Source organism: Sinohyriopsis cumingii, chromosome 17 (genome assembly GCF_028554795.1).
Source record: "Sinohyriopsis cumingii isolate HCF-2022 chromosome 17, ASM2855479v2, whole genome shotgun sequence".
In the NCBI taxonomy this organism is placed as follows: Eukaryota; Metazoa; Mollusca; class Bivalvia; order Unionida; family Unionidae; genus Sinohyriopsis; species Sinohyriopsis cumingii.
This window is the reverse complement of record NC_142977.1, coordinates 56,893,791-56,965,879: the sequence shown is the minus strand read 5'-3', so window position 1 is coordinate 56,965,879 and position 72,089 is coordinate 56,893,791. Positions and strand designations below refer to the sequence as shown.

The following is a 72,089-nucleotide window of genomic DNA, read 5'->3' as shown; positions in this document are numbered from 1 at the left end:
AAGAGTACCGTCCTATACACAGACATGAATGAGGAAAAAATAAAATCTAAGAGAAATTAGAGACAACGAATATCACAGAAACTAGAGGAGTGCAAGAGCGTGTATATAGATTTAATGGGACAGACATAGAGAATATTGTAATATTGTAGACATACTTGTTTACATGCAGCTCTGGTTATTTTAATTTTTGCCACAGTTATGTACGGAGTCATTTATGTGTTATGTGTTTTCGTGTTTTAATCCTTAAATACTGAAACGTAATTTTTTTCTGCTGTGCTTATACTGTGAGCAAATATTAAATATTTATCAAATGTTTAAATTGTCCTGTGTCGTTGATGATCTCAAAATTATCAAAACGATAGTTAATGAATACATCCTTCTTTTCCTCATCCTCCTCTGCTCTCAACGCGATTGATGAAACGTTGGGTCCTCATAGTTTGGGGACCATGTAACATCGCCATCCCATTAACTAATCAATTGTTTCACCGAGTGGAAAAGGGCAAAACTGAATTTGTCAAATGTTTGACCAAACACAAATTACACTTTTTTGACTGCCCACTCCCAAAGTATCCTGTGGTGTTACAGAGTGGCAATTTGCTTACACCTTACTTCAAGAAAGTGAATGAAAATCCATTGCATTTGTAGAAGGCATTCCTCGCAAAGATTATGGGATCGAATCTAACTTTAGTCAGTCACATTTTGTCAGCTTAGATGAAGTCTTAGGAGAAGACGAAGAGGAAATTAAACTTTGGTTTACTCGAAACGGGCATCGTCATAATGCCAGAATCACTGACATTATTTAAAATTTATTTCAAGAAAGTAAAGTGCATCTCACCATCAGTCTCAATGTACATCATGTCGTGTTTAAAAGTCGAAGAGGTAAATCTCAAGTACACGTGTAAGACAAACAGTTAAGAAAATTTTGGCTGAATTATGCGTATACACCTAATGCTTATGTACTCAATTATATAAAACCCACCACAGGTGGTGAGGTCCTGTGATTTATACGTCCCCTTTGGCGCCTGTCTGAATAACAAGAACAAAAGCATCATGCAATTCTTTTCTTTTAAACAATATTCAACATGACCGTGATTCAACTTCCTCCTCCTCTCAAACTGATTTGTGCACTGTATGATATCTGTCGCGAAACAAATGCACAAGTTTGTGCCCCATTGTTTGAAGCCAGTCTTAAACAAATATTACGATATTTACTTTGACAGCACGTTATTTCAATGGATCATTCGCATACACCGTCAAACCTAACGCCTTTTTAAACAAAGAAGCGTTGTCACAACTGGCAAATCCAAGAACTGATACTCAAACAAAAAAAAAATATTGAAACCTGGTGGAAGTGGCTTCGTGGGAACTGTAATTATTCGTTCCATTTTTAAATGACATCCAAACACCGAAGCTAACACAAAAAAAGCATAAACGACAAAAGGAAACTTCAGCAGACCCAAAATAAGAGAGATTATATTTTGGTACCGCAAGTTGACACAAGAATGATCAAGAACATAAGAGCAAAAGTCCAAAGGAAAAGATATCTCCTTCTAGGTACGTACTTCAGAAAACGACGACGCTCTGTGATGGTGCTACCACTTCCACTTCACGATGACGCCTGCCAAACACGATTTAATACCCCTGTTTCCGCACTTTATAAAATAAACGGAAACCAATTTCTAAAGAAACGCCTCCTTCTCTAGTGGCAGCGAAGACAGCTTCATTAGCCACTGCTGTTGCAGTTAATATGTGGCCTCACCTGAAAAAAAGGGCAAGAGAGTACAGGGGCATTACAACGTTGACTGAATTTATCCAAGCAAGAAACTTTTCATCGTTGAGTGCTGTCCATAATGTTGATAACACGTACCCACAATCAGTGGTGACGAATTCCAGTATAAATAGGAATTGCGTTATACAATTTACTTCAATCTTTTAGCCACAGAAACAAATGACGTCATCAAAAAGAAGTGCAACCCTCATTCCCGTCATTAAGTCGTATTATCAAGACTATTATTAGTAATTATCAACACATGCGTAAGCATCTATTTATAGTTCCTATACAGTTTTACGCTCTTAACAGACCCAGTCACGTAGGCAAAATCTAACTAACGATAATATCTACAATCTACAGCCATGAAAAACTTTACAAAATTAGATACCATGAGTTAAAAAATTAGAGATATACATAACAAAAGAAACTGTACTTTTGTTCAAGATACAGAAATAATGATTATGAAAACAGGAAAATTCTTCGTCATATTGTGAAAAAGAAATACCCATCAGTCAAAAGAAAACAAAATACTGGTTCAGTGAGGTGGATTTCTATTCACAGTGATAGGATCCTTATTATAAGTGCCTGATCCTTTGCTGGACCGCGTTTACGAGGAATCATGCGATAAGGAGGAAGAAGCAGAATAAAAACAGTACACCGGACTCTGGATAGACCTCACATTCGTACCTCATTAGTTCCTTACATAGGATGGATGGAACTCTATCGTTGGTATGAACAACGGATACCTGATTTACATCATAAAGCTAATCTCTCCGAGATGTCAAAGTTACAAAAAGAATTACAATCATGCTTGTGGTATTGATGGGTTTTCAGAATCAGCTTAAGTCGTTGTCGTTCCTTTGACTCCTAAAACACTTTCAGCATTAGTGCTAGCGTTAAAACTGTTTTGACACAATATGGCCGTCACCATCTACGATAGCAAACAGAAAAAGGTCTTAAATGTCTGAAACAAATTTTTCAAAAGGAAATGAGAACATGACACATTAAAATTTTACACCACCGAAAATCCTGAAAAAGAAGCAAGCGTCGAAACGTTTCAAAAGAACTTTGAAATAAAATTATGTGGAAATATTTTACACATCAGCACACCTTCATTTGCACTGACATGGTACCATGTCTCGACAAAACTTACAATCAATCGTACCATCGTGCATCGGATGTGCACCCAGAAAGGTGACCTCCGAAAACGATGTGATGGTGTTTAATTGATTATTTGGAACCTAATCTACTGCCCCAAAATTACAGCAAATATTAAATACGGAAGACTATGTTCGTTCGTTGGGAAAAAAAAAACATTTGACAAAGGTTATTCCTAACTGGACAACCGAATTGTTTTTGTAACTGGACAAGTACGTGGGCGTGATCCTCCAGTTTAAGTATTTGTAAGCCACAGCGGAGATGTGTTAAAACGTACATTTAAAGTTAAAATAAGAAACCAAAAGGAAGATGATGTCTATGATATCGAAATAATTCTCGATCGAATAAGACGTAAATTGAATAAAGGCCGACTCGGAGAAGCGATAGTGCGTTGGAAAGGATATCCCCCGAATTTTGATTCTTGAATTGCAGCTTCACAGTTCATCCACTATTTCATGCTGTTAAGCACAGCTGCGACAGCTTCTTCTTTGATCTCATCGAGACCTGTTATATAAAATGAGCAATTACTTGAAATCTTTCTTTTCACTGTTTGGAGCCACATAACAGTTAGGTACCTATTCGTACGGGGATTATGCAAAAGAATGTTCCTTGTGAGACTTTGATTTCACTCCAGACTAGAGAGCAAAGAAAGACATTTCCAACCTATAAAAGTGGACCACCTTCGTGTGAAACTTCAGTCTACAGTAGCTCAAGGCAAGACAGCGAAAGTCATCTTGTATGCATAATTTGACAATACTCTGGAAATTAACATTTTGAGGGAAGTGATCCTAGACTATTAGAATAAAAAAAGATGAAACACGAATAACTGATGAAGACGATGGCAGGACGGTCAGAATAAGAACAACATTTTATGTCCTGTTTAGCTCAGGATTTGTCAGAAAGTATTACAGGTCTCACCCGATAACTTTGTTATCGATGTCAAATCAAGCATTATATTTAGAAATAACACGATCAATATATAATGATGAGACAGGAAGTCAAAATCGGAAGTGTATCTGGATCTTCATCTCAGAAGAAAATGTTGAGAAAGTGGCAAGCCGACTTGCATGACCATTCCTTACCTCCACTGACTTCCTCGGAGATTAAACGCAAGGTAGCATCCTTGTAACATAGTACAGAGACTTCCTGTGGTTCATGGACTTACTTGACACACACTTTCATGGATAAATATCAGGTGTGAATTAATGATTTATCATTACCTGCTAACAAAACAAACGAAAAAGAATGGATACCTTGGAATATCATCAACTTTGACTTACAGTTCGTACACAGCCTCACGGGATCATGTGGTGTTTGCTAAACATCAATTTCATCATCGAAAACCTAAAGACGTTGAAGTCTATGTCATCAACACAGAGGACGGTCATCGTTCAGTAATCCATTGAGTAGCAATACACTTTCCCATCGATCACAGTGTGGAATATTTTGATTTTTATGTATTACCGACTCTGGAAGACAACATCATTGACTTCACGAGGCAAATATGCTCTATCAATTCAGTTCAATAATGTGAGATTACAAGGATCAGATTGCACGGTGTGTGGACAATATTGTGTGTATTTTTTTCATCAACGCAGACTGGAATTTCCTTAGAATAATTAGTGATTTATTTTGATCGTGATTAATCTTGAGATGACAAACTATAAAATGGTTTTGTGAACATTTTATTGTCTTTATCTCAAAAACAATTGTGCATCGATGGCAAAATGTCGGTGCCTTAGATCATTGGAAGTCAAGTTTGAGTTTACAACGTTATCAAGCGTGTAAATATGGCATCATTTTACAATATTGTTTGCTTGTTTGCATTCCTGTTTTGTGTTTTGAGCAATCACGAACCGTTATCAAGAGCAATAGCAAAACAGTGAGATAAAAAGACAGGAAAACTCAATACCCACCCTAAAAAAGAACCCATATATATATTATTAACATTATTAAATAAACCAGGGATCTTCTGGATTAGGTTATCAAAATTATCAAATAATTATACCTCACTTTGAGCAATGTGTTTGACCAATACCTATTTTAGCGCACACAATCTCACTATGCACATAACAACGTCTAAACGGCACATATGATGCCTTACACAGAACTTAAAAAGCAAAATAGAATTTGTCAGTCAAACTACAGGGATATGATTAAATAATTCCCAAACTGATAATTAAACTCAACAAAGAAATTAAGAAACTGGATATGATATGCTTACAAGAAACACACATGAACAAAGACACATTTTACACACCAAAATTCCCAGGCTATTCCACCAGATACCTCCCAAAAGAAGATCCGATGGGTAAAAAAGAGGAGGCCTGGCAACCTTTGTGAGCGACTCTCTCCCTAACGCTGTAGCAGGGAACCCGAAAACATCTCTGACCCCATACAAGACAGCTGAATATCAATCAATTATTATTCACACAGGAAAAACAGAAATAACAATATACAAAAGTCTAAGACACAGGAGAAAGCAATCGAACAAATGTTAACACGTAGCAAAAACTGATATGATCCCTAGGCGACAACGCCATCACATGCGGAGTATTTATGCACATAGCTAACAGTGGAGAGGACAACACCTTGAAAAAAGAGAGAGAAATATCTCAGATGTATCACACAAGCTAATCTAGTATTATTTTACAACTGAGCCCACACTAAAATCAACCCTGAAATGGAACTACATCATCCAAAGAATTAACTATGAGTGCTCCTAAATTGGTTGAAATAGATGACTAGGGAGTAGACCAAGAAAAGTACCTTAGGAAGCGATCACGTGAATAAACTAACCCACAAATTAGATAGTATAAGGTTGTCATAAACTAAATCCACCTCGCCCAGCCACACAAGATGGTGCTGATTTAAGTAATTTAAAATCTTCATTGCAACTCAACATAAAGGTGCAAATGCATAGAAAATAATCAAAAAGATATGCTTAATCACGGACATGACCCAATACTCAGTGTTACACTTTCCTCTTCTTTAAGCTATACTAACACAGCCGCCATAAACAGAGACCATGTATTTTCAAAATTCAAGTGCAAGACAGCAATTTGTTTGGAAAAAGTTAACACTGGAAAAACGGGAGCCATCCTGTGACATCGTGGCGCGGCCCTCTCCGACCACTTCCCTTGCTAGCCGCTTCCGGACATACAAATGTATGCGGTGCATACACCATAGCGTTAATGGTCACTGAAACGTTATCCATTGACGAGAAATTAAGTAATGCGTCGCACACTCATTAACCAGTCGCACATGGCCGAATAGCCTCACGCGATTTAAACTTAAAACAGATGGTCAGGTCACCATAGTTCCGAGTTAACAGTACAGCGAGCAGCAAGCAATGCTAAACGAACCAGGGAAGAGAAGTGTGAGCAGGTGGAGAATAAAAAACGGAGAATAGGTGGATGAGAGAAAGTAAAGCCCACCATCTGCTACTTTGACCCCGACCCCAACCATGTCGGCAGAGGTCAATGACCAACAGCATGAAGTAAATTTGCACCAGGAAGCACTCAGGGACATCCATAAAGAAGCATGCTCAGTAGAACTGTGACCTTTACCAAACGAAGGAGAACGACAATATACTGAACATCTAATGGTGATAACCGAATATGAAGGGCTGAGCAAGGTTACCAAAACACGATGAGAGAAGGGCAGTAAACAACATCAGGTTCCGATGAAGAAACTTCATCTAATGTTCACTCATTTTGGCCATGCTAATCTGCAAATGTGTGAACCACAAGATGCAAAAGTAACAGTTCATCTTCGCTGACGAAACAAAGGATCTCATCCTCGCAGATCTGATCGAATCGGGGACATTCGAGATGCGCGTGAGACGTTTGTCCAAACACTCAGAACACCTAACAAACGTCTTCAGGACAAGAACCCCGGAAAACAGCCCTTCTAAGGACTAAAGAAAAACCAACATGCCTAAGGGTATTTTATTTTGACGTCGAAAACTTGTTTTGATCGTATCTTATTCCGCTTTTCGCCTTTCTATCCCTGGCTTCCTTCGGAAAATGCGAGTTCTAATCTAGCAATTAACTAATTGAGTATTGCGTCGTTCGCGCATTTATCTCATCGCATAGAAGCTAGTCAAATATCAGTACAGTTTAATATCCCCTTCTCCTTATTGCATCCAAATATCACAATTTTAACGATAGTATTTATTATTGATATATGTATACGTACATTTGTTCCGAGACGATTGGGTTTCACTTACTTTATCAAAGTCATCGCAAATATTTTTTAATTTTTTTTAAAAGCAAACATTTTTAAAAATTGTTGTTGTGGGTTTTGACTGCAGTGTTTCCGTTTACGCACAGTTGTGCGTCAGGGACGCACGCTGGAGATATTTGATGCACACATTTTGTTGCCGTGCGTTTTTTTGACGCAAAGGATTTTCATAATATGATCAGGATTTATTTAATACCCAATGCATTGGACGATGGATGGCATCGTATATACTTCGAGTAGAGGCATTGACTGGTTCCCCGCTTTGTTTGCTCCCTGCCTTGCGCTCCTCTATTCGTATAGCAAAGTGCAACGCAGGGAACATATAAAACAATGAACCAGACTAGCATAGGCAATGTTATGACGGAGTAGCTTCCCCTAATCTCGCTAGCTTCTCGCGATTTCCATCGAGCTCAGCAAGCTGTTATCTAAATGTTTAACCTCAAGGCTTGTTACACTAGAAAGTGATCTCCAGATTAAAATGTCATTCGTTAAAAAGCATTAGCGAAGAAAGTGAAAGAAGCAGAACACAAAAGAGTAACTGTGGATATAATTTTTATGAAAAATGGAGAAAATAATTCCCTTGATTGGAATACGGCACATTCATTATGATTACCGGTGTGATTTCTGATCGCGTGATTGCAAAGACTGCAAAAGTGAATAATCCTTTCGTGACAGGATTTTAGAATTTTTAAAAATCTGCCCTTGTTCGCCATAAGATATCTGGAGAACACGTTATAACCTAAGACATTATTTTACAACAAAGAAATCAGTAAACTTGCAGAGACAAATGTGTTATTTGGATTACAAAGTCAGCGGGTCATTGCAGATTTTGTTGGTTTTTAACTTTTGCTGCAATAAAAGAAAGATCTTAAAGTTCAAGTGTAACTTATTAGAAAAAGAATGATTCATTATCCTCCTTGATATTTGGATAAATGTGTTCTAGGACGAAGTACAATGAAACCTATGTTAGTACACATTTTCTGAAAGGCAGTAAATTAACTCCCATTTGGTTAAAAAGATTTATTTGGCTTTTTGTATTGGCTTATATATAATGTGTTGGGCAATAATATTGCTTGAGGAGACTGTTAAAAGTACGACTTTAAAAGAAAAATGAACTAATAAAATTATTCTTTGAATGGATAATGCATTTGTTTCTTAATTGTGCATATTGGTGTATTTGTATGTTTAGACAAAAAGAGAGAGTATGTTGTGCAAATTGCAATATCCTATTTCAAGCTGAAAAAGTAATAGTCGTATGAAAATTTGTCAGTACATTTTTGACCCCCACATTTTTTATTTGACCCCCAGTTTTGACACCAAGGGGTTTTTTGTACCCTCAATTTTACACCCCTGGGGGACACACTGAGTTTTGACGTCATTTTTCAACACAGCATAACTGATGGAGGAAGAACCATGGAAATACCCGGTGTGAAACTCCGTTCCACGGGAAGTTACTGGAATGGTCTCTCACATACGCATATTGGCCGAACCCATATTCGAACCCACGCGAATAGAGAGGCAAGGATGGCAGTGATTGGTAAAGGCGAGCGCTTTATACTACTCGGCAACCCCGGGTCCCATAAAAATAATTAAGATCAGGTCGATTTTTTATTTGCTATGGAAGACAAAATGATTTTTTAAAGTTGCTGAGTCCTTCTTATTTATGCATTTCACATAAATAATGATAGTAAATTCTAAGATCAATGCGCTTATCTTATACTATCCTATCCGTTCTTCTTTCTAGAGTGTCGTAGATTGGACCTTTAACAAAACTCCTGACTATGAGGAAGACGCTATTTCTCTCTTTTAGACACCAATCGTACAGAGGATTTCATTATTATATTTGTGCGAGCGTGAGTGAATGATGTTAATTCTGTTAACTTCCTTCTGTAATGTATCCTGGTACCATTAACCGATATTTGTTCATGTGGTTGCATATACCTCTATGATTCTTTGACTTGTCACGGTAGCTTGGTTTACAACTTATTATTTACGCTAGATATCAAGTAATATCAGCAGGACACTCAGCAAAATTACAACGATCTTAATCATTGTATTGTTATGCCAGTACAATTGACTAAAAATATAAATAAATAGGTCAAATATGTAAATGATCGGGTAAGATATTACTTATCCTGGTAATGATTGTATAGTGGAAATTCATCTCTGTTCCCGAAAGTACAAAATAGCCTACTGTGGAAACCACAATTTTACTTAAACCGTGAAACAGATTAAATTTCACCTACGCCTAATTATATCCCGCGTTAATGAATACGGGTAGCATGAAATTATCATTTCTAGGACAGCAAACAACTGCAGTGATTTCGAAAATGCTTTTTTAAAAATACAATTTTGTTTATTATTTTTTTCGCAAGACTAAACAGTGTGCAATGTCTAAACCAGTCGTTTATTCCTTTTAGTACTAATGCCTTTACCGATCCCAGCTATCTCACCTCTGTCCGCCTGGGTTCGAGTCTCGGGATCGTCTCAAGTGGTATGTGATATAGCTTGCCAGAAGCTTCGAGTAGAACGGTGGTTCTTACCTGGGTCTTCCTTCATCTGTTATACTGGCCTATCGTGACTGAGGGAAAAAATGGCGTTAAACCCACAATGTCTTGCTGTGTTTGGTTCTGTTGGTTTTAACGCATTTTCTCAGTACATAATAGGCTATAGATAGTGATCAGTATTTTCGGTGTAGGTGGAGTAAAAACCCGAGTAGACCTCGGTAGAACCACCGACCTATAGGAAGCTATTAGCAAGCTTTTTTTCACATAATCACATTGGTCGAGCCCAGACTCGAACCCAGGCAGACAGAGGAGAATTGTGAATGGTGTAAAGTCGGGCGCCTTGGACCACTATGCCACACGCGGCCCCTTTGCCTCTTGGATCAGCTGAGCTCTCAAAATGAACTAAAAACTTCCAGGTTTTGAGACTTTTTCAGGCTTGCAATAAATATGGCAAAATATTTCAATAATTGTCTAAGACACACTTCTTGATTGGCATGATCACCCTCCACTTCCAGTTATGATATCCACTGATCGTTTCTACCTGTCTCCTCCCCATCCCCCCATCTCTGTCTATTGAAATCAGTTGTATTGTACTTTATTGTATAAACCGTTAATTTTGCTCTTTCTGTCTATTTATATGATTAATTTATCAATATTCATATTTTTTGTCAATAAAGTTTCTGATCCACCTGTAAAGTATATATACGCCTAGTATTATGCATCGCTACTTTTCATGTATCGACTTGTGTATTTGGGGGATGGCTGTTGCATAGCTATAAGCTAATAAAACTCAAAGTTGAAACGGTCAAACTAGAAATAAACATGGTGGCTTCATGGTTATCAAGTAGAATAATCGCTTCGCTTCAACAAGTTCAAAATAAAAATTCCTCAAAGAATTAACCACACCCCCATCCATTATCGATTCCGTATTTCATCTTGGCTAGGTAAGTGTATTCTATCTATAATCATTATATCGATGCCATTTATTTCCATGACGACGTGGAACTAAATGGAATGTCGATTCTGTGCCAGAGGCTTGGTAAGAAATCGTACCCCCACCCACTCACGCCGCACAAATCTTAATTATGTGACTCTCTCCCAATAATATAAAAAAACAGATTTTTGGTCCCCCACTGGGCCTGCCCAACGCCCTTCGCATTTGCGAGGCTTGTTTGGGCGATTGCTGCGCCACTGTTATATATAGTCATGACTCTATGGTCACAAACTAGGCAACAGAAAGAAGCAAAACAACAAGCTTTGTATAACTTAAGAAGTAATTTAATTATCAAAGTTATAAATGAAAATGGGAGAGGAACTCAGAGCATTATGAAGTGAATCCAAAATAATCCTGATAAAGTTATAGTAAAGTAAAAAAAGAGTGAAACGTTCCGTTTAAATTGAGTTAATTTAAAGGGATAGTACTTTCCGTTCTGTTTGGTATATATTTATAATTCTCTATAATTAATCCAATATACCTCGATTTCTTTCGTAGGAATCAGGAATGACTGTGTATATAGATGAAAATTAATTACTAGGTTGTCATGCGAGATTGCTTCTACGTACGAGAGCACATACCACGGACTTTGAAACATCATTTTTTGTGATGTGTATTTAGTCATGATGGAATATGGACTGGTGCGTGCAGGCAAGTCGATGGGTGCCTTTTCCCTGTTGACCTTGGTGATATATTTTCTATTCAATGAAAACCTTATACAACAAGTGGTATATGAAAGATACAGCGCACATACTATACATATATTGTATTTATAACACACGAATAATTAAATTTCCAACGTAGTTTAAGACTGACTACAGGCAACTATATATTAACAGAATTAATGAACTCTGCACATCCCTTCACACCCCTTCCTAGCGGTTCTGAACATTATGCGACTTACAACAGTCTTCTGCAAACATTGACATATTGGTTCTTTTACTTACTGAACTTCTATTTGAATTCATTTTAATTAAATATACACAACACATAATTATGAATTAAACACGAAAGATGGTTTAAATGAAGACATTATGAAGAAAATAGACACATCATGGTTAACTATAATATTGAACGCGTAGCCATTCACGTACCCTTTAACATATTGAAACAAGTGGGAAACAAACGAAAAGATGAACCGGAAATAGGTAATTGAAACATTTAAATGTATTTACAGTTGATCTAAGTCATTACTGTTGCCTAATTAACATAGCTACAGACAATGAAATTGTTTCTATCGTCCTTTTCTAGCTTTCCCCTTTCTGTTCTTTCGTGTTACTACCATCATTTTTAAGTCCAGAGATACCGTAACTTGTCACAGACGACAATCCGCCAATGTCTTTTTTCTTTTCTTCTTCTTTTACCCCCAGGTGTCTTAGGTGATATCTGTCTATAATGATCGTTCTTGAGAGAGAGAGAGAGAGAGAGAGAGAGAGAGATGGTGGGGTGGGGTGGGGTAGAATTACCATAAAGGCATTTATTCATTGCCCGTTCCTGTTTCTTTTATGGTCAATTACTGCAGCCTTCCAACACGGTGAGTGTTTGAGAGAGAGAGAGAGAGAAAGAGAGAGAGAGAGAGAGAGAGAGAGAGAGAGAGAGAGTAAAGCGTCATTCTGACATTAATATTAAATAAACTGTGTTATACCGTTATTAGTAAGTTTAATGAAATAGGAAGAAAGAAAGTAAAACAATGAAATAGATTACAGTATGTGTCTTCCTCATGACCAATAAATGTACCATGCAATCTTGACAGGCTATTTCAGCTTTGTATCATTGGTATTGAGAACACTGTATTAAAATTCCATGGAACGTGTACACCTAACCAATACGAAGTCCCGGGCTCTTGTAAGGTTACTTGGTGCAAGTTCCGTTTTCTTTTTCTCTCTTACCCCACTAACTTCCCAGTATTCTCTCCCTTATGCAGAGAGAGAGAGAGAGAGAGAGAGAGAGAGAGAGAGATCAGGGAAAGCAGAAAGGATTTCGATACAATTGTGCACCATGTTTAATTCATTTTTAACACGGGGATTAATAATATCTTTATTGTTATTATATTACATCACTAATTTTATTGTTATTATATTACATCACTAATGGTTAATCAATGGAAATTCATCACAGATTTAAAGAATATAGACGCGATAGTCTACTGTTAAATGAGAATCTAATGTTGAAACAATATTAACACATATGTATTAATGCGCCATGGGCGGATCTCAATTTGATAAACCAACAGTATTATGGGCAGCCGTCGCCGCCAAAATTACATTAATTAAATGATCTAGTATGAAATCAAATGATTTAACCTAGCAAATGAAATGATCAATCCAGATTCCAAATGATGTGTTGTCACATGAAATGATTTAACGAACAAAACCGAATGATGCATTTAGATTTCAAATGACGTGGTATTAAATGAAATGATGTAGAGTGAAATGAAATGATTTAACCCACCAAACGGAATGATGAATTCAGATTCCAAATGATGTTGTGTGATATGAAATGATGTAGCATGAAGTGAAATGATTGAACCCCAAAAATGAAATAATGAATTCAGATTTCAAATGATGTGGCGTTAAATGAAATGATCTGGTATTAAATAAAATGATCTAAAGAACAAAACGGAATGATGATATATGCTACCAAATGACGTGCTATTAAATAAAATGATGTAGTCTAAAATGAAATGATTTAACTCAACAAATGAAATCATGAATTTAAATTCCAAATGATCTGGTATTAAATAAAATGATTTAAAGAACAAAACGGATTGATGAAATCTGCTTACAAATGACATATTATTAAATGAAATTACTAAGTATGAAATGAAATTATTTAACTCAACAAATGAAATGATGAATTCAGATTCCAAATGATGTGGTATTAAATTAAATGATTTAAAGAACAAAACGGATTGATGAAATCTGCTTCCAAATGACGTAGCATTAAATGAAATTATGTAGTCTAGAATTAAATGATTTAACCCAACAAATGAAATGATGTATTCAGATTCCAAATGATCTGGCATTAGTTGAAATGGTCTGAAGAACAGAATGGAATGATCAGCTCATATTCCAAATGATGTGGTATTAAATGAAATGTATGGAATGTAAACGGTCTGATCAAAGTGTAAATCAGCTAGCGTAAATCCAAACAAACACGGGGGGGGGGGGGGGGGGCGCTGTTATCTATGACGTATGATGTCAGCACGCCGAAACATAATCATGGGGGCGTATTTACAGCATTCGGCTGAGATTTTTGCAGACGACAGTTGGACAGCAAAACAAAGGTAAGTGTTTCTTTTCGTATTTTATAAACAAGTTCAGTGTTTTCCAATCAGCATAAAGTGATTTTATCCACATTAATGAATGTGCGTGTATTTTTTTTTTTCTTTCAAGTTCTGCCCTGTACTGCGCGAATTTCTTAGGCTTCAACAAAGCGAGATCTATCAACTAAAGAGATTAAATCTTGATTTTATTTGATCAATATTAATTACCATGTTTAATGACCTTACACACTAAGCCAAAAATGTGTTTCCCGTCAATTTTGGTATATTTTACATTACCGGCCCTACGTGCATACGCATTATTCGTCAAAGGTCTATATGTAATCAATTCTTTTTCCGCTATTTGATTCCAGTTTGCAGCGACATATTAGTGCTTTTTTTCTTCTTTTATATTTCCTCTTTGATATCGAATATCATTTTTCTCAGAATCCCTTATTCACGACTCTTAGTGTACTCCAAACACGCCACTCTCCTTTCCAAACGTATTGAAAATGGGGGGGGGGGGGGAGAGGGAACTTAGTCGTATATTTTGAAAGAATAATACGTGAACAAAAAACAGTTACCTCCTTTGGAGTGTTTTATGGCGAAGAAGAAGCATAGATCATGTTTGAATAAGCCCACAATTTAGCAAATGATGTATGAAAATAACAAGGAAAGGCCATGGATTCTATCAGAATTTTAAAAAAAAAACAAACAGCATCAGCGATTTGTAAGTGATACCACGTAGCCCTTAGGGTAAAGACGTTCTCTCTCTCTCTCTCTCTCTCTCTCTCTCTCTCTCCAAATAGAACGGTCGAAGCTTGTACTTTCTGCTTTCTGCTGACTGCTGGACCAATGCTAGATTTTACCTGATATCCATCGATTTAAGTAGTGTCTATTTGGTATATATTTGTACTTAGCTCAATTGCCTGTTTCAACATTTAAAAAAATCTCAGAAAGTAAACAAAAAAATAATAATAATGGGATGAGCAAATTTAAAAAAAATTGAATTAAAAAATACAAAAAGGTGTTTAAAAAATTGCGACCTCTTGTTTGGCAGCCTGACACATAGAAAGATAAATGTGGGTATCAATATAAAAAAGCCATTCATTTTCAAGATAAAAAATTTGAAAAAGTAAAATTGGGATGAGCGATATTGAAAGAAATGCCAAAAAAGGTATTTGCAAAAAAATTGGGATGCCACAGCGAGTTTCGAACTCTCGACATCTTGTTTTACAGAAGCGAGGCATATTTTATCACTTTTCTACTTTGATGTCATTGGCAGTGCCAACAAGAACAAAATATCAAAATTAATAATAATAATGAAAATAATAATAATAATAATAATAATAATAATAATAGTAATAATAATAATTATATGTCATGTCAAAGTAACAAATTGTCACTGCCACAAGAGCAATGTTTGTTTTAAAGCATAAATACATTCTAACTTTACATGCAAGCATTGGCGTCCTAAAGGTAAATGGCGTCGGGACGACGATGATAGCCCAAGGGGGTTTTGGCGCCACAACACCTCTGGCACCCATCCATGGTTTTGGTACCTCAATGCCACTAGCGTACGGAGCAAACACTCCGTCCGTACCCCAGACCCTCCTTTACAACACTATTGCATGCAAGTTTATATTATCTACTTCCTTCTCCTGACGTCATATTAGACCTAAAATCAACGTTTCTTAATCGTATGCTTCCAAATATAAGTCAAGCCCTATAGCTCAGTTGAGCCTACCCCCCACCCCCACCCGACCCCAGGTTTGATCTCCTTGTTATGCCACTTAATATCAGATAAAACGAATAAGCGATATCAGTTTATTGCTAAAATAATCCATTTTAGTCCGAAGAGATTCAAACTTAGAATTAAAGTAGGACATTATCATCGTTGTCTATTCCGAGACGATGAAACATAAGGTAGCAAAGGGTAAATCACCCTTAGCTGATGATGTGATAATCTGTGGAAGTGAGGAAAAAAATTGACCTCACAGACACACAAATATAAAAACCAATTCCACAAAAGCACTGTACCTCTTCATCAAATATTTAAGTCCAGTTTTCATCGGTTCCCAAATGTATTTTAGCAGAACAGTTTTTTTAGATGATGACAAATATATACAATCAGGTTAAAAATAATATATACAGTCAGGTTAAAAATAATGTTGAAGCAAAAAATAAGCAACCTCCAGCTCATCATTATTACCATTAGCAGCATTATCATCATTGTTGTCATCACCATACCATTATATCAGTTTAGATAATTCATTTTCTTCTTGTTCTTGCTCTTCTTCTTCTTCTTCTTCTTATAATAATAATAATAATAGGAAGAAGAAGAAATAGATTTATTTATTTATTTATTGTCATGGTAGCTTATAACTTTTCAGTACTATTTTTAAGATCAACCAATAACAGAGTTCTCTCCAAAATTGTATAATCCTGTCAGTTTTACAGGCTTCCACATATCAAGAAACTCGGTGTATATGTTGCTTTATTTCTTATGTATTGGTCACTGTAAAGGAGGATGTCCTTTAGGCATGACATTGTTTTTGGGCTATATTTTAAATGTATTACCAGTAAACGGTAATACTATATGTATATCAGAAGTAACACTGAAGAAACTATGGCTATTAAAATATTAAATCAAAATAAATAATTTAAAATAACAATAAAAATTAAATTAAAATAAAGGTTTTGAAAAGATATTAACATGGAAGTTTATAAATGTTTATGACTAAAATTTACACGAACCTTGTGCATGCAACATTTGTGCAACAAGTTTTATCAATTTGCATAATAATTAAATAGTTATTCTTTTGTAGCTTCTATTTCTGTCCACATTTCATCTATTTTCATAAGCCCAAGTTTTAGTCTTTTATCTTCCAACATATGTAAAAGCTAGTATCAAAATAATAACTTTGTATTTTATAAGAATATCTAGTTTGAATTAATTATTAATGTCAGGTAATAATAATTCCATTCCAGTTTCCATCTGCACATTATTTCTGGTGCGTCTACAATTTTTTTATAAAAACGAAGATGGAACCTTCATGGTAATATATGGTTTTGTAAAGTTCCTTGAAAAATTGTGAAAACAGAAAATATTTTACAAGAATCATAGAGACATGATCCTGGGATAATTCAGAAAGAAGAAAAGAAATTGATTCCATTGCTGTCTTTCTTTCGATATATGTTTCAACACTACAAGGACTTCCATATTTGTAAAGTGGTATGTGATAAGCCCTTAGAAAGACAAACTGTTCACATCTCCAAATATATCAAACAAATCAACATGGAACGTGTATCAATAATTAGCATCTCTTGATACTTTAAGTTTGGGTCTGTATGAAGTGTTTCAACTTTATGGTGTTAAACTAAGTAACAGAAACAAGCGAAACCGTAAAGTTTAAGAAAATCTAACTTTGTGCACCATCAACAGATTTATTATGTCAAGTAAATTTTTTCTTCTTCTTCTTCTTCTTCTTCTTCTTATTATTATTATTATTATTATTATTATTATTGAACATGATATTTGTGCTGCTGGTGTCTTTAATTTATTCTCTTTATACTGTTTTATTGTGGTGCTGTACACACCTACAAGCACTTCTCCGCATTTTTCTGACATGACTGGAGGCGCCACCAGTTATTGGTCTAAGTGGTGCTAAATAGTGATGGTGATTGTAATGTTTTGTTATTGAAGAATAACTCCAGTAGGGATCTATAACGTTTCTCATAGATTTTATTCAATAAAATATGTATATATGTCAGAAGTATCACATGCGCAGACGCGCACTGAGAAAATATATTATGAAAAGGAGAGCGATAGATGCATTCCAATCAATACGTGTGTACAGCAAGTATGACTTAGAACGAGATGAAAATAATGATAACGTATGACATGAAATTAATATTACGTATAAATATGAGTGACAAAATCATACGTGGTAATTTTTCTAAAAGAAATTTGTTCACAGTATAAAGACTTAGCTCCTAATGATTCGACGCCAAACTATATAAACAATATGTTCAGTAAAAGGACAAATAATGTCAATACAGTTTCTGGTCTATCGATACTACGCTCTATGCCAAATTATAACTTTCTTCTTTCTAAGCCCGAAATGGAATTGTATAAAAATAGTTTGAGTCCAATCATTTGGAACTGTCTACCTATAGATGTTAAAGAAGAACCATCAGATCATTCCTTTCGTCACAGGCGTTTGAAATGGATACAATCTAAATAATGTCTATAACCAGTTATGATCAGCTTTCCCCTGTGTGTGTGTGTGTGTGTGTGTGTGTGAATGAAAAGTTTTCAATCATGCATGTTGGTGAACACAATGCTTTCTGTGCTATATGAACACTTAATTGTTCCTGTGTATATCAATAATTAAACCTTTTCTGTACGATGTTTGTTTCTCAACAGTATTTTATATATTTGCCTCTACATATGTAGATAATAAAGTGCCAAAAGTGAGGTTAGTTTCGGTACTAATTGTGTTACCATCATGTATAAGACTATTATTATTATTATTATTATGCAAAGAGAAATTAACATTGAACCAAAGGTGGAAAACAAAGAGAAACACGTGAAATTAATATGTAAAACTCAGGCGTGGATATGAGTTACGCGATCAGTGAAGTATGCATTAATAATAATAATAATAATAATAATAATTACCTATCTTTAACGAGGATAACACATTTGGTAATGGCTGACACATCTGCCGTCTGGTCCTCAGTTTTTTTAATCGGCTATGTTACAATTTTTTTAAAATATTTAAAACAAAATAAGAAATTAAAAATATGCACAAAATAAAAATATAAGATCATGCACATAACCAGGTATCGTCGCACTCATTCTGACTATGTATGACTATACTGGGAAACATACAACTATGAACAATATTCAGTACACACAATACACAGGTACATACATTTCAGCATAAGATCTGGATATATCAATCATGGATATGATTATAAAGTTTTCTATTCAGAGCTTTTAGTATGTCATTAAAGCTGGTCTACAAAAGATTTCGTTAATGATATTTTAAAAGAAGCAAGGGGAGTTGAATTACATATCCTCATTGATAAGGAATTCCATACAGTAGGTGCTGATACAAAAAAATGAGCTTTTGTAACGCTTGGTTTTCGACCGAGGAATCTGGAGATCGTTGTTAGTCGTCGATCGGAGATTACGCTCAGTATTCGATGATCTTAGTTCAGTTATGTTAGAGATAACATCTGGAGAAAGACTGTTGAAAGACTTGTATGTCATGATTCCTTTAAAATAAAGAATACGTTTTTGTATAGGTAGCCATTTCATACGTGAAAACAAAACATTTGAGGGAGTCATAACAGAAAGTTTCAGTATTATTTGGGCTGCCCTTTTCTGGAGTCTATCAATTCTGGACAGATTATAATTTGATGTGTTTCCCCATATGGTACAGCGGTAATCTATCAGTGGTAGTATATAACTCAAAAAATAAATTTAAAGTGATTGTGGAGGTAGAAATTTCGAAAGCAATTTTAACAGTTATTCTTTTGACTACCATTGCACATTGGTTATCGATATGCGCATTCCAGCTGAGGTGTTGATCAATGTAGATACCAAGAAGTTTCTGATTTTTGACAATAGATACGTCTAAGCCATTTTGAGTTAGAAGTAAATCCATGTTAGTAGATAGACGCTGCCTTTTTCCAATTGTCATACATTTCGTTTTAGAGATGTTAATATGCATTTTATTTTGATGACACCAAACTGATATATTGTTGAGGTCGATTTGAAGTTTATTTTTAATGGAGTCTAGTGATTTACCAGATAAATGCAATGTAGAATCATTGAATGAACCATGGGATATAGAATATGAGGGCGATTATTAACTGGGAAGGTAAGGTACAGTGTGAAAGAGGTAAAGTATGTGGTGGGGAATTATGATTTGTTATAGGCTGCTATCAATTACTAGTTCGAAGTTATACATGAAACAGAATATTCCAGGTGAGCATCATTTATCAATGAAGGGTGAACTAGACTCAATTGGTAAAAGACGGCTTTTATTCTGCATACTAACCTGGATGGTGAAAAGGATAACAGTGCATTACTGGATATTTGCTTCCTTATGATAATATGAACTAATAGGTTTAATCTATGTGGCGTATTTGTATTAAACGCATACTAATTATTTATTAATTACAAGACACCAGTAAATCTGCGGAGACACGATTGCCCTCAAACTATTTTTCTCATTGATCTTGAACCCTGTGAGGGCATAACATGAACCAGCTGTTGATGTAAATCAGTTCTAGTCCAGTGTAGAATGTCTGATTAATTTCTTTGTCAAGAACTGTTGAGTGATATTTAAAGCTAATTAGAATTAGGCTAACGCTACATCTCAAATCCTGCGTATATTAACATTTAAAATGAAACGTGACCTGGTTCTGTCTCTCATGTGGGTTTCACGGTCTTCCCAAACGTGTGAAATATCAAGTTTGCTTGATAGAGGCTGATTTGCTTTCATCAAGAGTCAAGTATCAGGGTTTTTAAAAAATCACTCGGATAAGCTCTGATACTGTGGTAGGCATGAGCATTAAATGTCTATAGTTTTCCGATTTCTTCAGTTTCTTTAAATCTTGCCATTTTCTGCTGCAAGTTTTCTGGTGCCGGTGGCAAAGTAGCTAGTAATTTTATAAATAAATTTAAAATTTTAAAAGTAGTTCCCGATATGGCATGGGAAGCCATATACATATATTGGTTTGGCTTGCTCATGAGACACAGAAAGGATATATATACAAATAATAAATTAAGTAGACTTTTAGAAACACCGCGAAAATTGAGAGAAATTAGGGATGTTTTAATTAAATATAGAGACAAAGTAGATTTATGGGGTATTGGAAAGGAAAAACATACGGGTGGATTAGGGAAAATGTAACAGAAAAAGTAATGAGCCAAGTAGAGTTGGAAAATAGATACGTAAATTGGAAACTAGCATGGGGGAATTTGATTAAGTTAGGATCTTTAAAAATACAGAGCCTCTGCTTTAAATACATGCATAATGAGTGGTTAACAGGAGAGGTTGCAGTGCGGCGGCATATGATCAGAGTATCGCCTAAATGCCCACTGTGTAAAAAATATAACTTCAGTAAGACACATACAATACTACAGTGTGAACAAAGACAAACTAAAAGACAAAAAGTAATCGACGAGATTAGAAAGACAACTACATATAAGACACAAAATCTGCTATACTTGGATGGGAATTTTGACAAAAAGACTTTATATACAGTGACGGATTACATAGTGGACACAATGAGATCATGTGGACAAATAATAAAAATTGGAAAAGACTAACGGACGCTCTCCTGCCAGAACACTCTTTCCTTTCCATTAAAAAAAAAAAAAAAAAAAAAAAAAAAAAATTCCTATACTAATTTTAGATACTTACTATTCTTCTACCTTGCTTTGCTTCTTCCACTCTTTCATCCAAAAATGTCTCGGAAATTTTGGCTAATAAATAAATACAAGATAACCTGCTCGAGATGAGAGAAATACACCAAATAAATAAAGTATGGACCCCATCTCTAGCACAGTTACTTATCTCTGACATACGAGAGCGGTATATATAACACACACCCAAACCACTAAGGTTTAAAACTTATAGAGTAACACACCGCATTCTCGACAAAATTCCGAAACAAAACAAAAATCCCATCAAGGGAGAAATAGAACAACTGGGTTATAAAGATGATTTAGAGCTAAGTCCCAACACGTAAACAAATATAGCAAACAAAACAAATAGCACCAACATATAGCACTCATGGGACATAGGGGACCTGTAGCAAAGGTCACTTAAAAAGAACTAAGGGAGGAAATCCGGAAAAGGTGACAGAAACCTTATTCGGACGTACAACCTTATAGATACACTAGGGCCATTTTAGAAATACCCCGATCAAAATTTCTAAATTCAAACTTTGATTTTAAAGTTTAAATTCCTTCAAAAACAATAACAGATACAACACATCTATGGGGGGAAACACAAACATATAAACAATTTCCTCTTTGGTTAAGTGGGGGGGGGGGCTTCTGTCTGGTGCCCCCCCCCCCCTCAAAAAAATAAAGTAATTTTCTTCTGATCAGTATTAATTCAGCAGGGCAGTATCCATTCAGTAATGATGTTGCACGATAATGTCAAAATAGTTTTGTAAGGATCGTCTCTTTTTTTAGCATTCTTGTCATTATTTGTATATGTGTTGTACATACATACATACATACATACATACATACATACATGTAGAGTGTGTTGATTTCTTTCAATACCAACTTGTTTACAAGGAACAATTTGCCATAATTTAATAAATAAGAAAAATATAATTAACAGGGCTAGGAATTAAACTTTCATTACTAAGTGAAGGATAATATTCCCGACTTTCTCATGTATGCGATTTACTGTAGGCAGTTGACCAACAATTTTTCTTATAAAGTTTAAATCCTTCGTGTCCACGTCTAATTATGCATAATTTCAGCATCAAGACCAGACTAACATGTTTTATAGGAAGAATCTTAGTAAAACAAATCAAAAGTCGCCGATGCCTTTACTCTTTGCATTGTATCAGACAACGCTACAACTTGTCCGCATCATTACATTATGCCTTAGGGTTAGACAGCATTTACACAAGATAGTACATATGTACCTTTGTGTAACTGTCTTCGGGAGCTTTATTCATTATGTAAAGCATTTATATCCTGGTCTCCTCAATCGTCGAAAGTCGATGCCCTTTTGTTCACTACAGAGTTACCTACAGATTCCCCACTTCCAAGACCTCACGTTTCTAGCCATGAGCACTCCGTGTTTGACACTTTTTCTACACTATTCTAAGTATTTACTATCCGATTTGATAGACATGACGCTACACACACACACACACACACACACACACGCGCGCGCGCGCGCGCGCGCGCGCGCACGCACGCACGCACGCACGCACGCACATACATACATACATGCACACATGCATACATACATACATACATACATGCATTCATACATACATGCATACATACATACATACATACATACATACATTATTACGACTCTGTCGTTTTATATATGTAATAGAAAAGTGTGAGAAGCAACAGACTGTGAAAAAGTCAACAAAGATTTTATTTCCCTTGATTACACAGTGAAAATAAAGAGAAAGAAATTATGGTATTGCGAATTAAATCCCAAAATAATCATAGAATTGCAGACAAAAGTTCCGATGATAAGAGGTATGAATAAACTTTGGTGGAAATCCAAATTGAATCCAATGCTGGAAAGGTTGATGTGCCTGCGATGGCATGTAAAGTGTTGTTTTGTCAAGTCTTTTGTTGGATTACAATAATACAATCCGAGATTATATCCTTTTTTGTATTTCACTATAAATCCAAGTCTCTATTTCCAAGAATGTTATCAGAGCACGTTTGTATTTCCAGGGAAGAAATAATTGGAATAACTAAAATTCCAGCCCATATGAACTACTGGTCACAACAATAATACAGAATAATTCTACTAAGATTTTAAAGCACAAATGAATAATTGTTCGAGTGACAATATTATATAGTCCACTACTTGATCTCCTGTCACAATAAGCATTTTGTCATACAAACCCTTACAGAAGGCTCCTAATGTTTACAAAATAAAATCTTAGTTGTAATTATGTATAACTATTTCTAAAATTATAACACAAAATGTAGCAAACAACAGGAAAACCTGGCAATTTATGGGGAATTTCCAATAAACTAGACCCAGACCCAAATAAACATGTCTACTTCTATTGATAGTGATTTTAATATCAACCCCATACACAAAGAGAATATTTTAGCCATATATTACTTGTTCACAGTCTTTAAAATAAAATCAGCAATTAAAGTCGAATATAAAATGAACTTGAATTTTTACAGGGTTAAGTCCAACATACAATATTACATGACAATAGTATAAAGTGAAATAAAAATTTTAAAACAAAACTAGCAAGCAAACAATGCAAATTTAAACATACATACATTCATACACACATGCATACACACACACACACACACACACACACACACACACACACACACACACACACACACGTATTCCTCATTGTGAGAACCAATTCATTGATATTACAGAACAGAAAACGATTCATACAAGCAGCTTGCACGCAAGTACTGTTTATGGCGTTCCATAACTATTACCAATTTTGTTCATAATTCAGACATGAGTACAAAACCTTGATGATGCCATATCTATGTTGAGGAGGGTCGCAGACCAGATTTCCTCCACCTCATCATCACTTACATCCTCTGCATCTGGTTCATCTGCGAGTCGGACATCATCTTCATCGGTATCGGAGGAACACAGACGCTTGTTTAGTATAACAATGGTATATAATTTCAACAAACGTCTCCTTTTTGCACTGTTTAATTCCATGAGCTACATCATTGTCATCACGGTGTTTCGTCTTTCTGTCTGTCATCATGAGTTGTTGATGCCACGAAGATTTTAAAATTGAATTTTAACTTAATTTTATGCAACTGTCCCATTTAATCAATTTAATTAAGTTTAGTGGATTCAACAGCCACTAAACTGAATTAAATGCTATGCGAAAAACAATGAAACTATTAACACCGACTAATTTATAGTTTTGCCTTTCCGTAACTTGCTAATGTCCTATTGCTAATGTGTAAAAATATAATATCCGCTAAACTTTAATTAAACGTTATGATTCATAAAGTGTGTGTTCCATACACATAAGCCCTATAACATTCATAGAAGCCTAGTGTATCAAATAGGTCTTCTTTCAATAGAAGAGTAAATGAATATCACCATGAAATGTTATTGATTTCCCCCAAAATATAATGACCTAGGCATCATCTTTTGTTATATGAGAAAAACCCACATCATCTTTTTTTCTCTACATTTAGACTTGTCACGTGTTCTTTTTGTTTTGCACAGAGATTAAATCCATATAGGTCAAGAACTGGTAGGACTGATAACAATTTGGTCAGGATTGATGGGAGAAGAAAAGGTACCCTTCATTATCACTATATATCACTATTTTATATAGTTGTTTTATTTCTGTTTTGTTTTGTTTTTTGCCATATTAAGCACCCAAGACAACACTTATGAATGGAAATATACATTTCATACAATGCATCAGACTGAACGTGTACACACAGACACACAAATACTCTCACACAGATAGGTTATCCCATATATATATAGTCAATATATAGCCTTTATTGTCTTGATGTGAAACCAGCACCACATCACTTCAACATTCAAGTTAACCACTAGAACAAGGCACAGTGTTTGTTTCTTTTTAAATATTCTGTACTAGTATTATTTTGAATATAAAATAAGTACCCCAACTATTGTATTGACTGTCTGCGTGATGTGTGTCTGTCTTACGATGCACAAATGTTAATAGGTGTTTGTTTCTCCCCTCTTATGTTGTTGTTGTTTTTGTTCTGCTATGTCTTTTCGTTAGTGTGTTTGACGATTCACAAAAAATTTACATTGTTCGATTTTGATGAAATGCCAACATTTAAAATTTACAAAATGGAATTTATCAGATTTTTTCACACACAATTGCAACAGAGAATATGAAACCTAAGTATGATTTATAAATACATGCATATTTATTTCTTACTTGAATTTTTGTTCAACATGAACGTGTGGGCATCCATGTCTCACAAACACATACCTAGCTGCTTCACTCATGCAACATAAACTTATATAAAGTTTTAGGAAATATTGCTCATTTTTATGTTCTGATTCTAGTCACCAAAACAAGTCAACTGCGGTGATACATATTTCTATTTTAGGTCGCACTATGACTCGATCTTTTGTTTGTTTGAGTTCCAATACTTCTACTACTATTCCATTTCTGGAAGAAAGGAGAATCCTACGTAAAAATGGCCTTGGGAAAAAGAAAGTTATTATTCCTGCTGATGCTTTGCATGACCAAGTGAGACAGGCCATACTAAGGTAATTATGTTTTAGAAAAAGTAATGAAAGGTGATCGGCAAATTTTTGGAATGAAGGAAACGAGTGAAGTGCATGCGAATAAATGCTTGTATGTTACGTTCTAAATCTATAGAGAATGAACTGTAAAAAAAAAAAGCAACAGCAGGTAGGCACTGTGCAACTCGGTTTCCGCCTCTAGGTTGCTCATCTAGTTACATTTGAAGTCATAATACAGAAGAAACACCATCGCTTGTTGATGTGAGTTGTATCTACTGTTTTTCTTGATGCAAATGTCTCTTTCAAATTGTTTTTCTGTGTGCACTTCTATTTCACAATATACAGATTTGTTGAGTCATATATCTTAACTTCCTCTCAACAATGCGAACATGTACAAATTCCCATCTTCAAGTTGTTCCAAGCCTCAACATGAAAAGAATATTAAAGCTGGAAATGTTTTTCTCTAATGTTTACTTAGAATAATGTTTCTTGGTAAATCAAATAATTAAAAATAATTATTGCTAAACCATCAAGCTTATGTGTGAGTGGTAGTGGTGGAAGCTAATATTTGTTGGTCCATAAATTATGCGTTAAGCTCCTATTGCATTTTTAAATAGAATATTCCACAAAATAAAAGTTCAGAAACACTATGTAAAATTTGAAATGTACAGATTCAGTAGATATTGTCTATTTTATTTATAGACTTAACTGTATCCCTTTTTGCGATTAGTTTTAATACTGTACTTGTAAGACCAGGTGTTTTTCTTAACGTTTATGCGGACAATTGAATGATATTCAAGAAATTACTGAAATATAAGACTCGATGACGATTCCTCTCAGTACTCAACATTATCCATTCAATATTTCCAGCTTGAACCAACCTTCTAAATAAATTTAACCATATCTTTATTCCTGAAATCCTAACGCCAAACAAACACATTACATAATTGTCTTAAAATTGAGTTTAAAAGTGAACATTGATATAAAACTGTTATCCGTACTTTTAAAATAAAAAAATGTAATATTCATTATCTGTTTCCAGCTCTTTTCCGGCTTTAGATCAGTGTGGTGGTTTTGAGCTGTTAACGCTAAAAAGCAACTCTAAAAAAGTTTTAACCACAGTAAGTCACGGAAGATGCAGTGCAGAAGATATTAGGGAGTTCGGTACAGGTTGCATATACATCAGGCCGATTCAGAAGAGTATAGCTATAATTGACATAGAAGACTCCTTTGAAGAGCAAGAAAAGTGTTTGTCTTGTTCAAGCATGGTACCTATAAATGACCTGAGAGAACACATGCAAACTTGTCAGGTAAGGTAGTCTGGCTATCAATTAATTGTATCAGGTATTTTGCTCATGTTAAAGCTTTAACATTAATCCAACAGTATGTTACCTCCTTTTATATACAATTCATGTATATTAGACAAAAGTGCAATTTCTAAGGGCTGTCATCTTCGCAAGGCAAGGTTCCGATATGATAACCTATCACCGCCTCGGCGTATCGGGCAGATATTTCTGTGTTTCATGTCTATGAATTTCACTGGATGCAAAGGCAAGCCATCGCATCCAATCAAAATTAAGTTGTTCAAATGTGAACACTGTTCCTTCATGATTGGGACAAGGGGAGCACACAGCTAGAATGGACTGATAAGTAAGCAATTTTCTAGTCCCAATCCGTGTTTGCACAATTTCCTTTCTCTCAAATACACCTGCAATGGCTTCACTCTGGTACATAGTCATACTTTCGAGGCTAAACATCCAAAGTATCCTTTTAGGTCAATTGCCTCCATTATTTTCGGCCAATGTAGAATGCACCACGCTATTGGTTACTTGGCATTATGTACGATGGGAGGCAGTTCAGTAAATCCAATAGATGTCGCTAGGACAAAGCACCAGTATATATGTTCGATCCGCCAAGGTGTAGATAGGATTATCATATCGGAAGCTTGGCTAGCGAAGATGAAGTGCTGTGTAAATGAAGTTTTGCTTTGCTTTTCTGTTGAGAGTATTTTTTTTACAAACTTTACTGATACCTAGACATAATTAAAGGGTATGCATTTCGTTTCGTTAGAAAGTGCCTGTTGTTTAGATCACTAAATTTATGCGATGGTTTCATGTGTGCAAAGTATTTACGTAATGTTGGGGATTGAGAGTGTTATTGCTAAAAACGTACCCACATATTTTTTATGATTTTCAGAAATCAGGAGAAGATGCAGATTTCATTGAAATTTTCAAGTAAGTTGTATGTCTTTGAACCTAGGTTTTAGATCTACTTGACTCAGGACTAGACAATATGTGTGACGGTCTTCTCTCCGTCCTTCAATACTTGATCATTTGCCTTCAATTATTCATATTTGTGTAGAGTGTGTAACTAACTCCCTCTACATTTGATAAATGATTCATATTTGTGTAGAGTGTGTAACTAATTCCCTCTACATTTGATAAATGATACATATTTGTGCAGAGTGTGTAACTAACTCCCTGTACATTTGATAAATGATTCATATTTGTGTAGAGTATAGTATAGTTGCGTGTACAACTGATACATGATTTACATTCGTACAGTTCCTGCAAATTTGATATGTGATTTACTGGAAGTAGAGTGAATATAAATGTATGGAATCCACTAAACATCACAATAGAGCATCACTTTAGTGAAAAAGAAAGCGAGGCTCCAGTGCAGATTGATCATACATTATACAGTGTCCCCTTTACTCAATCCACTGGTCACTACCCATGTAAACTAATTAAATGTCCTGTTGGTGGATTTTTACGCGATGTTTTGCTTCATTGTCAATCCTCTTGCATGTTACAGAGTCTGATGATGGAATTTAATCATCCTTGATTAATAAATATGCCACTTTATAGTCATTCCAGTTGTGTCCTACATATATTTCAACTATTACAGTACAGTTCTTATCTAAAATATATGTCTTGTAGAATGCATATGCTTTTTATGAAACTTACAGGACGACATAAATATGAATCGATCTATAATCATCTGATTTGTCAAATGTTGTAAATATATGTATGTGTTTTCAGCGATGATCCAGCTAACGTTAGTGAGCAGCCTAGTGTTGTAACAACACACAACAACACCAGTAACACCTCTCAACACTGGTGCAATGTACAGTAATGTATCCACAGTTCCAACTATCAGACAACAGGATAATGTCGTGGCCATGTTTCCCAACTGAGGGACTAGCGAGCATGCTGGTATAGTAGCAATAGTACAACGTACCAGTGAAGAGCATGGTGCTGGATCAAGAAACACTGAACCTCATAATGATGTAACGGGACATCCCAACATTGGTGATCTGCATCATACTGTAATGACAAATTACAGGTCTTCTTGTTTAGTTGACAACATGGCTGTGATTTTGGAAGAAGTGTAAGATGTTTTAAAAAAATATTTTTCGGAAAGATCCAATTATGAGATGCCATGTTGTATGGTTGCTGTATGCATTCATGCTTAGAAAAAAATCGATCAATAGTCTTTGATTAAAGTATATGAAAAACAAAATTTCCTTCTTGAGGCCAATCTGTGCCTTTTCAGCGATACACTACTTTATATGAGATAGTAGAAATTCTTTTGTCTAGATGAGTCATAATAACGCATAATAAGATGCAGCTAACTCTAATTAGTTCATTTTACATGCTGGACCTTGTATTTTTGTGCTAAGTGACCTGTTTATGTTTCCATCTGCAAAAAGGTAACTATTTTCTTAATATTAAAGACTGGTTTAACATAAACACACGCACACCGATAAGCACCAATTCCTAATATATCTATTAACTAGTTAATCTTGTTGGATATCTTCTGATTTGTTATCCAAGTAAAATATATTAATTCATGTATATAGCTTGACTTCAATTACATGTTTACAGTGGATATCTTTATTTCTCACTGCCATGAATGAGTGTTTGCCCTTTGAATTAGGAAAGTTAGATACAACTGACAAATTGTATGATTCTTAGACTCCGTTGCTTTTCTTTTCTCTTGTTTCAGTATATATTGATGCCTTCTTAGTTTACAGAATTCCACCTGAATTCAGTAATTTAAGTACCTTGACTTCCTCTTTTTTGTTGCCACAGCAAGGACATTCATGACCCAGTAACTGTCTTGCGCTATTTTCAATAATATGTAATAACTGGAAGACAATTAGACCAAACATCATTAACAGAACCGCTGGAGGGGGAAACCCAACCCATCTATGTGTCGCGAATGAATATGTTTGCAACAGGAATGGAGGAGATCTTGGTATCGCCCAACCTTCTGGTACCCCTTGAGGTGACATTTTATGGAGAAGAGGCTTCCGACCTAGGGGGACCAAGGAAGGAGTTCCTCACTCATATGATGCAAGCGATAATAAAAGAAGAATGTAGACTTTTTGAAATGACTGAAAGATGGCTCCGGTGGACTTGAAAGGAATTACTATTTTGGTGCAGGACTAGTTTGTGGTAAGTATTATATTTTCGTTACTTGCTGTAGATTTAATTTTTACTATGCTGGTCATAATTCGGCTATCAATGGACAAGATATCTGCGATGTGAAAATTAGGCAGAGCACAATATGCTTTCATGTTAATTTTTGTGGTTAATAGCTTTGGTCTGCAATTTGGTAAGCAATCGATAAAGCAAATCGTTTGTCGTGTAAATTAATGGTATAGGTATTTCATTCTGTTATTGAACGAAAGTACACTCTCTCTCTCTCTCTCTCTCTCTTGACATAAAAAGCGATCCTAACTGTTTTAGGTGGCGCTATACAGTTTCGCATTTTGCATAGGGTTAGGTGTTTAAAGAAAAAGAATGTCCCCGGCTTTCCTCACTGGTTATACTGGCTATTTAAAAAAGACCTTGTATATCTTAGGTATAATGCAAAGAACCTTTAATTCCCTTTATTTTGGTGTATGATTGATGGGTGTACTATGGGTTATAGAGTATACAGCTTGGCCTTACTTCAAATGTGCACCTTTCAAAAAAGTTGGTCATTTTCACTTCCTGAACTTCAGAGGTAAATTGTATAAAAAAGAGCCGATAACTTTTTTTATATTTTATATATTTGGTAATTCATTCATTGCACTTTCAGAAGCTGGTCTTGTCTAGTCTGGCAAAATTCATTTTCCCTATCTTAATAGCTGCTATGTATAGTGTACTTTAGACTAATTCAGACTGATTTTTTAACACAAGGGAGCAGTCATTTTAGTTAGCAGTGTGCATAAATCATGTAAAGTTTCCAAAAGTACAATATCCAAAAGAAATATTATCCACATTGCATTAATGTAGCATAGAGGTATGCAAACATTCTCTCCACTGTGCATGTTTTAAATGCGAACTACTTCACCTTACATACGTCACTCTCTCAAAAGTACATATTATCTGGTGAGCGCCACCTTAGCAAAAATATTTCTGACATTCTTTAACTCCTATACCTCAGTTTCGGTTTACACGACATTGTTGCAGGAATGGTCAGGACATTGCTATTTTTGGCGTGCACTCATGTGTCACGCGTATTTCAACACCTAGTAAGATGTGATTTGCGATGACCCACATTTCTTGCTTAACAGGCTTTGCCTCGTTTTTGGAGTTAATAAGCGTGAAACAGAAAAATGGTTCATTTGGTTTAAATATATCTTTCATTTAATATCACACGCGCGTCATCTATTCTTGTTAACAATATTTTTAGGTTTGTCATTGATGCAGAGTGGGCCTCTGCCTTGTTTCCTAACAGAAGAAGAATTGGAAACGCTCCTGTCCCAAAACTTAACACCAGTCCAGGCACAATTTAGAGATGGCTTAAATCGGCTTGGTTTTGTTGATGTAAGCACAAATGAGTATCTAAACTTTCCCAAACCTGCAGCTGTAACCCGGACCTATAAAACTCTTGTAACCTGTTATCATTATACACTAAAAATCTTGGCAGTGATTTTGGGACCACGATATACAATATAGCTTGTTTATTAAATAAGGATTGTAAACATTGTTAATGTTATTTTAAAAGCATAAGTTTATCATGTATTAGATTATGTGAATATCAGCTAATCTCATCAAGCTTTATAAATTTAGTATCCCTCATATTTTCCAATTCTTGAGAGGTAAACTGAAGATGCGCATAACTAGATAAGAATCAAACTGATAATAAAGTCTTATGTACAAATAGAAGTTATGGTACAAAGTCCATTTTGTTATTGTAACCTTGCCAATGAAACAGTTTGGGTCAATTACAACTTTTTTATGTATTGAAATGTTACTTTTCAGTTAATGCGCCGAAAGCCGTGTATTAAATATCTCTTCAGGCCTTCTGCAAGGTCAACTCTGACACAGAGAAAATTGATCCATGTCCTAAAACCAGTATTCTCAGATATCGGATCTAACAGAAGATTAAAGGAGGATGGTATATATAAAAAATTCATAGCATACCTTAAAGAAGTTTCAGGTAAATATATAACATCTGTAAAGATAACAAGAAAGAGGTAGTTCTGATTTCATAGATTATAGATATAGATTTATCAAAATGAAATAAGTGGTAAATGTTTTTCGTTTGCGCCATGGTTATAATTGAACTAGTTTCTTAAAGATTATTATTAATATAATGATATTACATGTTTACTCCTGAATTACTCCACACTATCTAAATTGTATCTGTGTTCAGTCCGTTGTACCTATGTTGTGTTAGATTAGCATGATTACTAGGACTCCAATATATACACATTTTGAGAGACGTTCAATGCAAAAGGTTTATATAGCCTCTAAATAGAGGTGGACATTTTCTTCTTTTACATTCACATTTCTACGACTTATTCTAAAACAATATGTTCAGTCCTTCTTTGTGGCAGCTAGCTAGGTTTGCATAAACGATAAACACACACACAAACACACACACATATATATATATATATATATATATATATATATATATATATATATATATATATATATATATATATATCTCCTTTTCTATGTTAATACCGGTTATATCTCATTGTGTAGTATAAAAAACGTGACATTTCCATTTCAGCGAGCTTCACATGTTCAAATATAAAATATATTGCTTTTTGTTTCACATGAAATATACTCGGCATTAACACATGAAAACAACATTTTAATTTTATTAAATAACAAACTTACTGTTATGTTTATTGTATGAAACCTACTCCTGAACAGAATGCTAGAAGAATCACTCTTCAGCACGCAACCACCATCCCTTATTTTTGTATTCACCACACTGTGAACGGCATTCAGTATCAGCGAGCGGCTATTGGTACATCAGCACATTCAAAACTGGGATTCACTCCGATTAGTCTACATCTTTGGCCTTGTGATAAAACATGTATGACTATTTGGCATCCATTTCACTATACTGCAAGTTTTCTTTTTTAAATTTTCACTTCGTATTCTAGGGAAGTAAATTAGTTGTTAAATTTTACAAAACTTGCTGGTTTTCGCGTTGTTGTGTCACTTGGTTTAAGACCATATATATATATATATATATATATATATATATATATATATATATATATATATATATATATATATATATATATATATGTGTGTGTGTGTGTGTGTGTGTGTGTGTGTGTGTGTGTGTGTGTGTGTGTATAATTCTATTGCTTTTTATAGGTGGTAGAAGAGGAACGGAGAAAGCCAAAGTTACACTGGAGAAAATATTACAGTTTGTGACGGCATCTGCAGAGATACCAGTTTTAGGATACTACATGCCACCCAAGATTGAATTTTTTGACGATGCAAGTATGCTTCCTAGAAGTTCTACTTGCATAAATGTCCTTTATTTACCTTTGGGACATTTACCAGATGATGCCGCATTATTTTCCTTTTTTGACTATGCATTTCTGAACGAATACTTCGGAAAAATGTAATCTGACATTTTTCACCTCAGTCAAAATCTGCTTGGAGATAGGGAATGAAAAAAAAAGCAATTTATTTGTTTGATTTTACTAGCATTGACTATTTGTTTTATCATAAACTTCACAGAGATGATGACTATGACTTGATAATATATAACTGGGCATTAGCCAATATATATATATATATATATATATATATATATATATATATATATATATATATATATATATATATATATATATATATATATATATATATATATATATATATATATTTTTGTGGTGTGTATGTATGTGGGTGTGTGCGGTTTAGTCTATTATTTGCATATTATCAATGTCATCTATATAAAGCGATAATGATTTTAATTCATTAGGATAGCACAAACTTCATAAAATAAGCCTTTCATAATGCATCACAATTTCATGCACACCTAGAAATAAGATTTTCTTATCAATATTATTTGGTAAATGAATAATATTGTTACATTATCATCAGTGGCGTAGCTATCTCACCACGGACCACACATACAACTTTTTGCACCGCCACGCACCCACCCCCTTACTGTCACTTTAAATTATTTTTTTTCTGGTTGGGCCTTACCCAAAACACTTCCCGGCCCCACAGCACGGCTGTACCTGCTACTAAGGTAGTTACGTCACTGATTATCATGGTACAATCGAATACTATGTATTGCCTACTTATATGAAATCCTGGCAAACGAAAATATGAAAATCTAAAATTTGGCTGACTAAGAAATAAGAACATCATGTCAAATCAAATTTATTAATGTTATTAAAGAAATATAACAGATATTTCGTTACTTACATATATTTATCAATAGTATTTCGCAGAATTTTGTTTTGACCAATGTTTACACAATTATACATACTGAATGCCGTCTAAAGCAGGTTTCGATAAGGTACCGTCTCAAGAAAGTGTAAACAGTGGAAATGAGATACATATAAGACTATTGTAAAATTTCAAAATAAAACATTGTTACGATTCTGTGGTCTGAAAGTAATAGCCGAATGTAGCAACACCGTCAAGTTTTGTACAATTTACAAATAATTTAGTTCTATAAGTTATGAAATGAAACTTTAAGAGGAATTTATAGTATTATGAATTAAATCGAAAACAACACTGTGAAGTGTCGAAGTTTGAATTGCAGTGAACTTTAAAGTTGAATGTATTGGTCATTAACATTTTATCGCGTTTAAGCCAGAAAAGTGTTTGTGAGGGATCACTTCGACCTTTCTTCGTTCATCTCCGCCCATGTCAGTGTAAACTTCAAAGGGGCAGCATTCCAACTAAGTGAAATTGACCGGGCTATCTTAACACGGCCCTTACAAAGTAAACATTTGAGCTACCAACCCTAACCGCTTGGTAGGAACCTATGTCCACTTATCATTTTTCAAAGGGAAATAGTTACGCACCGTCGTTCACAGATTCCGACCTGTCTAAACCTGATGAAAGGAATTATTTCTTTGGGAAAAATTAGGAACCGCTGCCTACGATTGGGCAGAATAAATTAAGGCGTACACTTTAGAAGCAATCAGACTTTAAAGTGACGACCTTAGTCAAAATTCATAAGTCTGAAATTTCCTGAAAGAGGAGTCTAGACTTCGGAGGAGGCCTAGAGACAATATTGCTCTCCTTGTTAAACAAGAAAGGGACCAGGAGACCGTCTTGTAAAAGAAAGACAGGTTTTAATGCTCGGAAGCGTATGTTCTGAAAGAGAACATCAACAAGGTACGCAATTTTAGTTTCACGTAATATTCTATTATTTGATTGTTTGTTTTATACAAATGTGTTTTCTATGATTAGGTTTCCATATATGTATCGTTTATTCAATTTCATGGAGATGTGTTGATGCTAGAGTTTTTGTGCAATTTATTTTAGTCAATTTCATGGAAAGTGTCGATGCTAGAGATGTTATGCGATTTAATTTTTATTCATTTTCATGGAAAGTGTTTATGCTAGAATTGTTATGCAATTTACCTTTTAATTTTACAGTTATTAGTTCATTGGTAGAATTGATTGCATACGATCCAAATGTTCATATATGTAGGATTTCAAAGGATTATTTGCAATAACTTCCTTTGTTTAATAGGACGATACTTACCTAATTATATCTGATTTTGTAATGTTTGAATAATCTTGTAGGTTAAGGATTGCTGCGAGTTACAATTTGCGAATTTCATGCAATATCAATCGAACATGTAGTTGCATATGTAAAAGAATACGGCAATGTTCGATAGACGCTCGCGTGGTAATTTAAGACCTGCCACTGGAAGCAAGGTCACTGTCCTACCATACTAAGTCAGAATTTACACAGTGTGTGGATAGCCAACATGCTCTGAGTAACGTGAGGAAATTTTATGTACCTCTAGAGAGTGGGGTATACAGAAATTTAGGGGTAATTTTGTCCTTTAAGGAACATCTTTATGGGATAGAGACTGGACAGTCTGAAGACAAAAGTCTGAGGAAAAGAATGACGAAGTCAGAATAAAAGGACCAGTAAGTCCATGAATGGCCAAAGCACACAGCTTAGCGAGGATGAACTAGGAGACGTGGATATACGGTCGAGATAGGAAGGTGGTGATGCAAATCAGTCGTGGACATTGCGCTCTTTTCACCTTTTGTTATGATGATGAAATAAATACAAATTGGACGCGTCTGTTAAATTCTATTGATATAATCTAACTTGAATTGGAATTTGCGTTATTAATTTGTTCTAATTAAATGTGTTATTTTCTTGTCAAAGGGGGCTCGTATTGCTTTATTTCTTCCAGGTATTCTCGCTCAGTTCTCTGTTGAAATTATATTCTCCTTTCACTCCCGCCGGGCTATAATATCGAGGGAGGTCATCCTCTAGATAACTCCAGCCAAATCCAATTATCCACCCCTCTTACTAAGAGGGAAACGTTACAAATACTAAACATTATACTCCAAGTCCAAAAGAATAGGGTGTTTCATATGAATTCCATATCCTGAATGTGCGGATGTACTAACATTATTAATGTATAACAATGACATTGTCTAGAACTCTTTTGAATGAATTCACAATAATAATAATAATCACAGAATAATATTTTAGTGAAAAGTCAATGAGCTCTTTGTAATTTTGATGAATAATCCAACTCTCAAATTATATCTAAACAAAACATTAAATATATCTGCAGAATAACATTAAATAAGAACATAGAAAAATCGGAATAAATTCATTGTTCAATTCCTATACCTTGTATACACTTTAAGGCTCTACGTTGCATTAATTTCCTATTCGATATAGATCTATCTATCAACACCTCCCATTTCACATGTTTCACAATACCTCTCACTGCAACAGAACTCATCAGGCTTAATCATCAAATGTGAAATTACCCTAAACTTGTAAACAGGTTCATTATTAAGATTGATTTTGAAATGAGTCAACACATATTAATGTACCTTCATTGCAATCTTAAGTAATGCACCAGAAAGGAAAAAACAATAAATACATCGAGAAAACCGAGGGAGGGGGGAGGCGTTAGGGAATTGGGCTGTTTACTGACTGAATCCTCATTGTACAATCACGTCGATAACAATTTTTAATAACGCGCTTTTTCTAATGAAGTTGTTCGTTATTTTGTATACATAACATTTATTTTCAAAATGTCCAACTTGTAAAAGATCGTTCCAACTGGTTTCAACAACCATCACATGTACGCGAAAAATCCGTGTAACACGTCAATGCTTTTTATTTTTTGATGAGTCTAATTCCCATAGTGGTGTTTAATAGTATCCGGCCAAATCGGGAGTCCACAGAGCAGGGAACTAGACTAAATGTTGATATACCCCCAAACAAGAATCCTTTTTTAAAAAACAAAAACAAAAAACGCGACATTTATTTCGTGAAACGATCTTCTATGTCGAAACTCATTTTTTGTATTGTTCAATTAGTACAATATTGATGTCGTGATTTCATTGGAAATATTAATGAGACTTCTTATCATCCTTGAGGATATCTCTAAGTGTCATTTCAAAAATTCTCTGAAACTCGCTTGCCCACAATGGTCCGTATCTGTGAAAACAAGTTCTTTATTTTACGAAGTATTCATTTCGCTTGGCTGCATTGCTATCTTTGATAACAGTTATGAAAGAGTCTGTTAATTTAAGGTAGTTTATGTTGCATACACGATAACATTTATAACAGTGTTCGATTATTCAAATGAGCGAGTTCACACGACATACGACCGGGATCACTAGATTTTAAGTTTATAAGATTTTTGTGCCTTTTAACTTTTCTTTTATTCCACCTCCTTTATTTGATTCAAAAGACATAATTAACGTGATAATACAAAGGAGGTCAGCTTTTCGTTCAATGCAACAATACAACAAATACTTCAACAAGTCAGTTATCAAAACACGGTCGGTACTTAATTAGGTTCTCGGAGAAACGCGCGCGGACATAGCTGCTTAGAAAGATTGACGCATTTTACGTTTAGTTAGAAGAGGACACATTGCATTTATGATGATTACACTTAAAAGAAACTAAAAGATAGAACTAGAACACAACTTTCAGTTGATAAATAAATTATTTAATTTGTATTTATTTATTAAAGTACTGTCTCCACTCGGCGTAAGTGACATTTTCATTGATTGAAATTAACTTAGACAAAAATCAGAGTACATATAATCAATCATGGAGGATAACAAATATACACCAAACAGAACGGAAAGTGCTATCCCTGAATTACACAGAAAACTGCTTGATAATACTGACAGAATTTGTATAAATACGAATAAATACAGGTAAGATGCATATTCTGCGCAGATTTAAGTTGAATTAAATCAAAAGCATGTTCTATTACCGCTTATTGGATTTGTATAATACAAAAACTATCAACACTATTAATTAGATTTTAGTACAATCGGACATACCTATTAGGAGTAGATTTGATACTCAGATTTCAGTTGACGAAGTCTTGCGCAAGTTATTCATTTATTATTTTAAACATAGAGCTGTATTTGATCACAGTCTATTTAATAAGGAACAAAGATTATGTTATTAATACATTTGTAATCTTACAAATAGGGAGTTAAGATGAATTTAATTACAAATGGAGGAATGAAAGAAAGTTGTCACTGATGACAAGATACTGCTTTGAGCAATTGCAGAAAGTAAAATCGCCCCATATAATCAACGGAAATGTAGTAGAGTACATGAATTATCGACTTCAAACTTCCAAAACCTCATCAACAGAATCTAAAGCATGCAAATATGGTTCAATGTCAGAAAGGTCAGCTACGTGAATTCCACTCATTTTGGCATTGAAAGAATGAAACTGTTCTTCATTAAGTAGCTCTATTGATGGCACGTCGATATTGTCTTCATCACTTAGCTCAGGTAACGGTGCATCTGGATCCATTCCATACTCTGGTAGAGCGTCCTAAATGAAGAAAATAATACTAATAATAATTTTGTCTGCAATGTATTCATTCATTTTTTATAGTTAAAAAAAATGATTCAAAGACACAATTAAGTTTGGCTCTTAAGAAATGAATTCGTTTAAGAGAATGAGCTACGGTGGCTCAGTTCTAACTTCCAAATATCACCAACAAATGTTAGGCTAAGAGAATAGCATATACTGTCTTGCAGAACCGGCAATAAACAAATTTGTAATTTGGTCTCTGCATGGTAAACTCATGAAAGTTTTCCGTGCTAAAAGAAATTGTTCCTCGATATTGGACAAACAGTTTTCTGAAATTCTAAAAATTTTGTCAAATACTGTCTGTTAAGTTATATAAAGCAGAAATGTTACAATCAGATGTCCTTTAAATGCTATTTATATTGACTTGTATGGAATTTTGCTTTATATTGTTATTGTAATGTTTCGCTGATTGTAAATTTGGTATGTTTTATGAGCTTGATAGAATATATTTCGAAAATACAGGTACTTTCCACTTAACGAAGTAGCACACTGTGAAGTTGTAGTCATTTGTTATGACTTTGGTAATCACATACACTGCTAATTAGAAGCACACACACACACACACACACACACACACACACATTGATAAAATAATGGTAGGTATTTTAAGGAACGTGCAGATTGTATAATGCCCAGTTTCAAATCCTTCAGTCTTTCTGGTTTCGTTCTTTACCAATAGGCCACATTGCTTAAAACGAGACAAGCTTCTCGCCTGATCTAATTCTTCGAAGTATTCGTTAGCAATAACTTGATTCTCGTTAAATATACGATGCAGTCCAAATATAAATAGCTGGCAGGGAGTCTTGTTGTTCTCAGTTCTCAATTTATGATTGTTCCATGAATTCATAAACTGGAATAGTCTGTCGTTTGTCACATTTCTGTACACATAATGCAAGCAGAAGACATGTTTCTCCGAATCTGGATCAAAAAAGCCTTTGACTTCCAATGATACGAAAAGCTCATAAAATAAAGAAAGCACAGCATTATACACATCACGCCATAGTCTCTCTATCCTCGAATTATGGACACCTTTTCCAGTTAGAAAACTTCCCCTATTAAGGCCCCGACGAGGGTGTGAGAGCATGTACTGAGCAACTTCACGGTTTTCCACACCCATGTCCCCTCTCACTCGGGAAGGAAGGCCCCATTTGGAAACGGCTTCAGTGAAATGGTTTAAAACTGTTGAAGCTCTATTATCACAGTTGCAAGCTAGGTAGACACTAAGTCTTGTGAAACCATCGATGCATCCGTGTATTACAAAATGCCATCTGCAGAATATATGTATATCGCTTTCCACGTTATATGAGACAAGAAAATGTATTGCTTTCCTGCAAGAGATGGATATAACAATGATAACACCGCGCGTATTATTATCTAATATAAGGTAGATCACTGACACATTACTTGATCTAACACTCTCGAATGTCGTCCATCATACCTTACACTCCACATACATAAGTGTTAAATGTAAACTCCCGTTATTAAGATATTTGAAAGTAGCTAAGAAATGCATTATAACTGAAGAAAATCTCCAAGTGTTCCTATAAAGTTTGCTAAGCAACTGAATGTCAACACATTCTTGATTCATTCTTATTAAACATTGTATTGCTCAGATATTTGTAAGATTCATAGTTATTGGTGTCATATCTTAATTAAACATGAATACTAAATGACCAAATAACTTATTGATGTCCATATGAATATCAAACCCAGTTTCCTCAAAAATATGAAATAATATTTTTCTCTTGTCTTTATATTTATAACCAATGCAGGCAAAATGTTTTTCGGCCTCTGCTTTGTTTACACAAATGGAGTAATATTTAGCATCTCTTGGAATAATAGCTGTAAGACAACCGCGAGTTTCAACTGTACAAATGTTTGAAAATGTTTCTGTTCCAAGCTAATTAATATTTATCTCCCAAACATGTTCTAATCCTAAATATCTGATTAAGCTTGTTAGAATCTTGGACTATATAGTCGTGTCACTGTTTTGTGTTTTCATGTGCACATTTGTATGCAAGGGAGTCCTTTGGGTGTTCCGATAGATGTACCCGGTATTATGTGTTCATCATTGCATATGAGATGGAAATACTCCCCTAACTCGATGCTGCTAAACGTTTTAATGTCCAAAACAAAATGTCAAAATCCTAATAAATAGTTAGTCATCAACATTCATGTCATTTAACCTCTTTACATCAATCAGAGTCGATTATGTCAAATTTCATGATCGTAAGTTGTAATAGGTTGAAGAACAGAGTTTATAAATTTAGCCCCCTACCTTCGCATTTGTCTGCGATGGCTACTTTTTACTTCGACAAAAATATTCAAGCTTACCAGAGCATTAAAGAATTATTATGTTCTGCTAACCTCAGTACAATTAATTTTATTTTAATTGCCAATTATTGATAAGTTTACCAACTACATGAAATATTACCTCGAATTGTGTTAGTGTTAAAGAGTTAGACACCGTCTCCGTGGGAATTTTGCAAGCCATTACTTTTAGATGCATATATTATCAAATCATCTGGGCACATTAAGCAATTAATATGAATATCATATAACACGACAAGATCACATGAGGAACAAAACATGTCTGAGAGATTATTTGTATATGCGTTATTTCATCAACTTGACCAACTACTATATGTCATTTCCAACATGATAGACTTGTAAAAATCGGGAAAATAAGCACCAAATTTACCCTTATTTAATCATCATCAACGTCTAAGATCAACATGTATTGAATATCGTTAATAATACTTACATTAACAAGTAACTAACTGCCATTGATGGATCTGATGTTATGATGTCCTTGCCGAATTTTCATGTTATACGTCCGAACTAAGAGAACTGATTGAATTTTTTATGCTGTAACTTTTTTCCTTCCAATAAAATGTGTTCAGAATTGAAAGGTTTTATCTTGGAGATGCTAAGATATAGAAAATTTGGAGTAAAATTATGTGTTATTTAATTTTAGGATTTCGGAGCCTAGGAAATTAAATTAACAAAACTTTGGGCATTGAGAATTAGAGATTACACACAACTTTATTGTTAGCACATGTAATATAACTGAGTGGAATACTACCGTATCAGTTTGTGATTGCCATCCATATGCCACAAGGCAAGAGGGGACAGAACTGAATAAACCCTTCGCTGTATACACCGTAACTGCCTCAAATGTTGTCCAACCGGATCTACAGTTCTAACTGCTCTCCTTATTCTCTCTCTTTGTACATGGATATCTTGTGAAATGAGATGACCTTCGATTGTCTTTAAACCTAAAGAAACAAGTATTTAAAACATGACTACAAGCATTGAATTCATAAAAAAACATTATTTATTTATTTGCAGATATAACATTTATAGTCGATACCATTCCAGGATAAAATGAAGGATCTAAATGAATTAAAATGTGATTGGTCTCTTAGGTGATTCGGTTGCTCATTCCACAGAATGACAGTTGCATACATAAACTATTTGTTTGCCATACAATGAGGTTTTCTTTGTTGGGGCAATTAACATAATTCACTATCTAAAATTGTATTTATAAACAAATATTTATTATATTCTTAAAACATATAAAATTATCCAAACATTGGGAAGCACACACTTATTCAGAATTTGAAAGTCTCTAAAGTCATGACCTAAGTTGCACACTTTCAGGGTTGTTAGTTTTGCCTTAAGAGTTAATGATAAATGCGTGTGTAAATAATAATACTCACACCTATAAGCACGCTTTTGTTGTTGTATTTTTCAAGCTTAGTAGTGTTCAGGTCGCTGCAGAAGTAGCAGGCCACTGGACTGAATTTGAAATGTAATAGGATAAATGTATGCAAGATCGCTTGTTTGTTGAATCTGATTAACTTCGGACCAATACTTTCAAGACAGTTAAATGCTTTTAAGCTTTCCCACAAAGATTTCGTTTTACATGCAAATCTAACTGCACTTGTTAGTCTATGACAATCACCGGCAGTTAAACGATATCGGCACAGTTTATGAAAGCACTGATCATGTTTTCATCTGTTTAAATACCATTCTTGTTGCAAATAAAAATGAGAGTTTTTAACACACGTCAGTCATTATCTACAGTTTGAGCCCCATGCCGAAATATCTTTTAGTCGGCGCTTGGGCTATGTTGGGCAAAGTCGCTGTATGGAAAAATGACCAGGAGTCACTACAAAGTTAGAGTCGTTAATTGATCTTTAAAAACAGTTGCGGAAAAGCAAAGACCCATCCCCAATAAAAATTTCAAAATTGATATAACAATATACACATCAATGAACATAAATAACAACTATTACACAGAGAAGTCATTTAGTTGAAGAAAAAGAACTCTTACCTGAACGAGGAAAGTTGTTGATTATTGAATGCAGATATTAGCTCATTATCACTTATATCATTGAATCGTATCCCATGAGTCAAGCGGAAGTTTGCTAGTCTCCGCTCTACAGTTCTCCTGCTTACCCCAAGCAAACTTGCCATATCTCCTGATGTAAAGTAATTTTCTGGAGAAAAATTAATACAGACGTGATTACAAATAATTTTCCAAAGCACGAGAAAGATTTTCCATATAAAGGTTTATGTTATGTGGATATAATAGAGAGAATATAAATCGGTTAGTAATGTCTAAAACACAAAATTTCAGCGTATAAAAATCATTAACAGTCACTATAGACACATTTTAATTATATGTGTATGATAAATACAAAATTTGCACCAGGAAGACGTTTTGAGCCCGAGCGCGATCACGATGGTTCAAAATCATCTGAGTTCTTGGGCAAACGTGTGCAAACATCATAAGGTATATAGTATACTTATTCTTGCACGCTGAAGTCTTAGCCATTTAACTTGCATTCCAAATACCCAACGAATGAAGTTTCAAACAGGAAAAGAAAATAATAATGTTCAAACTGCGCGTGTAATTCTGATGCATGAAAACAGATGACGTCAATAAAAAGACATGAGGTCAAAGCACGCTGAGATTGCCCAATCACGTGTGACGTTTTATAAAGTGATGCAAACACCATATGATTATAAACTGTCAGACAGATTTTTTTTTAAATAATGTTTTACAGCATTTGGTAATAAAAATATTATTTAATTAAAACGAAAATAAAAGCAATGGTTATTTTGAGACGCATAGGATATATGTTTCTAATAATATCCTATCTTTTTATACTTTCTACTTGAGGAAAGTTTTGCGTTATGAAATAATTCAATTAATTTTGAAAAAATGCACTACATGACTCTCTCTCTCTCTCTCTCTCTCTCTCTCTCTCTATATATATATATATATATATATATATATATATATATATATATATATATATATCATGTGTAATAAAGAATCATGCAAACAAACCAAAGAAAACACAGTTTCTCTTATAATGTAAGGTGGCAAAAGTAACTATTGTAGAATAGCATGTGAAGTCTTTGACAGTACTATATATTAAATTTCAATACATGGTTCTTTAAGGACTGAAATATTCGTACATGCTCCCATTTATTTGCAAACCTGCCAACACACACACACACCGATGTTAAAACGAAAATGCATCAAGGATATAAAAAAATTCACATAACTTAGTCATTTAATTCATAATTTCTAACCTGATTGTCACTAAAGAGTGCCATGCACTGTCATTTTGTTGGCGTTTCGAATCAAACGGGAGTTTTGTAAATAACATAGTCGCCATATTTGCATAGGCAAGTCTATGTTTTTAAGCAACAGGGGTAATGTAGTTCACCGTCTTTGATAATTTCAGTAATTCCGGAAATATTTGGTGTTACATGTCTCTAGCATGTGTATACAAGAGTTGTCCTTTTTATTTGCTCAGTTTGGTCACGAAATATTAAACATAGACATTTTTAATGAAATGGACTGTTCTATAAACCAGAAAAGGTCAGTGAGCAATATGTGGCTTGTTTATATCGAGAGCGTCCGTTTGATTTGAAATGCCAATAGGTCCGCAGTGTTAGGGAACTATTATCAACTGTAAGTTAGAAATTATAAATCAGTGAATGAAATTACTTAATTTCGTGCATCTTTATGTTCTTGATACTTTTTAATTGCAAAATTTGTAACGGGGTACAAACAAACGGGGTGGTGTGCGAATAATATACTCAGTGGCATTACCTAACTGATGTTTACCATTTATCATTTCCTTTTTGTTGTTGCATAAACAGCTTAAATCCCGATACTTTATAATATTCAGGATAACGAAATCATTTAGCCAGACGGACAGATAATGATACTCAAGAAAGAATGTCATGTCTTACAATATTGAAAACTATCAACGCTTAAAAATGACACCTCTATGATTTGCTTGCATACGGAAGCATTATCAAATATTGTGCATGAACATAAAAAAATAAAGAAGTTGGAAGCAGTAAACACTGCTTATGTGTTAGGGGATAACAATGGAACATGTAAATATAATATACAGCATGTTAGTGTGTCAGTTGAGTTAAGAAATTACCGATGAAAAATTGTAGTTGTTCCTTTCTTATGTCATAAAGAGGTCTGCCCCTATGCCCAGTATAGACTTGCGAGGCCCTGTACCGGTGGTCTTCGCTGACTGGCATATAATTGATATCGGTTTTGTCAAGGATACTACGAGCTCGTCCAAGTAGCTCAATCATTTTGACAGGCACTGATACATCCTGCAGGGAGTCCTCCATTAAAATCTCAATTCCACGTACCTGAGTCCTTATAATGTTCTCTGCTTCCATCCTATTTGACATGCGCTCTTTACACTTTCTCAATTCTTCCATGATGAAGTTTACTAACGACACCAATCCTGTTGAGCCAGAATACATTTTTGTGGTAACATATCATCAGAGTGAAATGGAATTCAAAAGTACCCCATTATCAAGAATGGCAAAACTTTCTTTAGAGTCGATTGCGTTCATTTGTCATTTCAGGCAATGGAATTGTGTTGATTTGAAGAGGCAATGAACTGGAAGTGATAAATGTTTCAATAGTTATAAAATCACACATTCATCGCAAGTAGTGAAGCTATTACATGTGGATAAAGCGTTTTTCCTGGACCAACGAGTGAATAATTGTGAGAAATGCTAAATATTACGGTGTTATTTTCAATTCAACATATTTAATCACTTTCTTATGTTATTTTCAAAATATCACTTTTAAATCACGAGATTGTTGAAAACATAACTCCAGACTATGTGGAATGCTATCTATGCTATTATACATAACAGCAATTGAAATTCTAAGTATAAGAATAAGACTTAATAGGAAGATTGAAGGTATTACAGTTCCAAATGTAACAGACGAAATAAAAATGCTACAGCATGCAGAAGATTGTACGAACTTTATTAAAGACCAAAATTCCTTTAAACACCTAGAGAAGGAATTTGAAAAATTTGGTAAGGCCTCTGGGTCATAAATAAATCATGATAAAAACTGAAATACTGAAAATAGGGAGCTAGAGAGGAAATCACTCAGGATTACCACCACACCTAATTAAAGAAAGAGTGAATGCATTGGGCATTTATTTTGGGATAAGAGAAGAACAAAAAAAAATATAAAAATATGAAATAGAAATTAGAAACGAATGTGAACACATTGGCACTTACGCCATTATGTCTAATGGAACGGGCCCAAGTGGCCAAAAACGTACATATACGCGAATATAAATTTTATTACCAAGTATATGGACATAGAAAATACAAATTTAGAAAAACTAGATAAGGAGATTATTAATTACATATGGGATTTTAAGACCCACTACGTCTAGAGGGAAACTTTCTAGAGAGCACAAGAAAGGGGGGACTAGCACTCTCCAACCCCATTTGGATAAAGACTGCAAATATTATAAATATATTTAAAAAGATTAAAGCAATACCAACATCACCATGGGAGGGAATATACATCTACTGGTTTGGGTTCACAATGAGAAACCGGGGGGACATTTATAAAAATAATAAACTTGTATAAAAAAACTAGAAATACCAAGAAAATTTAGATATATCAAAGAAATACTAACCAAATATAGGGATAAAGGAGGAAAACTAACACATAGATACATTAGAGAGGAAATAATAAAAGAAAAACTAAAAGTAAAGTAGAACAGGAGAAGATAGAGATTAACTGGAAAAGAGCATGGGGGCACTGGACCAAATTACGCTCCCTAAAAATGCAAAGCCTCTGCTTCAAATACATGCACAATGCATGGTTGATAGGAGAGGTAGCAGTGAGACGGGACATGGTCAGAGTATCGCCAAAATGTCCACTGTGTAAAAAAGCCCCTTTTAGTAAACTACACACAATGATACAGTGCGAGAGCAGGAAAACATGTAAATTGAAATTGATAGAAGAAATAAACAAAGGGGGGGGGGGAGATATCAAAAGGCAAATATATTATACATGGATGGAGACTTCAACAAAAACAACTTTATACAAAATTACAGAGTACATAGTAGACACCATGATGGCCTGTGGGCAAATAATTGTGATAAAGAGATAAAGAGAAGTATAAAGGGAAAAAAAGTGATTTTCTTTCTATCTTTTTTGGATTGTTTTTTTCTTTCTTTTTTTTCTTTATTCTTTTTTTTATTTCTATCTATCTATCTATCTATCTATCTATATATATATATATATATATATATATATATATATATATATATATATATATATATATAATTCTTACCTAACTTAGAAAACTTAATGACACAATATACAAAGATACAGGGAACCTACATGGGGAAAGTAAAGACTATGACATCATGGGGCTAAGTCACATGGCGCTACGCGAAGTGGACAGGCCCATGAAAGAGTTTTGAAAAAATTCTCCATGTAGAACATAAACAGACCAAACTCAGACATAAAACACAAACAGGGGCTAATTCATAGTTTAAAATTTTACTTACTCTTTATCTATCTTAAAACCATACAGCTTCGGTACTGTATGGTTTGACCAACCCACATGTGGAAGATAAACAATTTTTGGATTCTTTCTAATAAAATATTTAGATAAATTAGTAAAAGGAGGCCTAACTTGACTCAGGAGAAACACAATGAAAATAAAGAAGTGTGGACCTTGAAACGAGCGTAACCTACCTATTGATACTCCTAGGAACGACACATTAAATTAGATTAAAACAATAGAAAAAAATTCCCAACAAAAAACAAGGGGGGGGGGGAATGGAAAAAAAAATAGTACACCGTTCCATCGTCAAAATTCAAAACCCAAAACTATTTAATCAAATATAACATGATACAATACATCGGATCCTAAATCCAAATTAGTAGAAAAGAAATACAACTGAGAAAAATAACACTGAATCTAAAATTGCGGTCTCAAACATATATATAAAATAGCATACACATTACAGCACCACTACATATAGCAGATACTGAGACCTAGGCGACCTCTAGCAAAGGTCACAAAAAAATACAAGGGAAGGAACATCGAACAAGGTGAAAAAACCCAGGCTTGGACGAACAACCATTTAGATAACACTAAGGAAACATAAATAGCCCATCAAAAATTCTAAGACTAAATTTTGTATATAAAATTCTGTTTTAAAATAAAACATACTACATATCTGAGGAGGAAACACAAAAACATAAAATACCTTTTCAGTTTTTTGGAAATGGGGGGGGGCATCTGTCTGGTCTCTCCTCCCCCCAAGTAATTAACAGCAATCCAACAGCCATCAAAAACCACCTAGCTATGAATTGGAAAGGAACTACTATCAAAATTTACCTTACACTCTCAATTTGGCGAGCTAGAAAAAAGAAGAAAGAAACATAATATAGTACAAAGCTAAAATTGGAATAGAATTACTATCCAAATTGCCTCAACATACTTAATCTACCCAAACAGCATTATCTCAGAGGGAACGTTGCCCTCGCCCACAACATCAGATGAAGTTTCAGTAAAAAATTTCAAATAACATTTTGTGCTTGCGAAGCGCAGATGTCCACACTTACCTGCTGGACTATTCAAAGTAAAATGAAATATGTTTTGCTTTCGTAAGTATGTTAATACAAACTCGAATATGATTAGTATTCCTATATATGGTGCAGCACAATAAGGTGTACATATAGTACAGCACAATAAGGTGTACATATAGTACAGCACAATAAGGTGTATATACAGTACAGCACAATAAGGTGTAGATACAGTACAACACAATAACGTGTAGATACAGTGCAGCATAATAAGATGTAGATATAGTACAGCACAATAAGGTGTACACACAGTACAGGACAATAAGGTGTAGATACAGTACAGGACAATAAGGTGTAGATACAGTACAACACAATAACGTGTAGATACAGTGCAGCATAATAAGATGTAGATATAGTACAGCACAATAAGGTATACACACAGTACAGCACAATAAGGTGTAGATACAGTACAGCACAACAAGGTGTAGATACAGTACAGCGCAACAAGGTGTAGATACGTTACAGCACAATAAGGTGTAAATACAATACAGCACAATAAGGTGTAGATACAGTGCAACACAATGACGTGTAGATACAGTGCAGCATAATAAGATGTAGATATAGTACAGCACAATAAGGTGTAGATATAGTACAGCACAATAAGGTGTACACACAGTACAGCACAATAAGGTGTAGATACAGTACAGCACAATAAGGTGTAGATACAGTGCAGCACAATAAGGTGTAGATATAGTACAGCACAATAAGGTGTACATACAGTACAGCACAATGAGGTGTAGATACAGTACAGCAGAATAAGGTGTAGATATAGCACAGCACAATAAGGTGTACATATAGTAATGCACAATAAGGTGTAGATACAGTACAGCACAATAAGGTGTACATATAGTACAGCACAATAAGGTGTACATACAGTACAGCACAATAAGTTGTACATATAGTACAGCACAATAAGGTGTACACACAGTACAGCACAATAAAGTGTACACACAGTACAGCACAATAAGGTGTAGATATAGTACAGCACAACAAGATGTACAAATAGCACAGCACAACAAGGTGTACATATAGTACAGCACAATAAGGTGTACATAGAGTACAGCACAATAAGATGTACATGTAGTACAGCACAATAAAGTGTACATATAGTACAGCACAACAAGTTGTACATATAGTACAGCACAATAAGATGTACATACAGTAGAGCAAAATAATGTGTACATATAGTACAGCAAAATACATATAGCAAAGTTAGGAGCTACCACGACTAATAATAATAATAATAATAATAACATTATTATTATTATTATTATTATTATTATTATTAGAAGAAGAAGAAGAAGAAGAAGAAGAAGAAGAAGAAAAAGAAGAAGAAGCATAACAGAATTAGAAATAGATAAAGTGATTTACCAATTAATTAGGAATAAAGCTCCGGGGTTAGATGGGATAACGCCCGAGTTTTATCAAAAGTTCAAAAAATGTTTAATTCCAATAATGAAAATTCTCAACAATACCATTTATAAAAAATCAAGAAATGATAGAAAGTATGAAAACAGGAGTTATTACACTCATCTTCACAAACAAAGGCTAGACTTCAGACCTAAAATGTTGGAGACCAGTCTCGTTACTTAATATTGATTGCAAAATACTCAGTAAATATTTAGCAAATAGAGTTAAACCAATAATAAGGGTACATAAAAGATCCAAACCAAACGTATGGTGAAGAAGGCAGAAATATACAGAATAATATACTTTCAATAAAGACAATACTAGATTATATGGAAACATCTAATATTGATGGCGCTTTAATCCTCATTGATCAGGAGAAGGTGTTTGATAGGGTAGAAATGAGTTATATTTTGCAGATATTGCATAAAATTGAATTTGGAAATGTATTCCAAAACTGGATCAAAACACTTTATAAGAATATAAAATCATTGGTACAGACCAATGGTGCAAAAACCAATCCGTTCTCAGTAAACGGTTCTGTAAGACAGGGTTGTCCACTATCTATGTTAATGTACGAAACAGGGATAGAGGCACTACATAATGCAATCCAAAATCATAAAAGAATCCGAGGAGTAAGAGTAACTAACATGAGGGAGGAGTGTAAAACCTTCCAACATGAGGACGATTGCTCCACTTTATAACTTCAAAGCAATGGTATAACTATTTATTGCATCAGTACAACCTTTTTGGATTAGCCTCGGGTTCAAAGATAAACCGAATTAAAACTGAAATACTACTTATGGGCAAATGGAAGGAGAATTATCAAGCGCTCCCTACAGAACTCATAAGAAATCAAGTTAAAGGACTAGGAATACATCTAGAGAAAGTCAGTTAAATGCTAAATTTTCTACAAATTAGGAAAAAATTAGAGAAACATGCTATAATATGGAATGATAGGCAAATAAATTTATTTGGAAAAATACAAATTGCGAAATTGTATTTATACAATTCGATTTGGTACGAATTTGACGTATCGGACTTTGAATTTATATATCTAAATACATTTGAATCGTTAATAATAAAATTTATACGGAATGGGATCCACAAATTACCAAAATACACATTATAAAAAGATAGGAAAAAAGGAGGACTCAATCTCATGGACTTGAGTTAAATAAGTAGTAAATTATATTTCCAAATTGAATAAACGTCAGGAGAATCCAGAATATCACTGGCAGGGCATATACCTTTACTGGTTTGGCTTTCTTCTATCCAGTAAGCCTTAAATTTATAGGAATAATAGCGCGACAAAATTGCAAGTGCACCCCAAAATAGTGTAAAGAATAACACAAACTATACAAAATTACAAAACAAGCAAAGAATATTGGACCATGTTTAATAAGAATGAATTGGAAAATATGACAAAACACAATAAAAAAAAGTAAAGCCAAACAAGGTGGAAACACTAAATTTAGAGATTGACTTGAACATAGTATGAAAATCATTGGAAAAAATAAAAGAGATAAGCAAACAAACGAACATTTACCAATATCTACATGATGTAGGGTGGACAGGTGAAAATGCCCACAAGAGACACCTTATCTCAAACATCCCTCCTTGTCTCATGTGCAAGGGAACACATAGCAAAAAACAAAATTTTATACTACAGATCCTTAAATAAACAAAGACAAATATAACAACTAAAAGTATAAGCAAATTGGGCAATTTTGAGCCCAAAAAATCTTCCTTATACCCATAACATAACAGACAAAATTTTGTACAGAGAAGTGATAGACTTCATTTATAATGCTATATAAAATAGAAGATAACAGCTTTGGATTATATACTCTGGAAAGCCTATAAGCGGCTAGCAAAAACTCCATCAGAAAAACAAACTAACTTTGAGAAACTAACCCCCGGAAAAGCCACTTATAATGAGCTTGCTATAAGGACATCGACATACCCCCCAACCCCCACCCCCAACCAACAGACAAAGACCCGACTTCGGCGTTTGAAACAAATGTAGCCGAAATAGACTCGTTAAACCAGACTATTAGAAATTAATTCAGACAGAGAGATTTACCGTTCCTGTAAAACAAAGTGCGGGAGAAACTGGACCGAAATCCCGCCAGCTGATGACCGATACAAGACAGCAGGCGGTGATTAAATTACCAAACAAGACCGAAAAGCGTGCCCACATAAACCTGCAACGTAATGAGAAATGGTTAACACAGAAGGGACTAACATAAGGACACAAACGAGTGATTCATATTAAATACCACAGGGGAGAATTAGCAGTAAATGACCAGGAAATAGAGCCAAAAAATACAAAATAATTATTAAACACAGGGCAAAACAAGAGCTAATGAAACTTAGCCAATCTTTTTCCTTATCATGCCTACAAAGAAACAAACCAAAAAATCATATTGTCTCCGAAAAGCCATCTTAGGTGCCTAGTATAATTACACCAGAGACTCTTTTGATCTGCATATTTTCCATCACGTCCGCGTGACGGAAAAATTTCAATCCCATCCCAGGGCAAAAGCAACCGAAGCTTGCTATCTAAATAGAACCCACATGAGTTGATGTAATTAATAACAATGTCATCGTGGCCACTTTGTCTCATATATAACTACATACCGAACAAAATATTTGAAAAATGGAAAATCAGGAGCAGGACTCCCCGAAAGCGAGAGTTTTGCAACTGTAATACAATAGAAGAAAATAAATGGTAAAATATAGAAATAAAGAAATAAACAATTTGTGACATAATAGTAAACGGAAGCAGGACTCTATAGTGAACAAGCCACTCAGAACTGGCACGCCAATGAGATTTAATGAAAGAATTCTGCAACCGTCCAGTTGAGAACTAATGACAATAAATAAACAAAAATGACATCTCTTCCCCTAGACGATCTCAATATGGACATGACGACAGACTGATGACAATATCCACTTTAACAAACATTTTTTCCATCACGTCCGCCTGATGGAAAATTTCAATCCCTTTTTGGGGAGAAAGCAACGAAAGTTTTGATCTATAGTGGAACACACATATGACGATTTATTAACGTTGATGTATTACCCTAAGGGTATCACTTACAAATCGGTGATGCTGTTTTATTTTATTTTTAAAATTGTTATAGAATCCATCGCCTTTCGTTGTTATTTTCATACATCATTAGCTAAATTTTGGGTTTATTCAAGCACGATCTGTGCTTCTTCTTCGCCATAAACACTCCAAGAAGACAACTGTCTATTGTTCATGTATTAGTCTTTCAAAATGTATGACTAAGCCCCCCCCCCCTTTTCAATACATTTGGAAAGGAGTGTGGTGTTTCAAATGCACTAAGAGTCGCGAATCATGATTTCTAATAAAATTATATTCGATCTCCCAGAGGAAAACTAAAAGGAAAAAAAAACCACAACAGTAATATGTTAATGCAAACTAGATTAAATGGAGGAAAAATATTTCTTACATACAGAACTTGGACGAATAATGCCTATGTACGTATGGCCGGTGACATGAGACATACAAAAAGTTGCGGACAACAAATTGTTGGTTTAGTGCGTATGCTACGTTAGGTCATTAAACATGGTAATTACTATTGATCAAATACGATGAAGATTTAATCTCCTTAGCTGACAGATCTAGCTTAGATGAAGCATTGAACACTCGTGCAGTACAAGGCAGATTTTAAAATAAAATACACAGACATTCATTAATGTGGATAGCCACTTTATCCTGATTGGAAAACATTGTTCTTGTTTATATCAAATGAGAAGAAACACTAACCTTAGCTGTTAAATGTCGTCTGCAAAAATCTCAGCCGAATTCTGTCGCCTGTCGATTGTAAGTCTGCCTAACAGCGCACCCCTGTGTTTGTTTGGATTTACGCTAGCTGATTTACACTTTGATCAGACCGTTTACATTCCATTCATTTCATTTAATACCACATCATTTGGAATATGAGCTGATCATTCCATTATGTTCTTCAGACCATTTCAACTAATGCCAGATCATTCGGAATCTGAATACATCATTTCATTTATTGGGTTAAATAATTTAATTCTAGACTACATAATTTCATTTAATACTACGTCATTTGGAAGCAGATTTCATCAATCCGTTTTGTTCTTTAAATCATTTAATTTAATACCACATCATTTGGAATCTGAATTCATCATTTCATTTGTTGAGTTAAATCATTTCATTTCATACTTAGTAATTTCATTTAATAATATGTCATTTGGAAGCAGATTTCATCAATCTGTTTTGTTCTTTAAATTATTTTATTTAATACCAGATCATTTGGAATTTAAATTCATGATTTCATTTGTTGAGTAAAATCATTTCATTTTAGACTACATCATTTTATTTAATAGCACGTCATTTGGAAGCATATATCATCATTCCGTTTTGTTCTTTAGATCATTTTATTTAATGCCAGATAATTTCATTTAACGCCATATCATTTGAAATCTGAATTCATTATTTCATTTTTGAGGTTCAATCATTTGATTTCATGCTACATCATTTCATATCAAACAACATCATTTGGAATCTGAATTCATCATTCCGTTTGATGGGTTAAATCATTTTATTTCACTCTACATCATTTCATTTAATATCACGTCATTTGAAATCTAAATGCATCATTCGGTTTTGTTCGTTAAATCATTTCATGTGACACCACATCATTTGGAATCTGGATTGATCATTTCATTTGCTAGGTTAAATCATTTGATTTCATACTAGATCATTTGATTAATGTAATTTTGGCGGCGACGGCTGCCCATACAGTATCAGTATATCAAATTACTTTATACCAAAAGTCATATTATTATATACTCCTTTTTTTCCCCCGTTAATTTTACATTATCAGAATCGATAAGTATTTTACGATACTGAAATCCTTGATATTGCACGTACGTGCACAACACGTGTGCCTAAAATATTATAGTGTATTAGGAACTACTCTGTAAACAAACCATGTACACTCATGTAGTGCACGTTTTAGGTTTTAGTTTATCAGTTTGTTTGTGGATATAGCAGCTAAAGCAGATGTTTCGTCTATGTGAAAGTATAGATAATAAAGTTATCGATGTGGACAAGTTCACTGAGTCAGAAACGAAACTTTCAAACAACTAAACGCATGAACGTGATATTCGCAATGTCGATGACAAACGTGAGAGACGCGGTAATTAAAAATACGTTCTGGTCATTGAAACAGTTATTTAGGAGAATATTCGTATCTTTTCGCAAATTGAATGGTCTAGACTATGACCAGTGCTCTCTAGGGTCTATAGAAAATATAGCATAGAAAACCATACTGAGGTCAAGGGCTATGGCATATCTATCAGAGACGTACCATTTTACTAGCCTGACAAATTACAAGATTCGAGAAAATAAAGGCAAATGAAGGTCTTGTTAGGAAACAAACAGCATTATAGCCAGTAAGACAAGACGACGAAAAACTACTATTTCCGCTGGCTCAATGGACTGTCACACAACACCTGCTATTTCCATTTTCCCCCATGTAACTATTTTGATACAATGTTAGGCTAGCGATAGAAGGCACACTGTATGATACAGGTCAAAGATGAGGTTTTCCTCCGGCAGAGAGATGAAAGTGAAAGAGCATAAACATCTTTTCTTTAGCTGGTAATAAGATTGGTAATAAATATAATTACATTTACGCCTCTTGAATTTTCTCAAAATATATTTTCTTAGTTAGCTCTTCGAATCCAACCGACAGGTCCTGCAAACCCGATACACAACGAAACTGTACTGAATTGTGATACATTTCCAGCTGAAATCCGTTCTCCTTACCGCACTGAACTGACCTAGTAATCCAGTCCAACATAATCAGAAAGGCAGAATTTTGTTTGATCAACATAGAAACAAAATCCATGCGCATTCATTCACAATACGAATCTAAATTTAAATTTTAAGTAGACCAAAACTACAATTCTTTTAAAACTGATGTAGACTTCGCGACTAAGTTCGAAGGTTGCCGTACGGTGCTATGTGCGCATTAATATTGTTCAAGAAGTATTGATACATGTACGGTTGAGTATGTGTTTTCAAATGCAGTTTAAATTCATTACTTTGTTTCTTGTAGTGAATTTTTTAAAAATTAAGCCATAGGTAGAATATGAAAATGAGTATATAATAGAAAGGTTACCGCATTTGTATGGGAAAATATGTACTCCTTTTCTCGGATGGATACTTCACTCCCACAGGTCGTGCAGTATCCATCTGAAACAAATCTCGTTCATATTTTCCCATACAAATTTAGTATCATATGTGTGTGTGTGTGTGTGTGTGTGTGTGTGTGTGTGTGTGTGTGTGTGTGTGTAGGTGTGTGTGTGCATAATATTTCAAAATTGACCTTTAAAAGCTGTAAGAGTTTCAGACGATTGGCCAAAAATATAATGTTCTAAACTTTCTGCTTTTAAATTTTTTTTCCTCAAAATTTCTCTTTTAAAGAGGCATTAGATAGATATGTAGTTAGAGCGTCCGCCTCGGATGTCGGATGTCGCTGGTTCTAACCTCGGCCGAGTCATACCAACGACATGTAAAAATGGTACGAACAGCTGCTTCGCTAGGCACTCAGCATTAAGAGGTTAGTGTTAGAACTGGTGGGTCTGGTGTCAGGATAATGTGACTGGGTGAGACATCATGCTACATGAAAGGTCAATCAGGCAGGCCAAATCAGTCGATCGATCTCGCTATGCTCTCCGGAGCAAACTCTGAAGATAGCATATGAAAAGCATGTGTAACTCTCATCAGAGAAACGTTTGTTTTCCCCAAGATTTATTCAATTAGTCCATTACATGTGGTAAATGCGCTGGGAATTTATCAATTACTTCGCCACAATATGCTAAGGATTGTGCAAACATTAAACCTAAATCCCTCATTTCAATTTTTTTTTATTATCGTGATATACACAAATATCTCAGTATCATAACTTTCTGGAGGCATATCAGACCCGTATAGAGTATTTTCAAAGCTTTCTTTTTGTTGAAATTTCATTAAAATTTACTAAGTTTTATTGTCAATTTTTGTTTTTAAAATTATGCCCGGTAATGTGTCTGACAGTTTACGCTGTGAAGATGGTCTAATGGTGATTTCTTGGCTGTACTATATTTCAGACATCTCTGTAAGTTTTCGCAAACCTGAATAATACATATATTTTCATCATTTAGACTACAAGCTACTTAAAATTTTATTACATTAACAACCATTCATTTAGACTACAGGTTACTGAAAAATTTATTACATTAACAACCTTTCGTTTCAGGCTACAGACAACTGAAACTTTTATTACATTTACGACCTTTGATTTAGACTACAGACTGAAATTTAAATGGAGTATTAAACATCAAAAAGACGATTTGAATGGCACAATATAAATCGCATCAACCTATTTCTAGAAAAACATTTAAACACTAAAACGTTATATTCAGCCACGGTCTTCAGTTTTAGAGCATTACAACAAGTTATTGGGTCGCTCACATATACTTTTTAGTGTGCTTATTATCTGTTTTATTCTTTTATCGCTTTTTCTTTCTCTCACTGGGTGCGTATTTATCAGGTATAACCGTTGCTCAATTCGCGCGTGTAGTCATGTTTCGATAACGACAATTCTTATTGACTGGTGTCTCTGGAAAACAGAGAGAAGCCAACAACAAATAGAAACTTTAATTCGTTCTCATCTGCTTCTTTCTTCAGAGATGATAACCTTTATTCTTTGTTTCCTTTATTTCTAGAAGCATTGAAAGTTCACAACATTTGATAAGTGGCTGAAAGATCCAGATGAAAGAGGTAGCTCGAGTATCGACCAAAATTCTATTCCTGGAAGTTGAACTGCACAAGTCTGATCGACCCGTATACCCACAAGCTTTCCCCGAATTAGGGAACCATTGCTCACGACACCAATCATAATCCCATTCGGAACATTGGATTCGCTTTATTATAACGTCATCGGAATAGTGTGACGTATGCTGCATGCGACTTAAGTGTATTGGTGATGCTAACAATGGGGCTGGGTACAGGTCTAGATGGTTTATATGGTCAGAACAATGTTTCTTCATGACATCAATCTAGTCAATCTACAGTGATTTCGATCACACTTTAGTCCCATCATAGACTCTAGGGTTAAGTTATTCGAACTCTGTGAAAATATCCAAGCATATTACAAGCGATCCCATCATGTCATTCCACTTTTCCTCAAGTATATTATAACGATCCAATCATGTCATTCCACTTTTCCTCGAGCATAGTACAAGCGATCGGATCATTGTCATTCCACATTCCCCGAAGCATATTACAGGCGATCCAATCATGTCATTCCACTTTCCCCCAGGCATATTATAAGCGATTCATTCATGTCATTCCATTTTTCCTGAAGCAAATTACAAGCGATCCAATCATGACATTCCGTTTTTCCTCAAGCATACAGGTGGCGCTATACAGTTTCGCATTTTGCATAGGGTTAGGTGTTTAAAGAAAAAGAATTTCCCCGGCTCTCCTCACTGGTTACACTGGCTATTTAAAAAAGACCTTGTATATCTTAGGTATAATGCAAAGAACCTTTAATTCCCTTTATTTTGGTGTATGATTGATGGGTGTACTATGGGTTATAGAGTATACAGCTTGGCCTTACTTCAAATGTGCACCTTTCAAAAAAGTGCTAGCTCTACTTGGTCATTTTCACTTCCTGAACTTCAGAGGTCAATTGTATAAAAAAGAGCCGATAACTTTTTTTTACATTTTATATATTTGGTAATTCATTCATTGCACTTTCAGAAGCTGGTATTGTCTAGTCTGGCAAAATTCATTTTCCCATTTTAATAGCTGCTATGTATAGTGCACTTTAGACTAATTCAGACTGATTTTTTAACACAAGGAAGCAGTCATTTTAGTTAGCAGTGTACTTAAATCATGTAAAATTTCCAAAAGTACAATATCCAAAAGAAATATCATCCACATTACATTAATGTAGCATAGAGATATGCCAACATTCTCTCCACTGTGCATGTTTTAAATGCGAACTACTTCACCTTACATACGTCACTCTCTCAAAAGTACATATTATCTGGTGAGCGCCACCACAACAAGTGATCGGATCATTATCATTCCACATTCCCCGAAGTATATTACAAGCAATCCAATCGTGTCATTCCACTTTCCCCCAGACATAGTGCAAGCAATCCAATCATGTCATTCCACTTTTCATCAAAGCATATTACAAGTGATCAAATCCTGTCATTCCACTTTCCCCCAAGCACATACAAGTGATCCAATCATGTCATTCCCCTTTTCCCACAAGCATATTATAAGCGATCCAATCATGTCCACATTTCCTCAAACATATTACAGGCGATCCAATCATGGCATTCCACTTTTCCTCGACCATATTACAAGCGATCCAATCATTGTCATTCCACTCTCCCCGAAGCATCTAACAAACTATCCAATCATGTCATTCCACTTTTCATCTAAGCATATTATTAGCGATCCAATCATGTCATTCCACTTTTCATCCAAGCATATTACAAGCGATCCAATCTTGTCATTCCACTTTTCCTCAAGCATATTACAAGCCATCCAGTCGTGACAAATCCTTCTAAATGTATGGGGGAGAAAATGTATACAATTCATACAGTGTAGTTACAAGTGCATGTTTTCAAGACGTTGCGATTTTCAAATATTATTTGGCAAGTTCAGTTCATTTTCACAGAGCAAATAATGGATCTTTCTATATGGGGACCTACGACTATTTTGCAGAATCAAAATCTCTTGGCGATTTATTCACTTATAAGCACGGTTTAAAAAATATGATGTAAATAAAAGCAAGAATATGGTCAATTAAGCGACACTGTGTTGGATTTGAGACTTCAATGGGATAATGAGACAGCTTGACTTAAAGGGTTTTCTTACCGCAACATCCAATAAAATTCACAGACCCAAAGCACAGAAATATCTGCTTGATAGGCCTTGGTGTAGATGGGGGTTGTCATATCGCAACCATGGCTAGCGAAGATGGAAGAATGTACACGTGTACGAGTTATCTGATACCCTTAGAATACCCCTTTGTTATCTGTTGATTTCAGGTCATACAAACTATCTTTATTTTCCACTGGATTTTTGAATAAAATAAAATTATTCTGTTGAAGCAAAGGTAACATGCCAATATAGATTTCTCAGAATAATAATGTAAATAAGCAAAATTTCATACAAGACTGGCCGTTGTATGTGGAACATTTCATTTAAATTTCCTTCCACAAATGTGTGTCCTGACATATAACGTATAAAACGATATGTTACCTGGGAGAGTCTACCCCGTTTCTAGTTAATGTGATACCCTTTGAATTACCCCTTGCTATCGGTTGATTTCAGGTCATACACACGAGTCAAGCGTTATGAACCACACGACTGTCCCACAAAGAAATTTTAACAAAGAAATTTGAAGAGAATAGCAAAGATCGACCGCTACGTCACAGCGTGCTCTTGACTTTTCCTATTTGCATCACGTCATCCAGCTTTATACAAACAAGTCGTTGGCGTCCACTCGAGCTTTCCAAACAATTAATTTAACTACCGAAGATTTAAACCTTATTTAATCTAAAACCGTTAAGGGGATTAAACTGAAATTTTGAGACATCGTTGATACTAACCTATAAATGTTAATGAACCTGATAATTACGTTAAATGTGTTTGTAATTATTTTATACGGTTGTTTCTAGTTTTCATTTCTGAATTTTAATCATTCCAGCATGTCAGCGCCTGGCAGCTAATTTTAGTGCTTTAAGACCGGATGGAAGAAGACTATCCAGGGAGTCCCTAATGGTATCAGATTACTTTTAGACTGGCGATATTCTTATCCAATGGACCAGCTTGCAAAAGTGATGGTTCCGAGATTAAGAAAAATATGAGAAGCCATTGTCTGCATTAAATCCTGCAAACATGCTTATAAAGATATTGTTAGCTGTTAACTAGCATGTGCTGGATTTATATATTAGATAAGTAATTCTTAACCCAAGGGTCGCGACCTAAAACGTGATCTCAGTCCTGTTGCCGGGTAGTTCGCCAAGATCAACCTTACTAATTTGAAACTCCCTATGCAAGTGATTGCTAAGCATTTGATTGGTGGAGAGGCTAACTAATCCGAGATCTCGATTTAGTAATCCGAGATCTCGATTTATTATTCCGACATCTCGATTTACTAATCCGAGATCTCGATTTAGTAATCCGACATCTCGATTTACTAATCCGAGATCTCGGTTTACTAATCCGAGATCTCGGTTTACTATATGGAAATTTAAATTGATGAATTTGTCATCTGGGTGCCTCATTTTGACTGGATGTGTTTATTGTGGATAGACTGCTGTAGGTTGGAGGCGAAATATTCAAGCAAATGACGTAAGTTGTAAATGTAGAGTTTTGTTATAAGGGTGTTTATTACAATTAAAATAAAATACTACTTGTGAAGTGACGAGGATACATAAGAAAGTATTCTTTGCTGTATCAAGTAAGTCAAGCCTTCTCATTGTCGGTGATCCTGTAGTAAAGCCCTACAGTATGCTTCTAAAGTATTTAAGTGTTCATGATTATTACGTTTGAGATAATGTTTTCATAATACCTGCTTCTACGAAAAATCAGGTACATTTGTTTTGTCACGGTAGTTGAGTGTTTGTCAACTGGTCCGTCTGAACGTCCATCGTTCTTTATAGTCTCTTGAAGCCCCAATTTAGAGTATGTAGTTAGGTTCCGTATAGGGGTTGTTAATAGTATGTAGATTTTGGATTCAGGTTCGATCATAAGGAACCCTTATTCGGGTTAAAAGATCTAAAGATTACTTGCCTTAGTTAATATAGAAAAGTCTACACTGTGATGGCTTTGTTTTCAAATTAAAAGACCGATCCGGTAGCCTAGTGGTTAGAGAGTCCGCTTCGTATGCAAAAGGTCGCGGGTTTGAACCCGGCCAAATCATATCAATGACTTATAAAAATGGTACAAACAGCTACCTCCCTAGGCGCTCAGCGTAAAGAGCTTAGTGTTGGGACTGGTCGGCCTGGTGTCAGGATAATGTGACTGGGTGGGATATCATGCTACATGTCTGCAGGCATGATGCCCCAGTGCTAGACATCACTATTAACTATCACACTGCAGACATCGTAGCGACATGACTGCAGAATTGTTAAAGTTATGTTAAAAATCCAAAACACAGACACACACACAAATGAGATGAGGTGTATATGGTTTAAACGATTAGATCTTGGTTTTTCATTTGACCTCGAGCAATTCATAGAGAAGGCATAATACTCAAAAGGTCAAAATATGTTTGCAGAGTTTGAATCGAAATTGTCAAGATGCTTACGGCACTCGGAAACTGATAAAAGTGTGTTTTTTGGGAAGAGTGGTCGTTTGAAAACTGAGTATTCCACAGCAATAGGGTAAGGATTTATCGTTAGAAAGAGAAAAAAAAGAAACAGGATTTCACCACGTTCTGCAAAGTTGATATGATGTTATTTAAAGGTCCTGGACAAGTGACTTTGTTCACACCGCTATTTAAGTTCCATACATTTTTCCTTCATTTTTCCAAATAATTTTTAAGAAATCCAGTCAAATAATTAGAACTTCAGGTACATCAAGACTATTTTACTTACGTTAGGCACCCTGTCCAAAAATCGATTTAGGTTACTTGGCATTTTATGTAAATAGCTACATCTGACTTAAATCACTGGACTTTCTACTGTGATAAACCTTTTGAAAACCGGTTGACCAGCACTTGTTTGTTTGATATTCATATGTACAAACCATGGGCTGAACTAAAACAAACATCGTTTTTTCTGTTTAGACTTATTACCGCTTTCGATTTAATGCAAATCAAATTGTTCACTGTTTAGCAAATTTCCAGGGGAAAACAAAACATAGAATAATTGTCAATTATTTTCTTCGAGATTATAATAGGACACATACAAAAAGTTGAATGGCTCAGTTAGTTTAGTGATCTCGTATATCTTTAAGAACCCGAGTTCAATGATTGGAGAAAGATGCACGTTTATTATCGGATTAGAAACTGGAACTTCACCCAAAAATAACATTAAAAATGTAAAAGCTAACACTTTGGCAAGGTTAGTGTACACCTCATCGGTCTACAAGGATAAAATACATATAAACAACAAATGTGATACACCCACCTCCTTTCAGAACCTGACATTCAGGAAGAAATTCTATTTTGTGCGATCACTTTCCATTATCATTGGTAAAGTTTCTAGTTCAACGACTGCAGAAAGCTATATATTTGTATGTAGGAAATGGGGTTAAAAAGTTACTAATTTTAAATTAAGTTTTTCATGTTTCAGATGTACACAAGGCATTTAATTGAGCTGTACTTCTATATGGGCTTCACATATAACGAAATAACGATGATTTTATCAATAAAGCACACTATCAAGATCTCTGTGCGTCATCTAAAACGGAAATTGCGTGAACTTAAATTGACAAGGAGGAAAGGCTATTCTGATCTAGATAATGTGCTTTCATTTATTGAATATCAGTTAACAACATCTGGACAGATGCATGGATACAGATGGATGTCTCAAAAGTGCCTTTTAAATGGTTTGAAAGTGAAGAAGGAAGAAATTAGACTCGTGCTTAAGATACTTGATCCACAAGGAGTTGAGTTAAGACAAAGACGATGCTTACGACGCCGACAATACTTCTCCAAAGGCCCAAACTACTGCTGGTACATTGACTCATATGACAAACTTAAACCTTATGGATTGTGCATAAATGGCTGCATTGACGGCTATTCCAAGAAATTGATCTGGTTAAAGGCTGGAAGATCTAACAGTGACCCAAAAGTCATTGCAAAATATTTTCTTGATGCTGTTGAAAAATATGGAGGATGTCCAACGTTTATGCGTGGCGATATGGGTACAGAAAACGTCAGAGTTGCAGCTATGCAAAGGTTCCTTCGACGATCTGATGGTTTGGATATTGACAATGATAGAACTTTCATATATGGCAAAAGCACTCTGAACACCAGGATTGAGTCTTGGTGGGGAATACTTAGAAAAGAGTGCTGTCAGATTTGGATGGAAGAACTAAAGGTACTTCGAGATAGTGGGTTTTTCTCAGGGAATGCACTAGACATCAACCTCGTACAATTTTGCCTTATGAGGTTATTGCAGGTACAGGGGCCCCGAGTGGCCGAGTGGTCTAAAGCGCTCTCCGTTACGGATCACTGCCATCTCACCTCTGTCTGCGTGGGTTCGAGTCTCGGATTCGGCTAATGTTGGTATGTGAGAAAGCTTGCCAGTAGCTTCTCGTGGGTCGGTGGTTCTTTCCGGGGTTTTTCCGGGTTCTTCCTCCACCATTAATACTGGCCGCCATGTATAGCCTATCGTGTGCTGAAAAATGGCGTTAAACCCTACAACAACAACAACAACAACAACAATTGCAGGTACAGTATATGTATGTATGTATGTATGTATGTATGGGGTTGGTGTGTGTAGGTGTATGTGTAGGTAGGTAGGTGTGTAGGTAGGTAGGTAGGTGTGTAAGTAGGTAGGTAGGTGTGTAGGTAGGTAGGTATGTGCCTCCGTTTTTCCTAAAATATAGAACTTCGAGACGAATATCTAAATAACCTTTAGGTATAATCTACACCACCATCATACTTAATAAATGTCTTTCATAAACAAATTTCTTCGGGAAAAAAGCCAAAGTTACTAATTTCAAAATTATTTCAATGCATATTTCTGTGGTGATAATGTAATAACGTTTGTCATTAGTAACACCTGACTTAGCAAAACATAATTGTTAAGTTTAAGTTGACTTTAACTATTGAATACATTTCACCAGATTTGAAAACAAATTACGTGTAATCTCAACACATAAAACACGGTACAAAAATAGGATCAACGAACGAAAAAATAAAAAAAAAAACGTAAAAATTAATACAAATTAAATAGTCATAATTACACAATTACAGTTTTACAACATGAGAGATATGGCTATTAGGTGAATAGTTCCATTCTAGATGATGTGTTTTAGAAACCTTCATATCAAATTGGGTTTACATTCAGACGCAAGGAAAATATTCATACTCCACACTGTTGTCTTATTCTTCTTATGGACTTTTAACCTATTTACTCGTTCTGTTTTTAACTGCTTCATTAAAAATTTTAACAGCTTCTCTTTTCTCAATTTAGAGAACTTTCCCAACTTTTATAATTAATGTCTACATGAAGGAATGACATGTTCTTCTGTGTACCAGTATCACCATGCCATAACAAATACGGTACCTATTTTTATTGCAGGATGAATTAGACGACCTTATGATGATTTGGAATACACACGGAATAAGAGCAAACCGGAACAACTCTCCCTCGGGTAGGCCAATGATACTACACTTATTGCCGGATATGGAGAATGTAGAAGATCATTTGTGTGATGTTTCAGAAGAGGAGATAGAAGTGTGCCGCATGGAATGTGCTGAAGAAACGATCTATCCTTGTGAGGAAGAATTATTCGAACTTTGTTGTCTCCATATGGAGGAAAACAACTGGAATCTACCGAAAGCTATCACCGAGGCAATAGACTTGTATTTGCACCTACGCAGCTGGCTTTTAACACAACTGTGACCGGTTTGATGCCAGATATAGCAAGTTCTGTACATCTTAATGTGTCACAAAAAACCTTCCTCAATGCATGTGTCAAACAGTCAGTAACAGAGATTTATTTCGGGGAGGCGATATAAAAGTGTTTATGTTTGCTTTCTTATCCGATTAAAGTCATATCATTTGTGTAAATTCTACTAATAAATAGATTCTTCTAACCGATTTTGACTGTAATATGCTCTAAAATTACTTCAAATTTTTATTAGCTCTGTAGGCATTAAGGTTAACAGAGGTTAGGCGAAGATATGTCGCTGTCGATAGGTTGCCCGCTTTGCACCTGTTTTTATTTCTCACTCTTCCCACAGCTGGTGGTCAAGAAACATGGCAAATATCTTTGTATTGCGGTGTAATCGGTGCTAAATGAAAATGATTTTACTTTTTTGGGCATTCAGCTCGATGCAGTCATCCTGAAAGTTTTTTAGTCGTTACTCCTACTGGATGGATGGTCATATCAACATGAAAATGTCTCTTCTCCAGGAACACTTCTTACAATGCATTGCTACTAAAATAAATAAATAACAATCGTCTTCTTGAGATTCTTCTCATTCCACCTTGATCATCGGATCCTACGTGCCAAATGCACAGAATGTTTTCAGTATAATCTCTCTCTCTCTTATAAAGTAACCATTTTAAAAATGGTACCACATCCATCACTGGCTTCTGTTACATTCACCTTGACTAATGACCCAGAATATAATGTGTTAGACAACATATCTGGCACTGCAACACAGGTTTGAGCTTTATCCATTTGAGACCCTGGTTCATCTGGGGAATTTATCAGGTAAAATGAATCTGAATCTAGTAATCAGGGATACAACCCTTTCATATTCATCCAGGTATCAAAGCCAAAGTAACTCCTATATATTACAACCCTTTCATATTCATCTAGAGTCAAAGTAACTCCTATATATTAAAACCCTTTCATATTCATCTAGAGTCAAAGTAACTCCTATGTATTACAAACTCTTTCATATTCATCTAGAGTCAAAGTAAGTCCTATATATTAAAACCCTTTCATATTCATCTAGAGTCAAAGTAACTCCTATATATTAAAACCCTTTCATATTCATCTAGAGTCAAAGTAACTGTTATATATTACAACTCTTTCATATTCATCTAGAGTCAAAGTAACTCCTATATATTAAAACCCTTTCATATTCATCTAGAGTCAAAGTAACTCCTATGTATTACAACCCTTTCATATTCATCTAGAGTCAAAGTAACTCCTATATATTAAAACCCTTTCATATTCATCTAGAGTCAAAGTAACTCCTATGTATTACAACCCTTTCATATTCATCTAGAGTCAAAGTAACTCCTATATATTACAACTCTTTCACATTTATCTAGAGTCAAAGTAACTCCTATATATTAAAACCCTTTCATATTCATCTAGAGTCAAAGTAACTCCTATATATTACAACCCTTTCATATTCATCTAGAGTCAAAGTAAGTCCTACATATTAAAACCCTTTCATATTCATCTAGAGTCAAAGTAACTCCTATGTAGTACAACTATTTCATATTCATCTAGAGTCAAAGTAGCTCCTATGTATTACAACCCTTTCATATTCATGTACAGTCAAAGTAACTGTTATATATTACAACTCTTTCATATTCATCTAAAGCCAAAGTAAGTCCTATACATTACAATCCTTTCATATTCATCTAGAGTCAAAGTAACTCGTATGTATTACAACCCTTTCATATTCATCTTAAAAGTTAATCGTATTTTAAATCAGGAAAGATTATTCCGAGGAATGTTTTGATTAATAGGCGTAGCGACGTTTAGCTGTAACTTCGCATTTGTACAGTTTTTCGTATGAGTTAAAGGACAGTTTTGATCCAAAGAAATAATGTCAAGAAGTATTTTCTGTAAGCCTTGGTGTGTGTGTGTGTGTGTGTGTGTGTGTGATCTATATATGATTTTAAATGTTCATGTTAAATAAGTTTTGTTGTCCTTATCACGATGCAGGAATAACACCGTTTGCGCATCGTGGATCATACAAATGTCATAAACAGAAAACGAGTAGTAAATAGGTATGGTACATACACAAAGTGTTAAACCATATTTTAGTTACAATACAAACTGTCGTGCAGTAGGCCTATATATTGCGACGTAAAAGTTATCCTCAAAATATTAGCACAGGCTCCGTGACTTTTGCATATCTGTATAAATGACCTATACAATACAGGTTGGGTAACGGTGCGATGATCTGATTTGTGTAATATACCGAATGCAATTGTCACATAAACTTTCTCACTTCGTCACTTTCGCGATAATGATTTTACTTTGACTGCAAAAAAACATATATATCTACTTTGTTTCCTTTTCAGTTAGTTTTTGTGTGTAAAATGTGTGTCATTTTAAGGGTGGTTGTCCTCATCAGGGACAGCAGTTTCTGAATTGCTGTTTCCATCAACACATGCATAAAATTATACTTCCCGACAAACTGTAATTGTACATATATTTTAATTAAGGAGATCTATTATTCATTTGTATAAATATAATCAACCAGTGCTGCTCTTTTCATCCCACGAACTCTGCTGGACATAATGCATTCTTATATGTTCTAAACAGTCATTCAAAATTACAATTTTGTTTGTAAAACAGACATTGAGATAAACATATAATTTTTCTCTCCTCTTTAATTAACTTAGTCACCGATTAACACATCAGAATCAGAGAAGGTTAATACAATCACTAATACATAATAACAACAACAACAAAAAAAACCCCCAAAAAACCAACAAAACAAGTAAGCAAACAAAACAACAAAAACAAACAGTGATGCATTGTTTTTAAATATATGGAAAATATATACAACATTTCTAGATAATACATGCATAATATCACATCAACTAAGCAGAGTGTAATTTTATGCTCTAAACAAAATATAAGAAATAGCCACTTTCCTACAGACACCCCTCTCTATTTAAAACATGAATCGCATATAAGAATACTTCATCGACATTATTTAAGGGGGGGGGGGGCTGGCAGTTCCCTTGGAATTTTCATCTCAAATCAGGGTATATCTATCGGTGATGAAATGCAAGCAATTTGTTTATTATACTGTTCAAGAAATATTCATCAAAATTGGTTATATGTTTTAGACATTCTGCAGGCTTAAGCACCACTGAAACTAAATATTGGAATGCACATCTATATTCAGAGTAACAAAAGTTAATGCCTGGTACATGGTTTTCAGTAAGAACAATAATAAGAACAAGAACACGGTTGAGAATACTGAACGCCATTACGCCAGTTCGCCTTGTCCGAATGGCTATTTTTAGAAATTGAATTCACTGCTTTTGACCTTTCACAGAGGTAAAATGTACAAGCGCCATTGAATCTCTGTGAAAATTCTAATTAAGTGCACCTGCTGCCTGTTTCCATGGATACGAGGGAGCTAGGGGAGTGGGGTCAGATTTCATATTGATTACACAGGAGACCATTACTGACCAGCAAAAGCAACAGCCCTCACTCCATAAATGGCTTAATTGCTATCCACGTGAAATATTAGCTTCGGCCGTTAGGGTTAGGGTTAGGAAATTAAAAGTTCTGGGGATAAACATATTGTGGCCTGTGATTTTAAGAAATGGCAGGTGGGGGTGGAGAAGGAAAAGACAAATAAGGTGAAACTGAATAAATAAATCGTCTCCCTTTACAGGGTACAGAATTTGGAGCTGCAAACGAACAACTTGGTTAAACCTTTGCTGTATATATTTATATGGAGAAATAATGGCCGCAAAACGTCTAGTTGAACATGGCAAAATAAGTTAACATACAAGGGACTTGATTAAGAAGGCTTTGTCCCCATGTGTCATAAAAAATAAACAAGTGCGGCTCATATTTTGAAGAGTTATTCTCGAAACGTTTGACTTAAAATATGAATATGACGTATTTATTTTATCAATCAACAGCATAGAAGCTAGTCAAAATGCGTCGAGGTTGAGATTATGCGTTTCGATGTACAATAGTTTCGTAATATTTTTTTCTATCGAATTCCACAAGGGCACTGTTCATTTCATAATCTATCAGAAATACCATACACTATTATACTCATTGAACTAATTATAAACACATATTAGAATAATTTAAGCAGAAAATATTTTGGGAGGTTATGATTGGTTGATAATGAGAGTTAAAAATGACTTAAAATTATCTTTTTAAAGCAGTTATGACCATTAATTTAAATTAGATGGAGAAATGTTACACTTATGCGCTTTTAACTGGGGTTGGTGGGTGGGTTTTTTTTGTTGTTATTATTATTGTTGTTGTTTGGTAACATCATTGACATGGTTTAAAAAGCTAAATATTGAAAGTAGCAGTATATTTCACGGGTGCATAATAGGTGAAAGTGGCTTGAAACACATGTAGTTTGCTTTTTAAAATGTCATAGCTCCGATGGGATTGTTCTCTACTGCAGCATTCTCTGATGTACTATATCGATTTGTTCCAGAGAATTTCTAAATTGAAAGAATTTTCAACAGTATGGTGTTTGCATGGGTTGAGCATAGGAATTGCATTTTCAATAGTATAGTGTTTGCATGGGTTGAGTATAGGAAAATGAATGTTCAATAGTATTGTGTTTGCAAGGGTTCAGTATAGGAACTGAATTTTCCATAGTATAGTGTTTGCATGGGTTGAGTATATGAACTGAATTTTCAACAGTATGGTGTCTGCATGGGTTTAGTATAGGAAGTGAATTTTCCATTGTATGGTGTTTGCATGGGTTTAGTATAGGAATTGGATTTTCCATTGTATGGTGTTTGCATGGGTTTAGTATAGGAATTGAATTTTCCATTGTATGGTGTTTGCATGGGTTTAGTATAGGAACTGAATTTTCCATAGTATAGTGTTTGCATGGGTTGAGTATATGAACTGAATTTTCAACAGTATGGTGTCTGCATGGGTTTAGTATAGGAATTGAAATTTTCCATTGTATGGTGTTTGCATGGGTTTAGTATAGAAATTGGATTTTCCGTAGCATAAGTTTGCATGGACTGAGTATTGGGAATTTATTTTTCCATAGTATGGTGTTTGCATCGGTTGAGTATAGGGAACTGAATTTTCCATGGTAGGGTGTTTGCATGGGTTGAGTATAGGAGACTGATTTTTCCTTAGTATGGTATTTGCATCTCTTTATTATAGGAATTGAATCTTCAATAGTATGGTGTTTGCGTGGTTTATCACAGGGATTAAATTATCACAGGAATTAAATGAGTACCTTGTGTCAAGATGACCATCTCTACGTGTATGAATTTTGTAAGTACGTGTGAACCACTATAAATGCAAAAGATAAGGTGTTTGCATCTGTTTATTATAGAAATTGAATTTTCCATAGTATGGTGTTTGCATCTGTTTATAAGAGGAATTGAAAATTTTCCATAGCATGGTGTTTGCATCTGTTTATTAAAGGAACTGAATTTTCAAAAGCAAGGAGTATGCATGGTTTATCACAGGAATTAAATTAGTACACTGTGTCAATGTGACCATCTCTATGTGTATAAATTAGTATGTTACGTGTGAACAAATGTAAAAGCAAAAGATGAAGTTCAAAAAAAATAAAACATTTACTGAATGAAATTGATTTGACACAAAACTGTGAGCTATGATTAGCATCAAACGGCTGACCATAATTACCATATAAATAGTAAACTGTCTTAAATACCGCGGGGGGGGGGGGGGGGGAGTGGCCGAGTGGTTTAGAGCAGATCACTGACATCTCACTTCC

At 34.8% G+C, this 72,089-nt stretch overlaps 4 protein-coding genes across 5 annotated transcripts; 3 read left to right on the top strand and 1 right to left on the bottom strand.

Moving 5' to 3' along the window:
* Nucleotides 1–13,896: 13,896 nt before the first annotated feature.
* On the top strand, nt 13,897–29,225 carry LOC149778820 (uncharacterized). The gene is made up of 4 exons (XM_089938381.1): nt 13,897–13,961; nt 26,970–27,237; nt 28,124–28,161; nt 28,969–29,225. The coding sequence occupies exons 1-4, from the start codon at nt 13,897–13,899 to the stop codon at nt 29,060–29,062; spliced, it is 465 nt and encodes a 154-aa protein (XP_089794507.1). The 3' UTR covers nt 29,063–29,225.
* A 926-nt stretch (nt 29,226–30,151) lies between these two features.
* Nucleotides 30,152–33,910, top strand: LOC149778819 (uncharacterized). The gene is made up of 4 exons (XM_089938380.1): nt 30,152–30,308; nt 31,613–31,746; nt 32,185–32,362; nt 33,547–33,910. The coding sequence occupies exons 1-4, from the start codon at nt 30,152–30,154 to the stop codon at nt 33,801–33,803; spliced, it is 726 nt and encodes a 241-aa protein (XP_089794506.1). The 3' UTR covers nt 33,804–33,910.
* A 4,506-nt stretch (nt 33,911–38,416) lies between these two features.
* Nucleotides 38,417–46,348, bottom strand: LOC149778818 (uncharacterized). 2 transcript variants are annotated; one of them, XM_089938530.1, is made up of 5 exons: nt 45,746–46,348; nt 43,606–43,771; nt 42,991–43,067; nt 42,352–42,544; nt 38,417–39,224 (listed from the first exon to the last, which is right to left on the bottom strand). In XM_089938530.1, exons 1-5 carry the CDS (start codon nt 46,083–46,085, stop codon nt 39,173–39,175), a joined length of 828 nt encoding a protein of 275 aa, XP_089794656.1. In that variant the 5' UTR covers nt 46,086–46,348; the 3' UTR covers nt 38,417–39,172. The 2 variants fall into 2 exon arrangements, with proteins under 2 accessions (XP_089794656.1, XP_089794657.1); XM_089938531.1 differs by lacking the exon at nt 38,417–39,224 and having other exon boundaries at nt 42,439–42,544; nt 42,989–43,067.
* Nucleotides 46,349–64,067: 17,719 nt separating this feature from the next.
* Nucleotides 64,068–66,878, top strand: LOC149778817 (uncharacterized). The gene is made up of 2 exons (XM_089938529.1): nt 64,068–64,782; nt 65,992–66,878. Exons 1-2 carry the CDS (start codon nt 64,069–64,071, stop codon nt 66,313–66,315), a joined length of 1,038 nt encoding a protein of 345 aa, XP_089794655.1. The 5' UTR covers nt 64,068; the 3' UTR covers nt 66,316–66,878.
* The last annotated feature ends 5,211 nt before the right edge of the window (nt 66,879–72,089 follow it).

Coding starts and splice junctions, on each gene's coding strand:
- LOC149778820 (XM_089938381.1), top strand. CDS start 13,897: ATGGGGGCGTATTTACAGCATTCGGCTGAGATTTTTGCAGACGACAGT. Junction 27,238..28,123: donor AACACATGCAAACTTGTCAG/GTAAGGTAGTCT, acceptor TATGATTTTCAG/AAATCAGGAGAAGATGCAGA. Junction 28,162..28,968: donor GATTTCATTGAAATTTTCAA/GTAAGTTGTATG, acceptor ATGTGTTTTCAG/CGATGATCCAGCTAACGTTA.
- LOC149778819 (XM_089938380.1), top strand. CDS start 30,152: ATGAATATGTTTGCAACAGGAATGGAGGAGATCTTGGTATCGCCCAAC. Junction 31,747..32,184: donor ATCGGCTTGGTTTTGTTGAT/GTAAGCACAAAT, acceptor GTTACTTTTCAG/TTAATGCGCCGAAAGCCGTG. Junction 32,363..33,546: donor ATACCTTAAAGAAGTTTCAG/GTAAATATATAA, acceptor TGCTTTTTATAG/GTGGTAGAAGAGGAACGGAG.
- LOC149778818 (XM_089938530.1), bottom strand. CDS start 46,085: ATGTATTCTGGCTCAACAGGATTGGTGTCGTTAGTAAACTTCATCATG. Junction 42,545..42,990: donor CAACAAAAGCGTGCTTATAG/GTGTGAGTATTA, acceptor TTGTTTCTTTAG/GTTTAAAGACAATCGAAGGT. Junction 39,225..42,351: donor GGCAATCACAAACTGATACG/GTAGTATTCCAC, acceptor TTCTTCATTTAG/GACGCTCTACCAGAGTATGG.
- LOC149778817 (XM_089938529.1), top strand. CDS start 64,069: ATGGGCTTCACATATAACGAAATAACGATGATTTTATCAATAAAGCAC. Junction 64,783..65,991: donor TTTGGATGGAAGAACTAAAG/GTACTTCGAGAT, acceptor TTTTTATTGCAG/GATGAATTAGACGACCTTAT.